Source organism: Prunus avium, chromosome 1 (genome assembly GCF_965620075.1).
Source record: "Prunus avium chromosome 1, drPruAviu1.hap1.1, whole genome shotgun sequence".
In the NCBI taxonomy this organism is placed as follows: domain Eukaryota; kingdom Viridiplantae; phylum Streptophyta; class Magnoliopsida; order Rosales; family Rosaceae; genus Prunus; species Prunus avium.
The window spans coordinates 19,202,291-19,273,627 of NC_142284.1; the positions used below are offsets into that span (position 1 = coordinate 19,202,291).

The 71,337-nt window shown below is 40.8% G+C and overlaps 4 protein-coding genes, 1 non-coding gene and 1 pseudogene across 10 annotated transcripts; 2 read left to right on the forward strand and 4 right to left on the reverse strand.

Moving 5' to 3' along the window:
• Positions 1-8,554: 8,554 nt before the first annotated feature.
• LOC110752138 (uncharacterized) lies at positions 8,555-11,354 on the forward strand (annotated as a pseudogene). The gene is made up of 2 exons (XR_015833471.1): positions 8,555-8,711; positions 8,934-11,354. The product of XR_015833471.1 is annotated as an uncharacterized LOC110752138 (transcript).
• Positions 11,355-22,490: 11,136 nt separating this feature from the next.
• LOC148297496 (small nucleolar RNA R71) lies at positions 22,491-22,597 on the reverse strand. Its single transcript, XR_015833189.1, has one exon. It is a non-coding gene; the product is annotated as a small nucleolar RNA R71 (small nucleolar RNA).
• Positions 22,598-35,391: 12,794 nt separating this feature from the next.
• Positions 35,392-40,691, reverse strand: LOC110746361 (uncharacterized). Its single transcript, XM_088247333.1, has 2 exons — positions 37,995-40,691; positions 35,392-36,264 (listed from the first exon to the last, which is right to left on the reverse strand). The coding sequence occupies exons 1-2, from the start codon at positions 40,689-40,691 to the stop codon at positions 35,392-35,394; spliced, it is 3,570 nt and encodes a 1,189-aa protein (XP_088103459.1).
• A 5,477-nt stretch (positions 40,692-46,168) lies between these two features.
• LOC110752136 (uncharacterized) lies at positions 46,169-48,350 on the forward strand. The gene is made up of 4 exons (XM_021952740.2): positions 46,169-46,327; positions 46,441-46,638; positions 46,980-47,026; positions 47,675-48,350. Exons 2-4 carry the CDS (start codon positions 46,480-46,482, stop codon positions 48,138-48,140), a joined length of 672 nt encoding a protein of 223 aa, XP_021808432.2. The 5' UTR covers positions 46,169-46,327; positions 46,441-46,479; the 3' UTR covers positions 48,141-48,350.
• Positions 48,351-49,367: 1,017 nt separating this feature from the next.
• LOC110746362 (cytochrome c oxidase subunit 5C-2-like) lies at positions 49,368-51,891 on the reverse strand. 2 transcript variants are annotated; one of them, XM_021946580.2, is made up of 2 exons: positions 51,734-51,891; positions 49,368-49,757 (listed from the first exon to the last, which is right to left on the reverse strand). In XM_021946580.2, the coding sequence occupies exon 2, from the start codon at positions 49,742-49,744 to the stop codon at positions 49,556-49,558; it is 189 nt and encodes a 62-aa protein (XP_021802272.1). In that variant the 5' UTR covers positions 49,745-49,757; positions 51,734-51,891; the 3' UTR covers positions 49,368-49,555. The 2 variants fall into 2 exon arrangements, with proteins under 2 accessions (XP_021802272.1, XP_021802273.1); XM_021946581.2 differs by lacking the exon at positions 51,734-51,891 and adding an exon at positions 50,205-50,329.
• A 330-nt stretch (positions 51,892-52,221) lies between these two features.
• Positions 52,222-56,123, reverse strand: LOC110752125 (protein FAR1-RELATED SEQUENCE 11-like). 4 transcript variants are annotated; one of them, XM_088246724.1, is made up of 5 exons: positions 55,730-56,122; positions 55,053-55,587; positions 53,276-53,602; positions 52,873-52,944; positions 52,222-52,699 (listed from the first exon to the last, which is right to left on the reverse strand). In XM_088246724.1, the coding sequence occupies exons 2-3, from the start codon at positions 55,572-55,574 to the stop codon at positions 53,417-53,419; spliced, it is 708 nt and encodes a 235-aa protein (XP_088102850.1). In that variant the 5' UTR covers positions 55,575-55,587; positions 55,730-56,122; the 3' UTR covers positions 52,222-52,699; positions 52,873-52,944; positions 53,276-53,416. The 4 variants fall into 4 exon arrangements, with proteins under 4 accessions (XP_088102850.1, XP_088102851.1, XP_088102848.1 ...); XM_088246725.1 differs by having other exon boundaries at positions 52,222-52,944; positions 55,770-56,123; XM_088246722.1 differs by having other exon boundaries at positions 52,222-52,944.
• Between the last annotated feature and the right edge of the window lie 15,214 nt (positions 56,124-71,337).

A 71,337-nucleotide genomic window follows, 5' to 3' on the forward strand; every position in this document is an offset into this window, starting at 1 on the left:
GGTTTCAATATGTATCCAATGGGGCTCAAATTTGGATATGTCATAATAGCCACCCATTGGAACAACTTTTATGAAGAATGTATTCCCATATGAGCAGTACAAGTGTGCCTTTTGGGCCTTGAAAGTTGACTGCCGAAAATAGACTGGAATTGACTCATGGTGTGCATTTTGATTGGCCCACGGATTGGGCTTGGCTTCATCAATTGATACATTTGAGCAGTCCATCTTGCAGTTCAGAATCTCTTCTTTCCAACCACAATTTAATTGGGCCAATAAAAGTTGGGAGGAGGAAGTTAAGGCTGAAACAAATTGCTAACTCAGTCTGCTCGTTTTTGCACCATTTTGCATCTTTTCCTATCCAAACCCACCATTGCTACATAAGGCCCAATGAACTGAATGATAAACAGAAAAGGGATTAAAAGCACAAGTTTAACTCAATAACATAACCAAATCATAAGCTAGAGGGGTACAAAATGATATACAATTATGAACTGATCAGACGATTAAATCTTTCATTTGGAAGACGATCACGAGATCGTTTCCCAATGATGAGAGGCTGGTTGAGACTTGGGAGATAACAGTGGCCTGTTTAATCTTCCTATTCTTTTCTTTGCTATTTAGCCTGAATTCCTCAGAGTTGGCTAGGATCTTGTTAATTTTTATGACTTTAAAGGGAGGTTCCTTGGCAGCGTAGCGGTCCTCGATCTGCTGGATGGCCTTCTTTGGGATAAACTATGTACAATGGCCTTCTCTTACTAGGTCTTCGAGGTGTATTCTCTAGGTAAAACAATTATTCGTATAGTGTCCATGCGTCCCATTGAAGGCACAATAATTTTTTGGTGTCCCTCTTGTCTGGATCTCTTTTCAAGGGCTATGGTCTCTTCACCCAAGGCTTGTATTTTACTTGGGCTAGGATTTGATGTATGGGGATGGAAAACTTGGTGCAATTCTCATCTACCCGAGTGCCTCCTTGGGGATGTGACTTGCGCTTGGCACCGCTCTTATTGCTGAATCTGTCCTTTCTTTGACTTGCCTGTTTGTTTGGTTGGTCAGCCTGCCCGGGAGACTTTTTCGTGGTGATTTGGTCATCATCCCAGAGCGCATAGCTTTCCACGGTTAAGAAGACCTCTGCTAAAATCTGGCTAAGAGCGATAGTCGGCTCGCGTTATAAGTCGTGCTTGGTTGGCAAGCGAAGTAAGAATTCTGAATTGGCTATTGAGTTCACCAACAACACCCACTTCACCTAACACACAATTGCATTTGAAATTAGTTTCTCTTTTCTTTAGGCTTAGTACTGCAACTCTCACTTTATCTTTCTTTTCTTTCTTTAGGCTTAGTCGTGCTTGGAGGGAAATTCCATGCATCATTGAGTATATCTCGAATCTCTCAGTGAAAGCACCAATTTGTTTGCGCAAATTTCCTCTGGGGAGAATATTCGTGGATAGATCATCTTCACACTTGATCCTCTTCTTCCTTAATCCCTGCAAAATAGATTCAGTCAACGGAGCATACCCGAGGGTTGTTGGGCAAAGGCATTTCAATGCTTAAGTAAGCTAAATTATCTTAGGAAGATACAAACTTTAACCGAAAGGGACAAAGCTTTCTCTTCGGCAAGAGAGATAGTGGGGTGGCCGGAGCAGTGAGAAAAGGGGGAGGGGGGGGGGGAGGGTGTGTGTGTGTGTGTGAGAGAGAGAGAGAGAGAGAGAGAGAGAGTTTCTCTAAGGTTTTTAGGATTTTAGAATTACCTCATGTGTAGTGAGATGCCATCTTTATATAGAATCTCCTCCTTGGCTAGGGTTTGTAGAGAATAATTCCCGTAAGAAAAGGAATTATTCTTTTACTTAAATGAGATGACATGATAATATCAAGGAGATTTGATGTAAATCAAATCCTTGATTTAGAGAGATATTCCTATTGTAAATCAAGGAATATTCCTCTATCCACATGTCACCTTATGATTGGTTGCCAGAATTCATGTTCCCACATCTACTTTCCCCACCCACACCCAAAAGCCCCAACTCCCCAAGCCACAAGCGCCTCTGATCTGAAGTCTAATCCACCCATACATAAAACTTACCAGCTCCTCACTCTTGCCCTTGTAGACCACCTAACAAGAATTTTTTTTTTATGGATTTTGGGTCGCTCTCTCATTCACACGAGGAGAGCCTTGACGCCTAAGGTTAGGGCTTCTCCAGTTTTCTTTATTCATTCTCTACGCCGTCTCTCTCAGTCTTCTCTGATTGTCTCTTTGGGTTCTTCTTGGTGTATTGGGTACAACTTTTTTTTTTCTCTTTTGTTCTCCGTGGGGTGGCTGCATTGGCTTACTTACTGGGTTCCCAACGAGCCAATCATTGATGAGGGGTCTCCATCTTAACGCTATGGAGGTGGCAACCGCCTCTTCTGCTCAAGGGGATGACAAGTATGAGACACCAAACAAGAATCAGAAGCGTGCGAAAACTGGTGTTGGGCATCTGATTGTTAGTGGCATGGATTTTTCTGGTAAGCGTAGTTGTTGTATCGAGGATTTTGTTGAGAAGGCGGAGGAGACCAGCCTCGAGGGGTCTCTAAGGTCTCCCTAATAATTCTCCTATGGAACGTTCGTGGGCTTGGCAACCAATGAACGTTCCTACTATGAAGATCTTTCTTCAGAATTTTCTTTAGGCTAAGAGGCCAATCTTGGTCTCCCTTACTTGTTAGCTGGGGTTCTAGAATAAGAAAATTGGAGGTGGCGGTTGGTGTTTGGCTAGATCTATTATGATGCTCACAATACATTTTTGACTTTGTATGAAGAACTATGATGCTTTCTTTAGATCATAGGAGGCTTTCTTTGACAGTATCTGCGTAGTGATGGGATGTGTGCCAATGGTTTTGTGGTTGGGTGATTGGTTGGATATATTCTGATACCCATAATACGTTTTTACTATGTACGAAGAACTATGATGCTTTTTCTAGATAATAGGAGGACTTCTTTGACAGTACCTACGTAGTGATGGGATGTTGTTTTAAGGGTTTTGTGGTTGAGTTTTAGGTTGGTTTGTTTTTTATAAGTTGTTTGACTCTTCTGTTTAGTCAATAGCATGAATGGTACTCTTTCCTACCCCGGGGTTTTGTTTTCTCTGAGAAGGTTTTAATGAGGCTGCCATTAACATGCTAGTTCTTACCATATAATGTTCCTTTCGGTTGAATGAAATACCATCATTTCTATAAATAAATAAAATGAAGCTTTTTATGAAAATAAAAATAAAAATTGGAATTCACATCTGGGCAATAAGTGAAGGGAAAAAGTAGTGGAACTTAGGTGGGGAAATTTTTTAGGTCTGCTATGATTAAATAAGAGACGAAATAGGGAGATGCATGGCTGTTGTGGGAGGATGGGGATGGGGATGGGGATGGGGAGGGTGGTAGGGGAAAGCAGAGAGGCAAAGCGAGAGAACAGTTGTGTTTTTCGTATTTTGATTGAATTTTCTTCATATTTTATTGCACCTAAGCAAAAAAGTTGGCCATGCACATGACACCTCATCGCTTAACAGATTTTCTAACGGTCAATCTATCGGCAAAGTCACATTGGCTAATAGTGCTACAAACAGGGACCAAAGTAGCCAAATTAAAAACACATGGACTAAATTGGCCAATGGACTAAAACATAGGGACTATTTTAGCATTTAAGCATTTTTTTTAAAGCCTGTAAAATTCACCTATTCACAATGGTTGTTCAATAGTTCAATGCAATGATACAGTTCAATAGCTTCATATCAATAGTTATATCTATTTACACTTTCTTTTTTACATAATTAAATAAAATAAAATGGATAAATTGAATAATAATAAAAATTGTACGATTGCAATATTCTCAAAGATCTTTAAAAAGAGACCAATTTTGAATATATTTGAATTTTTTTATTTATTTTATTGCATTGAACTATTGAACAACCATTGTGGATGCTCTTAACAACATAATGCACTAATTGCTTTTATTTCAATTTTGTATTGGCATGTGGGTCCCATGGTTAGCCTATTGCAATTGCAATAAAGGGTTCATCATATAGCACCCTCTATAGCAATTGCATTTATTGCAATGAACTAAATCACACAATTGCAAGTAAGATTTTACTATTTTAGTTCAATTTCATTAAATAAAATTGCATTGATCTTAACCATAGTATCTACAATGGTGAGGGTCGTTTCAATTTTATTTCAATAAATTGAACTTTTGGCTTGCAATGGTAAAGTTCAATTCATTTCAAAGATTAATATTTAATTTCAAGGATCAATAGTTCATTTCATAGGTCAATAAAATGAACTGTGAAATGAAATTCATTTTAATATGTTGGCCCACCATAATAACTCTACAGCCTCTCTCTTATTCACACATGAACACCATACTTTCTACTTTTTTCATTACATTTAATTAGTGTAAACTAGCCGTTGCAAGTGAGACCGCAGTTCAGTTCAATGGCTGCCAAAAACGTTCAATAACTTGAACTATTGAACTGAATTGGAATGAACTGTTGAGCAACCATTCCGGAGGCTCTTATAATTACATCATTTAGAAGGCGTATTACCTTTTTCGCACTTTCGTTTGTGTCTCCCCTGAAATCTTCTCTCTCTCTCTCTCTCTCTCTCTCTCTCTCTCTCTCTCTCTCTCTCTCCTCTCTCTCGTTCACTCTATGGTGTCTCTCCGGTTCGATCTCTCCTATCCTCTCTTCCTTTATTGCTCTCTCTCTCTCTCTCTCGTTCACTCTATGGTGTCTCTGCGGTTCGTTCTCTCCTATCCTCTCTTCCTTTATTGCACAGCGGGTTATTCATCAAGGTTAAAGTACAAAATCTCTCTTCCTCACCCTTTGTAACTGTAATTTCAAATTATGATTGTAGTTTAGTGTTTGTAAGAAATGGATTTGTATACCCCTACCTAATTTGAGTTAGGGTTGTGGTTTCAGAACAATTGTGGTTTATGAGTTCTTTTCATATAAATTTTGGTAAGGGGAAACATGCTTTTGTGTGGCATAACTGGGGAAGAATGAGTGAAGCAAATTAAACTTTACCTGATTTGTTTACACCATGATCAACCAAGTGTATTCAGCATTAGACAGGCACACCAACGGCCAAAAGGAAAGAAACAATCCGAAAAGAACATATCAGCCTGCAGAAGACAAGTGATATCACCACCTTCTTACCTGCCAAAGGAAAGCCTCCTTCCAAGGCGGCAACTACCTGCCGAAGCTCCTAACTACAGAACCTAGTTTATAGGGACATGTGTCGTCTCCACAGCAGTTTGCACAAAGTCCCACATTGAAACTTTGTGCAAAACACCCCTTTTTATTTTCCTATAAATAGGGAACAAATCCTGAGTAAAATGGGTTACTACTTTCTCACATTTACTGTTACTCTGCCAAAATTACCACATATAGCTAACTTAAGCATCGGAGAGCCTTCGGCAAGCACCAAACCAGTGTCTGAAGCTTGACGATCGCTTCTTCCTTATTTTCTTCTGCAGGTCTCACTCGTGCCGAAGGTTTCGAAACCTTCTCGCCTTGCTGAAGATCCACCACTCCCCTACCTAAGTTGACCTTCCCCAAAAGGAGCATCAACATGATTAATAGATGAGCCTTTTCGTTCCTTTAATATATTTAGGTATCAAACTCCATTCAGTCCTGGATGTTAATTGTTCTTTTTACCCAATTTGGATTTAATGTTGTACGCGCTAGAGCTTTTGTAAAGTAATTTTGCAGAATTTTAATGTATGGTTGTGTTTCTGAAATTGAATAGAAAGCATGGAAAAACATGCTTCTCAGGAAAAAATATCGAAAAAATTCAGCGTGGTTTTTCTCACGAAGGTTCCGAAAAAAAATTCCTACAAAGAAAGAGTTTATGTAGAAAAAGTTCTGTGGAGTTCATAATTGCATAAAAGGAGTCAAAGCCCTTCTATAGGTTGGGCAAGGGCCGGGTGGATTACCTTTCATTTAAGGAGAATGTAACTCTCCCTTAACCATGCCATCAGTTTGGATAATCAAAATAAATTTTACTTGAAAAAAATTAATTTAACCAAACCACTTCCAATGGTTTAGGGTTAGGGGAATGTAATTCGCTCCTTTAACCATTAATTTCATATTGGATCGGATAAAAAAAGTTTAAATTAAAAAAATTAATTTACCAAATCAAACTAAACCATCAGTTTGGTATAGTCAATATGTAGATTTTTTTGGATCAAATGCCCGCCTCTACTCACAGTTTTCCAGAGTTAATTTGGTTTATTCAGTGATGGGCCTTGATAATGAGCTAGCTCAAATGTGATATGATTATTTCTTTTCCAACTTATATTTACTTTTGTCATTTTTTTTCTCCCCTCAGATTGGATGTCGTTGGTGAGGAGTGCGCCATATCATCTTTTTATGAAGTTTTGTTTATATTGGTTTTATACCCTGTTGTTGTGATCTGGCTACGAGTGGGCATCGAAACTGCAAAATTGGCAAATTGAGCTGAATTGGATTGAAAAAAAAAAACGGTTAAAAACCGAATAGACAAAAAAGTCAACAGAAAGTAAAAACTCAAACCAAATCGATTCTCAAACCAAATCGATTCTGGTGCCGATTTCACATCTCAGAAAATTGGATCAGACCAAACTGAATCGGTCAAATTTATTATTATTATTATTTTAATGATATAGCCCTTTATGCCTATTTTAGAGCCCAAATCATTTAAGTTCAAGAGCCCAAATGAAAGCACATCTTTTTTCCTCTTCTTTTCGTTCTCTCTCTCTCTCTCTCTCTCTCTCATTAGAGCACTTCCATAGATGTCAATAGCCCTTGCAAAAGGCCCCTGGGCTTGAAAAACCCACTCCAACAATGAATTGCAGCCTGGCAAATTGAGCTAAATTGGATTTTTTTTTAAACGGTTAAAAACCGAATTGACAAAAAAGTCAACAGAAAGTAAAAACTCAAACCAAATCGGTTCCAATCGATTCTAGTGCCGATTTCACATCTCGGAAAATTGGATCAGACCAAACCGAATCGGTCCAATTTATTTTTATTATTATTTTAATGATATAGCCCTTCATGCCTATTTTAGAGCCCAAATCATTTAAGTTCAAGAGCCCAAATGAAAGCCCATCTTTTTTCCTCTTCTTTTCGTTCTCTCTCTCTCTCTCTCTCTCTCTCTCTCTCTCTCTCTCTCTCTCATTAGAGCACTTCCATAGATGTCAATAGCCCTTGCAAAAGGCCCCCCGTGCTTGAAAAACCCACTCCAACAATGAATTGCAGCCTGGGCAGATGATTGGCTCCACCAAGACTGGGCAGGCTCGAAGGCAAGAACAACCCGAGCTGTTGACTGAGGGCGTTGATGTTAGTGTTGATGCTAGCTCAGAAAAAAATTAGAAAAAATACCAAAAAATTCAGAATTTATTTTTATAAATACCTAGCAATTTTTTATTTATTAATCTCATACGTTATAAATAAAATTAATTCTATGTGAATAGTAATTGCCTTTGGGTTGCCAGGACAATGGGTGAAAAAGCAAAATAAAATTAAGGCTTATTATCACAAAACGTACTTAAGGTTTATGAAACTATCAAATTGCATCCTTAATGTTTTTTTTTTGTCATTCATGGTCCTCAAGGTTAGTATGTATGATCACAAATGGTCCTTGTCGTTAGGTTCCGTCAAAAACTCCGTTAGTTTGCTTGACGTGGCATATATATATATATATATATATCACAAAACATCCCTGAGGTTCACGAACCTATCACAAATGGTCCCTGTAATTTTTTTAAATTTTTTTAATTTAAAAGTCATAAAATTTTGGTTTTCTTTTTTAAATCTTATGAATTTAAAATTATTTAAAAATATATATTGTATTTTAAATACACATGACACTATATTATTTTAGATGTGGGCTCCACATATATGTCACATCAACAAACTAATGGAGTTTTTTTTTAAATAATTTAAAATTCATAAAATTTAAAAATGAAAAAACTAAGGGTATGGTTCATAAGTGGTCCTCAAGGTTAAAATCCTTATATAAATGGTTTTTTCATTTTAAAATTTTATGAATTTTAAATTATGTTTTTAAAAAAACTTCATTAATTTGTTGATGTGGCATATATGTGGAGCCCACGTCTTAAAAAAATATAGTGTCATATGTATTTAAAATACAATATATATTTTTAAATAATATAAAAAAGAAAACCAAAATTTTATGAATTTTAAATTTAAAAATTTAAAAATTTTGCGGGAACCATTTGTGATATATGCCACGTCAGCAAATTCTATGTGAATAGTAATTGCCTTTGAATCTCTCTCTCTCTGTTTCTCTCTCTCCTTAACAAGCTCGTGGCGAGAGCCACCCACCAAGGGGATGAAGGGTTTGCGATTTGGGGGCGCCTTCACTTTTCTTATTTTATTCACTTTTCATACTATATGAAAATGACATATGTAACCTTACAGTGTACCGTTGCATTGTACACCGCATATAATTTAGTTTGCCCAAAATAGTCGCTACACAATCAAGTCTTGGTATATCACGTGTTTTATATATTATTTTTTATATCATTTCTTCTGTTTGTATCTGTTGAGCAAGTCTTTCTTGATCATTTCTGTGGTATAGCAAAGTCTTTCTTTATCATTTCTGTGGTATAGCATCTCTATGTAACTCTCTCTCAGTGTTTGTATCTGCCGAGCAAATCTCACAAGCGCAGCCAAAAATGCTGCTTACAGGTATGTTTCCAAAACTGAGTTCTAATCCTGTCCATCCATTTATGTCATGATATTCTTGATTCTTTCATATATCGAAGTTAGAACTACTTGTTATTATGACTTCAAATTTTTTTTTTGGGGTTTTTTTTTGCCCTTTTTTTTTCGCGGTTACAAGGAGAATTATGACTTTACATTTTCTTCCTGCGGCTGTGTGAATAGATTAAAATTTTTTTCTTCTTCCAGCTCTGAGCAGTTGGGTTTTTGTGGAAAAGAGGAGGCTCATTGAGGTGTTTCCGGAGCATGTTCAGAAACTATGGAATCTTTGGGAGCTAAGAGTGATGGTTTTGATCAGCCTCACCTTGCAGATTTCACTTATTCACTTTGGCAGCCGCAGGAAGTATAACGTCAAAACCAAAATAAGAGTCTTCCTCTGGTTTGCCTACCTAATGGCAGATTGGGTAGCAACTGTTTCTCTTGGTGTCCTCTCCCAGAACCAGGGAAAGTCCAGCAGCTGCGATGCCAAAGGGGGTTCTCCGGGAGGCGACAAACTAGACGACGAGCTCTCTGCTTTCTGGGCACCGTTTCTTTTGTTGCATCTTGGCGGCCCAGACACAGTCACAGCTTATGCTTTGGAAGACAATGAGCTGTGGTTGAGGCACTTGCTTGGACTGGCTGTGCAAGTAGGTATTGCGCTATACATCTTTCTTATGGCCTGGAAGATTAGCTGGCTTTCAATTCTTACTATTCCCATTCTTCTTTCTGGGCTTATCAAGTATGGAGAGAGGACATTGGCCCTGAGATCAGCAAATCGCGAAAAGTTTCGTGATTCAATGCTCACTCGTCCTGATCCGGGACCCAACTATGCAAAATTCATGGAGGAATTTTCTTTGAAGAAAGCTGAGGGGTACAAAGTGAGTGCTGAAGATGTTGAGGTTCAAGTTGGGGTGGATGAGGTTCATGTTGCAGTTGCCGATGTTGGTTCCAATTCTGAACCAAGCATAGTGGTCAAATCGCATGACTTGTTCAATACTTTCAAGCGCCTATATGTAGATCTCATCCTTAGCTTCGAAGATCGAGATGGTAGCCAAATCTTCTTCCAGAAGCTTGGCTCTTCTGAAACTGCCTTCAAGGTAGTTGAGGTTGAACTTGGATATGCCTATGATGTATTCTTTCTACACCAAGGCTCCCATAATTTATACTCGCCGGGGTTGTTTCTTCCGTACCGTCACTTTCTCCTCCACCTGTCTTGTGTTTGTGCTCTTCCTGATAAATGTGAGGCACAAGCACGCACTCACTGATTTGATTATTACTTACATATTGCTGGTTGGCGCCATTATCTTAGAGATCTATGCGTTGGTTTTGGTAATTTCCTCTGATTGGACGACACTTTGGTTGAGCAAAACAAGTTGGTACGGTAAAACACCCTCTTCACAGCCTCCAGGTATCCGAAGAACACCCTCTTCACAAGTAACCAGTGTGGTTCAACAGGCAAAAAGGCAGAGGTGGTCAAATTCAACGGCTCAATTCAATTTGCTTAGCTTTTGTCTCAAAACTAAGCCTTCAATTCGTCGTGAAAGCCCAAAATCTGTTTGCATGCAGAAAGTGTTAGAGATGAAGTTGTACAAATTCCTAAACCAAATCTCTGATTACCTAAAGCAGTGGCTCTTCAGTCACTTACTGCACAAGTTGGATGAAAAATTGGAGATGTTCTTGTACTTCACTCGTGAGCCGATCTCCAATGAGTTAAAAGAACTTATTTTTCACCACTTCTTACAAAAATCGCAAACTAAGGGAAAGCTTACAGAGCTTTGTGCCGGTAGAGGGGACCTTGTCCTTGATCAGTTTAAGTTCCCTGATTTCATGACATGGACAACAGAAGTGGAATTCGACCAAAGCATACTTTTGTGGCATATTGCCACAGATCTCTGCCATCACTCTGATGCTACAAAAACTTCAGCCACAGAATATTTGCATCGTGAGGTGAGCATGCAAATAGCAGATTATATGATGTATCTTCTTGTCATGTGTCCCTTCATGTTACCTATAGGAATCGGACTGATCAGGTTTCAAGACACCTGCGCTGAGGCCAAGGAATATTTTGAACAAAGAAATCGCACGAGTTCAGTTAAAACTGAAGCTTGTGAAATGTTGCTTCGCGTAAGCACCGAAGTAAAGCCCGCCAAAGTGAAGGGAGACAGAAGCAAATCTGTATTATTTGATGCATGTAGCCTTGCATCATCACTTAATAACCAAAAAGAAAAGAAGTGGGAGATACTGAGCCAAGTATGGATTGAAATTCTAGGCTATGCCGCTAGTCATTGTCGAGGGAATTTCCATGCTCAACAGCTTAGAAGAGGCGGGGAGCTTCTTAGTCATGTCTGGCTCTTGATGGCTCATCTTGGAATCACAGAACAACTTCAGATATCACAAGGACATGCGAGAGTGAAGTTGATTGTGAAGTAGCAAAAGCTTGTCTCAAGCAACGACATAAGAAGTTTGGCAATGGTATTATTGCCTAACTGTGTCCAAAGTTCCAAATTCTTAGCAACAGTTAAATTGCAGAATATGTTTTGATTTGGCATGCCCTGTTAGCGAGAATATCCCAAGTGTTTCTTGTTGTACATGAAACTGCCTGAATGAAGAAATCTCATGCTCTTTCATTCATCTTCTTGCAAATTTTCAGTACGAAGCATTTCATGCTCTGAGATAAACGTTTTATAATCTGCTCCCATCTTCTTTTCGAAGGAACTGTGTCTGCATTATCTTCTATTAAACTAAGTAATTATTAAAAAGTAAAATAAAAGGGCCGAAAAGTTTAAAATTTGGAATTACAAAAAAAAAAAAAAAAAAAAACTTGAATTATTTTTACAAAAAAGACTATATATACTCAGGATCGACTTGGCCGTTTTTATAATTGTCCTAATGTTTGTTTTTTTTTTCCTCGTCAACAACAACAGCCTGAAACTTATTTGACAATTGTTCTTCTACTGTCTACATTACAACTTTGGCATCATTTTTCTCCTTTACAATTTTGGTAGAGGCACAGCTGGATTTAGACTATTTTAGTTTTCATCTCAGGAGGGTTGTTAGCTCCATTTGCTTCCTGCAGCAGACTACCAGTTTTAAGGACTCTTTCTGCTGCACAACAACAATAAGTTCACTTTCTTCTTCAGGCAAATTTACAGTGACCATTGATTCTTGGAACCACTCCATCACCATTTTGTTTGCCATGCTGCGACTCACATATATAAACATATAGTAAAACATCATACAAATGAACAAGACAAATTTCATTTCATAATATACTAATCACTGGTGCTGCAAATTTTCTGATCAACTTTGAGGATTGCAGCAGGGGTTTCAAAATAGAAGAAAAACAAGAAAGGTTAATGTTGTTTCATTTTTTTCGCTGGGCAAGTGAACCACATGAACTGATGTCTCTGATACATATCTGCTTGTTGGACTTGAGGATAAAGTGTTAGATTAGATTCCTTGCTCATGAAGGGTGCAGTTAAAGAGGAGAACAGAGAACATAAAGACGATTCGCCAAATTACATAATTAATATGTGATGCAGAGGATAGATATTATTGACCTGTTTTTCATTATTATTTAAAGCAAAAGAGACTCAGATTTCTATTTTATGTTCCTCTGGTTCTTAAAACTTACTGTCTGTGTTTCTTCTGAAAGGTGTGTTTCATGTAAGAGTTTTCATCACTTCTCAATTTCACATGAAATGCTAAAATTCAAGTGGAGATACAGAAGCTTGATACAGACTGAATTGGTCAGGTTTGTGACTACCAGTTTCAACCATTGAGGTCATAAGTGCATACAATGTAGTGAAGCGAACAATATGAAAAACCAAAGAAACTGACAGACAACAATTCTTACCGCCCAGAAAGCAACCTCTTCAATGCAAATGCCACAGTGTAGCAAGGGATTTATCTTATGATTAGTTCCCCATTTTTGGTTTTCATTGATGTTTGTTTCTGCCTCTTATGCACAACAAATTCCTTTGGCATATTTGTCAGACTCGATTCCTTTAAGGTCCTCCAATTGATAAGTGTTGCTGGTGCTTTTCAGGTTATGACAGCATCTGATTTCCAATTTCTGGAGGTTCTGCATTCCTCTAGGTTTTCCAGCACCCGGTCTCAGAATTCAAAGTGAACCAAATGTACCTTGTTCAAAAGCCCAAGATAGACTTGATACAGATACCTGGAAAAGTAGTAGGTATGCTCATCAAACACAGATATGTGGCAATGGCGATCATTTATTGGAGCTTCAATATCGTTACGCTGCTCCCGGGAGCTTGATGAGCTGCTCGACTCAAGAAGCTGCACAATCTTTGGCGCTAGCCATGTCTCTGGGTTCAGTATTGACGTCTTTAAGGCTGCACTGGAAGTATTACCATAGCTCCGTTTGAATTCATTCCCTTCGCAAATCCTGATGGCAGGCACCAATCCAGGCACCCAAGTGCCCAGCAATACAACTTGGAATAATATTCATAATCATACCTTCTTCATAAAGATCATGAACATATATGAAGATGTTTTGTTGCCTAGACCAAATACGGAACCATTCATTTTTTTAGGAAAATTTGCATAAATACTACCTGAACTTTTAAACATGTTTGCAATTACCACCTAAATTTTTAATTTTAATTATTAATCACCTAAACTTTATAAAGTGTAGCAATTTACCACCTACGTGTACCTCCGTTAAGATTTCTGTTAAGTCAAATCATATTATAATTAAGAAAACTTAACAAATTTAAAAATAAAATAAAAAAATCAAGCATATTATCTCTCACCTCCCCCAACATCTTTCTCCTCTGATACCAATTTGCATTTTAAGGTGAAGTCTTACGAAAAGTGGAAAATATGCTCAAGAGTGCTAAACACAAGGATTAAAATATCGGCCGTGCAGATAATATCGGGCCTCCAATTTATGGATATTTCGGGGGATATATCGTTATCGTTTTAGGTATCGGGAAAAAATCAACAAAAATTACAGATATAGGCATTGAAACACATAATTTTGGTGTAAAACTTTCATAGATGTTATCTACATTATCAATGAATGTATTGAACAAATAAAACTCAAAATTTACTAATAATAAAATATACATATGATGAAATATAAGTGGTATGTAATGCGGGTTAATGAAAAGTTTGAAAATAAAATGTTGATTAGAATGAATAAACCATGCATAAATCTATAGTTTGTAATTTAGATAAGTGTCCATCTACATAATTGAAGAGCTCCTATGAGGTTCAAACAATGAGGAACAATCATCTGGATTCATACAATAGTCATACTAAGTCATGTAACCCCGAGCAGTTTGTAAGCCATTTTTGAACATGGTGCACATAGGTCTCTCTTGAGCTCCCTACTGTCCTCCCATATATGAGATAGTTAGGATTAACCCAACTAGTAGGTCCATAATATGTTTCATCATCTTGAGCTCCATAACTAGTTCCACTAGAATCAGACATGACATAACCATAGCCATCATCAGGGACGGATCCACAGAGGAGCAAAGGTGGTCAAGTGACCCTTGCAACTCTGGGATCTGCCATTAGAGGGGAGAAAATTGACCCCTACAAACTGCTCGACGAAAGTCCCCATAGAGCGCGCAGCGCTGCTCCTACCCAGCGCGCAGCATCCTCCAGCACGCAGCGCTGCTTGCGCTTCCTTGTTTCTTTTTTCCCTTGAAGTCAAAACGACGTCGTCCTATATATATTATGTATTTAAAAGCCTATGTCTATGTTATATATTATATGGTTCTTTGTCTGCTGGTCCAATCAAAAGCTTTTCTTCTTTTTTATTCCCACAGCTGAAGACACGCGCATGCATGATGTGTCCCACTTCCTTTTTTATTTATTCTTTATGCCCTTTTGTTCCTTCATTGCTACTTCTGGTCCACTTTTTCTTCTGTATTTTTTTCATCTCAAATTCCCTTTGGTTTGTGTTTCATTTCCTCCTCTTTGCTGTAGTTTCATCTCAAAACGACACCGTCTAGGACCAGGTCACTTTACTTTTTTTTATTTTATTATCATGTCCTTTTGGACAGGTTTTTTTAAAATTCCGAAATATGCATATAACAATCTAATAAACATGTTCCTCATAATTTTTTTTTTTAAAAACATGTATGTAATTTTTATTGCATTTTCATTCATTTCTACGGGTCTTCTATATGTAAAAAATTGTGAGCTTATATATGTTGACCCCCGGAGAGCAGATTTCTGGATCCGTCCCTGGCCATCATAAGATTCATTTGAGTTAGTACTAGGTCTAGTTCCTATGCTCATAGACAGGGACGGACCCACAGTGGGGTCACTGGGGTCAAACGACCCCATGGAAGCCATGGAAATAGGCTTGGAGGTCCACTTTAGCTGGCTGTGTGACCCCTTGGATTGCCCTCCAAGTGCTTGATGTTTTGCCTGAGAGGAAGAGGGAAGAAGCTGCGCGCAGGAGGAAGAAGAAGCAGCGCAACGTGCTTCTGTTTTTTTTAAAACACCTTGTACAAAACGACGTCGTTTTGGCCAAGGAAAATTTTTAAAATAAAAAACCCTTCCGTATCCCTCCATTCTCCCACGTTTGTTTCCTAAGTAGAAAGCCGTAGGTTCGAAACCTACCTGGCGCGTTTTCTTTTTAATCTTTTTAACTTGTTTTGTTTTTGGAATCAGCCAGTCAACTTTGTTCCATTTATTATTATTTCTTCCTCCCAAATTCCAATGACTGGCTTAGAAATTAGAATCCATGAATGATGAGCTTTACTTGTAATTTTATCTAAGGATGACCACAACATGGTTTTATCACCACTATTTAACACTTAAGAATTTCTCCACACAAAAAAATTAAAAAAACTTGTTTTTCTTCATTGTAATTAGAACAAAATGCAGTAACCAACAGATTGGAACAAGATGTGCAGGCAAAATATCTGACCCAATAAAATTTTGGAATTTTTTTTTCCAACAGTGCTAAAACCAATATTACAAAAAAGTCTATACAAAGCAATGAGTTCTCCACTTGTTTTCCAAGTACAACATTTCACCATACCAACAAACTGAGCAGCTTATCTGTGCAAGTTGCAAAAAAACCCTTAAAACTCATCTCCCAATTTCTATTATTCTTTTCTCAAACCCTAACCCCAAGCTCCCCAATCCCCACCTGTTGTAGTATCGCCGATGTGTTTCCACTGCCGCCGTCCACTACATGTTGTGGCACCACTGTTGTTGTGATATTTCTTATTTCAAGTAAGTTCCAAATCTTAATATCAAAATAAGGATGATGTATACTAGTTTTAATTTAATGGAAATCAAATTTATAATCGCCTGGATGAAATTTATGATTTATATGTATTGGTTTGATTTGTTGGATGAAGTTTTTGCTTATTTTTGTTGATTAGGTGGTTGTGATTTTTTCGTTTTTTGGTTAATTGGCATAGGTTTGGTTTGAAATTTTACGAATTGAAATCACTCAAAAACATACATAAAAAAATGACAAATTGAAATAATTCAAAGTATATTTTTCCAAGAAAGGAATAAAATTTGGAAGAGAAAAAATAGATAAGAAAAATAACCCGTTCTTAAATTTTCTTTGGAACATTTACACTATGACCCTACGGGCTTCGGATCCTGGGTCCGTCACTGCTCATAGATCCAAAACTGATCGCTATGTACTCTTCAGATGGATTGGAGGTATGTGGGCAGTGGACTGTGCATAAATTCTTCATATTAGTAATTTATAGGGTTCTGGGAAAGGATTAGCTATTTTTGGGTTTCAATTTGCTTCAATTGCCTTCAAAACTTCTGAATATTTTTTGGGTTCTGTTATGGGTATCGGGAAATATCAGGGATATCAGCAAAATATCGGGGATATATCGTCGATATAAGGGAAGATATGGCCTTACCCCCTAGTATCAGTGTCGACAGTTGGAAATACCAACATATTGGCCGATATAACGGTGTATCGGCCGATATTTCAATTCTTGGCTAAACATACCCTAGTTCTAATACATTAAAACCTTAGCAATCATGTCATTTTCCCTTTTTCTTTGTGCTAGTAAAATCAAAATTGGCAAACCTAGTTATGGCTGAATTTGTTATTGATTTGCAGAGCTTGGCCTATTGTCTGTGCAGTAGGAGGGATGGGTTGTTTGTTGTGGGCTGTGGCCTTTTGGCTGGGAAGGAGGCTGTCGTGAAGGAGAAGGGGGAAGGGAGCTTGTGGGATAATTAGGTTGAATAGTTTTTTTTTCTTTTTAATTATGTTAGTTTTAAAAAATGCAAGTTTTCAATTATAATAAATTGATTTGGAAAATAATATATAATAAATGGATGAAAATGTCCTTTAAAATATATCACATGTTCAACATATGACTTTATTTAATGGAAATTTTAACGGAGTTACAAGTATGAGGTAAATTGCTACACTTTGCAAAGTTAAGGTGGATAATAATAAAAGTGTTTAGTTATGTAATTTGCATGCCCCTGACTCGGAGTAGAGTAAAATTTTAGTCTCGGTGCTAGATAATTATATGACAATTAATATTAAAGACATCTTTTGTAATAACTTGTTAAGTTATTCATGGACAAGACTAGTTGTTTTCAACCATGATATTTGGTCAATTGTCATAACAGTAAAATAACTATAGTCCTAGGAATATGAAAGTGGATATGAGAATTATGTAATGAGATTACATACATCGAGACTTATCATGATTCCTAATCCTGATTATGTTCCTGGTCATAGAAATATCAATTGGGCGTTGATATTCCGCCAAGACCAGTACACACAGTATCTTCTCTATGTGTAGAGAATGACGAGGTCTCAAGTCATTGAGTGTGACGACACCAAGATACTATGCAGGTGTTCACGGCCAAGCATCATCCTCACCGTCCTTTATGCCCAGTCACTTTTCTCTTAGAGGGAGCTCAAGCATAAGGACTTGTGCAAAAGCAAAGGGGAAACGACCAGTTGGCTAAAGTTGCTATTTTTAATTTAAAGTATTTTCAATTTCCGTTTTGTTTAGTTTGAAGTTTTAACAATAAACTTTAAATTTTGTTTTTGGCATGCAAATTTTAATTATAAACTTATTTATTTTATGAATAAGTGGTTTTTTTTATTTATTCAATAAGTTATGTATTTTATTTGTTAAATATATTGAAAGAACCATGACTTTCCTTTTTCCTTAGTGTAGGGGCCCTTTTCTTCCGGCAGCAGGTGGGCTGGGCTGATGAAATTGTCCCCTTTGTCTGAGTTCGAAAATTAAGCCCCAAAATGCTTCAAAAGGGCAGCAAGGCCTTAGGCAGTATTTTGGTTACCTTCACCAACAAAAACAGCAGCAACTTACAGATAACTTCTTCAGGCTTGCAGAGAAACTTTTGGGCTTGGCATGAGAGGCATGTGGCATGGGAGCAAAATTATCATGGGTTTAGCACTTTATGAGAGAGAGAGAGAGAGAGAGAGAGAGAGAGAGAGAGAGAGAGAGAGAGAGAGAGAGAGAGAGAGAGAGTTGTGGGTTTCTATGAAGGTCAGGGGTTCTAATGGAAGGGAAGAGAGGTTCTAAGGAGGATTGGGGGAGAGTTTTGGGTGATTTTCGTAGCTTCCGGCAGCTTGACAGTGACTCTGTCCAAGCTTCTGTTAGTCTGCCAAAACAAGGGAAGCAAAGGAAGATGGGCAAGGATGGCACGAAAATTGCTGAGCTTGCAAGTGAGAGAGAAAGCTTGCTCTCTGAAGGCTGTGGGTTGTGCTGTGTTGGGTAGAATAGGCCCTATTTATAGTTGCTGGGGTTTGTTCTTCTCCAAGAAACCCTAATGGTTTCTTCCCAACCTAGCTAAGCTCTCTTCTTCCTTTCTTCTCTTCCTTCTTGACTTACCCCATGGTGGCAAAGCCAGCTCTGCCCAATCCCACAAAATCAGAGATTTTGGGTGCTCCAGGCTTCTTCCAGCGGCTGCCTCAGAGGGGAACTTCCCTTTTCCACCCATCTTTTCCCTCTTCTTTCTTCCTCCTTTCATGGCCAATATTTGATGGAGGAAGGAAAATGAATATGCATGCTGGTTCAGAGGATGGCACCCTCCCTTGTACGCCAATATCCCTTGGTCTTTTTACTGCCTTTACTTGGAACTTGCTCCTTCCATGTGTGACCTCCCAGCAACCCCCTTTTAATCTCAATTTCTAGCACGGTAGATCTTATTTGGCATGATATGGCTTGTGCATGGCAGACTTCTATATACTTTTAAACCAGGTCTTTTTCCAATAATATATCGTCTTGGGCTAGGGATTTATTCAGGCCCAACCATGGATTTTTTGGGCCTCAACAATAGCCCCCTTAATTATTAGGGCTATGAACAGGCGCTGGAGTGGGCCGAATAATTAAAACCCAACCCAAAAAATCAGATTTGTAGTTATAGGGCACCTCCCTTCTTCCCGCGTGCAAAATGACGGCGTGCCATGATGAAACCCAACGGTTGCTTGCGGTTTTCCAACACCAACTGCCTTCTTTCCCCCCTTTTTTTATTATTGTTATTTTCTTGTTTTCCCTTTTCTTTTCTTTCTCGTTTCTCGTTCCGCGCACCAGACCCAACTCTTTTTTGGTTTCTTCTTCCCTTTCTTTTCTCTTTTCATGCACCAGACAAAGAGAACCTTCTTCTTCACTTGTCTCTTCGTTCTCCCACAAACCCAAAATGAGCAATAGTGAAGCCAAGCCAAAACCGCCCTTCTTCGACTGCTGGGAGAGAGATCGAGTCGAACCCGACTTTGCCGTCCTTCTCCGTACAAGGAAACCTGTTCGCCGCCGACGGAAGGGGCCTCGTTGTGCGTGCTTCGCTCCTCAGAATCTTTGATTCCTTCTTTTCTTGGTGAATCCTAGGCCGCCCTTCGAGAGATTAGAAAGGTATGTCTTTCCCTTGTTTTTCCCTTGGATTTATTGAAAAATTCATTGGTTTCTTATACCTATGAAGATTGCTTCTTGTTTTGGTCAGCCAATCACCAAACCCTTGTTGACCCATTTTGTTGCCGCCGTAACAAGGGTTCATACGACGCGAGTACTAGCAAGGAAGGGTTCCCTCCAATCTTCTGAGATTCTCTTCTCCCTGGTTTGCCCTTTTCTCGAGCTGCTGGAAGGGCACCGAATCTCATCGGTGAGTTCCTTCTTCTTTCTTTTTTTTCGTTTCTTCCTCCTTTTCCATCTTCCCTATCTTGCGTTGTTTTCTTTTGCATTTATGGGATAGCTGAGATTCAAATGGTGTGCTCCCCTTTCCTTTTGATGCAGGTGGCTATGTCTTTGACACAGGGACAGGTGCTGGAAACCTTGCCTTGCATTCTTCGCTGCTGGAATCTCTGAGTGTCTTGGCTCCTCAACTTAGGCGCTTAGCCTCCCGTATCAGTCTCTTTGGTGAATAATTCTGCCAATCTGAGCCTTTCAGGAGTAAGTATAGACTGATGCTTGGCCTAGGTTTACCTTCCTTGTGAACACATGTCTGTTTAATGGTGTACGTATTTTTTTGTTGCTGCTGGAAATTGACAAAAGGCATGTCTTGTGATGCTTGTCTCCTTTTGAGAGAGGCTTGGCTTGTCACACGTGTTAATCACAAAAGGGATACTTTTGCTTGCCATGAGCTTGAATTTTAATTTGCATGTTTACTTGGACAAACTCAACCTACCATGCTTGGCGCATGTTTAGCATGTGCTAAATTTTTTATTTCCCCCTTCCTTTTCGTGCAGGAATCCCAGCTTTGTCATGGCGTCTGCTGATTCTTCCTCCATCATTAGGGATCATCTTTATTCTATAGAAGACAAGCTAAAAAGGGGTAGGCCCCCTCCCTTACTCAAAGGTGCTGGTGAAGACATAGTCATAGATGGAGAACCAGCCCCAGAAGTAGCTCCTGTAATTGATCCTGCTTCCATATCGAGGTGCTATATCGAGAGGGGTCTATTTCCGGCAGTCCCTCTATTTTTTCAGTATCCATGCGGCACCAGCAAGGGCTGGTCAGAATGGGTAGATCGAGAACTAAGGGACCCATCTACTCGTGATATCTTGAGCCGGGCAGGGGTGCTGGACGCTATCTTTCTTTCTAAAGCATGGGACATCCATGTTGAGGCCAAAATGCTCTGACATGTAGTGAGGCGCTGGAGTACCGAGACACACACCTTTGTCTGTTCATGGGGGGAGTTTACTCCCACACTTGAGGACGTAGCTAATATTCTTCACCTCCCACTTTGCGGCAGCCAAGACCCTTTCCATATCACACTGACTCCGGAAGATGAACTAAAGCTTGAGGCCTTACGAAAGGGTGCCCCGACTTCTCCTAGCATCTCTCTGCGTTTCAATAACTGGATACAGTTTCTTGGGGATGTTAACAGGAACGAGCCATGCCGCCTTGCAGCGTTTATATCGTTATGGCTTGGCAGATTTCTCTTTTGTGATTTTTCCCAAGATTGCCTGCACGCGCGAGTGTTCCCTTTGGCTTTGGCGATAGCACGCGGTGATATGATTCCACTAGCCCCCATGTTCTTGGGGCATTTATACCGTTTGCTTGATCAGGTTCAGTTTCTTGAGAAGGGAGCAGCGGGAACCATGGCCGTGGAAACTTTATTGAATTCTAGCTTTCTCCAAGTATTTCTATGGGAACGTGATCACAAATGATCAAATTAGGGAATTAGGAACACAAGGTTAGGACCAAACACCATGGCCTAATCATACTTTAGCTAGAATCAATCTTTGAATCTGAATTAAACTTGTTACTTGACTCCATATAACCCAGAATTGAATTGTTATGGTGATTCGAATGCCCTAGTCTCCAAATCTGTTTTCCAACTCTTAAAACCACTCTTTGTTACACTTGTTTATTTGCTTTCATTTGCAATTTCAGTTTGCTCACTTCCTTTCACAATCACAATCACTCTCACTTTAATTTCTGTTTTAGACTTAACTTCCTAACTTCTTGAATTCGGTAATCTACGTACATAACTAATTTGAACTTCTCAGTCTTCGTGGGTACGACCTCGTACTTGTCTTGCTATATTACTAATTGCCCCGTACAATTGCGAGTTAACATAATAATTAACAACAAATTTTGGCGCCGTTGCCGGGGACTGAACGAAAGTTCTTCCCTGGTTATGTGCCCAAGGTTACCGTATTCTTTTTAGTGTTTCTAATTAATCTAATTTTCTGTTTCAGGTAGTTTATGTCTAAAAGACCGTTCCTTGAACAAGTGAGGTCTTCGTTCCAACGCTCCAGATCTTTGAACGCAGGACCATCGTTGCAACCCAACCGGGTGATCTCTGAAGTTCATAATCGTCTAGAAAGAGAGTTGTCAACTGCAAAAGAGCAAGCTCTTGCCACATTTACAAGTATTGCTCTCCACACTGAACTTCCTGGTTCTTCACCTTCAAATTCGGAAGCAAGTTCAGACCAAGAAGAAGAAGAAGAGATGGCTGCTAATGAGTTCATGGGAGAACTTGATATCCCAACAATTCCAGCATCTCCTTCAAGCATTTTGCTGCCCACTGTAGCTCGAAATTATGAGCTTAAATCTTCTCATCTTAATATGCTGCCTTCCTTTTATGGTTTACCTAATGAAGATCCATTAACTCATATAAAGGATATTTTTAATGTTGTGAGTTCTTTTCCCTTGACAGGTGTGACAGAAGATCAACTTCGAATGAGAGTGTTTCCATACACTTTGAAGGATAAGGCGAAATATTGGTTGAATTCTTTGAAGCCTGGTTCACTCACTACATGGGCTGCCATTCAAAAGAAGTTCTTGGAGAAATACTTCTCCACGCAAAAGACCGACATGCTTAGGGATAAGATCTTGTTATTTGCACAGCAAGATGATGAATCGTTTTGTGAAGCATGGGAGAGATTCAATGGGCTGCTCAACCAATGTCCTCATCATGGGATTCCATTGAAGCTTCAAATGCGTATGTTTTATAAAGGACTAACCCCTTCTAGTCATAATATAGTCACCAATTTTGCAGGTGGTTCTTTTAAAACCAAAACTCCAGAAGAAACATACGAACTCTTTGAGGAGATAGCAATGGAGACCCAACATACGGATACAAGAGGTAAACGTGTTATTAGTGGTTCTAATGATGCTTCTAGTGTGCAGATTTCAAAACTGGAACAAAAGCTAGATGCTCTTCTTGCATTAAACTCAAGAAGCCCTCCGAAGGAAGTGTGTAGTATTTGCGAAACTCCTGACCATGCTACAATAGCTTGTCCACTTGGGGCTGGATATCCAGAATTTGTGCAAGAGCAAGCTAAGTTGGTAAATTCCTACAACCAAGGTCCAAGAAATGATCCATACTCTCAAAGTTATAATCCAGGTTGGAGGAATCATCCAAACTTTTCATGGAGGAATACTCAGAATCAAGCCAATCCCCCTTCATTCCAAAAGCCACAACAAACATCATCATTGGATGATATAGTTAAGCAGATGGCAATCAACCAATCCAATTTCCAGCAAACTACACAAGCTGCCATTGCCAAATTGGAAGTTCAAATAGGCCAATTAGCTGCTGAAATAACTCAAAGAGCACCTGGGAAATGGCCAAGCCAAACCGAGATCAATCCAAAGAACCAAGAAGCCAAGGCCATTCATGTGCTCAGATCAGGTAAGATCATTGATAGTAAAGTTGATTCTAATCTTTCAAATGATGTTGTGATTGTAGAAGATGAAGAGGAGGAGACCACGGCTACAGAAGGGGAACATCTCAAAACTTCTCAATCTGCTCCTAATGCCAAATCAGATTCTCAGGAATCCAAACAATTCCAATTGCATAAGAGAGATGACAAATTTGTGCCACCACATCTTCAAGAAGATAGATACGTGCCACCCGCTCCATATGTTCCACCGATTCCATTTCCAGGCCGTCTTAAGAAAGCAAAGCAAGATAAGGCTTTTAAAGAGATTTATGATATTTTGAGTAAAGTTAATATCAATTTGCCTTTGCTTGATGTTATTGAACAGATTCCTGCATATGGAAAGTTCATCAAGGACTTGAAAACTCACAAGCTCAATTTCGCTCCAAATGAAGATGTAAAGCTTGACCAGAATGTAAGTGCTGTGTTGCAAAGGAAGCTTCCACCAAAACTAGTTGATCCTGGCAGCTTTGACATTCCCATTAACATTGGAGGCAATAAGGTTGGAAGAGCCATGTTGGACTTGGGAGCAAGTGTCAACCTAATGCCATATTCATTGTATCAAAAGCTTGGCTTAGAAGGGATGAAGAAGACTTCAATACGACTTGAACTAGCTGATCATTCTATAAAATATCCAAAAGGTATTGTAGAAGATATTTTAGTTCAAGTTAATACACTAATTCTCCCTGCTGATTTTGTAGTGATGGACATGGAAGACAATCCAAATGGAGATCATGTTGATCGCATTCTCCTAGGCAGGCCATTCATGGCCACTGCAGACACAGTTATCAAAGTGAAAGATAGCACCCTTTCCATGACTGTTCTGGGTGAAACTGTTGAATTTAAAATGCTTAATGCTCTATCTCAACCTTCTATCTCTCTTGATTCTTGCTTTTCAATTGATGTTGTGGATCATGAGGTTTCTTCCAAAATTTTGCAGAGAAAGTCTAATGATGCTCTAGAAGCTGTCTTAACACAAGAAGAGGAAGATCTTTGTGAACCGGAGTTCCAAGAAGTGGTGGCTGCCTTAGAAGTGTTTCAACCATACCCACCATCCTTTAGGCCACCACTCGAGCCTCTTGGACCATCATCCACGAAATTGGAGCCATCCATTATCACCCCACCAAAGCTAGAACTTAAACCACTGCCCAATCATCTTAAATATACTTATTTGGGTGCTAACGAAACTCTCCCTGTTATAATTGCTGCAGGTCTCACCTCACATGAAGAAGAGAGCTTAATTAAGGTTCTAAAAGAGCATAAAACAGCCATTGGGTGGACCATAGCAGACATCAAAGGAATTAGTCCAAGCATGTGCATGCACCGGATTCTAATGGAAGAAGACAGCAAACCATCCCGTGATGCCCAAAGGAGGCTAAATCCCAACATGAAAGAGGTGGTTAGAGCTGAAGTTTTAAAGCTACTCGATGTAGGAATCATCTACCCAATTTCAGATTCTAAGTGGGTGAGCCCTGTACAAATTGTTCCGAAGAAGTCCGGAATCACCGTTGTGAAGAATGAGAAGAATGAGATAGTTCCTACACGAACGAACTATCACTGGTTGGAGAGTTTGCATTGATTACAGGAAGTTGAACACATCCACTAGAAAAGATCATTTCCCCTTGCCTTTTATTGATCAAATGCTTGAACGTTTATCTGGCCATGCTTACTATTGTTTTCTTGATGGTTTTTCAGGTTATAATCAAATTCCCATTGCTCCGGAAGACCAAGAGAAAACCACATTCACATGCCCATTTGGTACGTTTGCTTATAGAAGGATGCCATTCGGTTTGTGCAATGCCCCAGCAACTTTCCAAAGATGCATGATGTCAATCTTTTCAGATATGGTGGAACGATTCATTGAGGTATTTATGGATGATTTTTCAGTTTTTGGTTCCTCTTTTGATAATTGTCTTCACCACTTGTCTCTAGTGCTTAAAAGATGCCAGGAAACAAATCTGATTTTGAATTGGGAGAAGTGTCACTTCATGGTGAGACAAGGCATTGTGCTAGGCCATGTGATTTCAAGCAAGGGAATTGAAGTGGATAAAGCCAAGATCGATCTCATCTCAAATCTGCCACCCCCTACCTCTGTGAAAGGAATTAGAAGCTTTCTAGGTCATGCTGGATTCTATAGAAGGTTCATCAAAAATTTCTCAAGCATTACAAGGCCATTGTGTAATCTCCTTGCTAAGGATGCTGTTTTTGAGTTTAATGAAGCTTGCATGGAAGCCTTTACTACCTTGAAGAGGGAGCTAACTTCAGCCCCTATTATCATAGCTCCAGATTGGTCTTTACCATTTGAAATAATGTGTGATGCCTCTGACTTTGCTATTGGTGCAGTTTTAGGTCAAAAGAAGAACAAGCTCCCCCATGTGATTCATTATGCTAGCCGGACCTTGAATGATGCTCAAATCAACTACTCCACAACAGAGAAGGAGTTCCTTGCTGTGGTTTTTGCTTTAGAAAAATTTCGTTCTTATCTTGTTGGTTCTAAAGTAATTGTTTATTCTGACCATGCAGCTCTTAGATACTTGCTCACTAAGAAGGACGCAAAACCACGCTTAATTAGATGGATTCTCTTGCTGCAAGAGTTCGATTTGGAAATTCGAGACAAGAAGGGATGTGAGAATGTGATAGCTGATCATTTGAGCAGAATTGTGGTTGAAGAAAAAGGAGAAGCTGTGCTACCCTTGAATGAGACTTTCCCTGATGAACAACTATATGCTGCCCAAGTCAAAGAACCATGGTATGCTGATTTTGTTAATTATCTTGCTTGTGGTGTTCTTAGAAATGATCTAACTTCTCAGGACAAGAAGAAGTTCTTTTCCATGGTGAAACATTATGTCTGGGATGAACCTTTCTTATTCAAGCATTGCCCGGATCAACTCATCAGAAGATGTGTTCCAGAAGAAGAGCAAGAAAGCATACTTAGGCATAGCCACGAATTGGCTTGTGGAGGTCACTTTGGAGCTAAGAAAACAGCACTTAAAATTCTCCAATCTGGTTTCTTTTGGCCCACTCTATTCAAAGATGCGTTTAATTTTTGTGTTAAGTGTGATAGGTGTCAAAGGATGGGGAACATAAGTCGCAGGAACGAAATGCCATTGAATAGCATACTTGTTGTGGAGCTCTTCGATGTGTGGGGTATTGATTTCATGGGACCATTCCCATCTTCCTTTGGTTGTACTTACATACTTGTTGCTGTTGATTATGTGTCTAAATGGGTGGAAGCCATAGCCACCAAAACCAATGATCATAAGGTGGTGCTCAAGTTCTTGAAGGATAATATTTTCACAAGGTTTGGTACTCCAAGGGCTGTCATTAGTGATGGAGGCAGCCACTTCTGTAACAAGCCATTCGAAGCACTCATGAAGAAGTACAACATCACCCATCGAGTCTCTACACCATATCATCCGCAAACTTCTGGTCAAGTGGAAATAAGCAATAGAGAAATTAAGCACATCCTGGAGAAGGTGGTGAACAATACAAGGAAAGATTGGGCAGCCAAGCTCAATGATTCATTATGGGCTTATAGGACTGCATATAAGACTCCCATTGGGATGAGCCCTTATCGTCTTGTGTTTGGGAAAGCTTGTCACCTGCCAATGGAGCTTGAACACAATGCTTTTTGGGCCATCAAGAAGTTAAATTTTGATCTAGACAAGGCAGGCCATGCAAGAAAGTTTCAGCTCAATGAATTGGAAGAAATTAGACATGAGTCTTATGAGAATGCAAAGCTTTACAAAGAACGAACCAAGAGTTACCATGACAGAAACATTCAACGGAAAGAGTTCTCCAAAGGTATGTCAGTTCTTTTGTTTAACTCACGATTGCGTCTCTTTCCAGGAAAATTGAAGTCTAGATGGCAAGGCCCATTCACCGTGGTCAATGTTTCTCCCTATGGAGCTGTGGAGATTCAAAACCCTAAAGACGGCTCAACTTTCAAAGTAAATGGACAACGTTTAAAGCCATTCTATGAGGGAATCTCAGCTGGCATTCAAACAGGCCATGTGGTGGATCAACTTCCCTTTGTACCATCAACTTAGCTGATCACATAATGTCTTGCCAAGACAGTAACTAAGGCGCTTCTTGGGAGGCAACCCATGTGTTCAAGAAGAAGGTGCTTGGTAGCAATCGACCTAATCGCATCAAGGGGAAGCATTTCTATCCTTTCTCTTTACTTGTTTTGTTTTTATTTTAGTCATTTTAAGTTTCTGTTTCTTTAAATAATTTTTTTTCATATGAGCTAACTTTTGGTAACCCCAGTGAGCACCTCCGTCAATACAGTGTCTAGGAGTTCTTTAGGCGACACCTTCGGTGTCTAAGAAGTTTGGGTTTTAAGCGGGACCATTGTGACCCCTCCAACCTTCCCGGATCCCCTGGCTGTGTTTTCTGAGGCCCTTAACTGGTCATCCGTGAGTTGCTTGTATATTTGTTTTTTTTTTTTTTTTTTTTTTTCTTCTAAACTTTTTCTTAACTTTTCCCTTTATCATTTACTTGTTCTCAATCATCTTTACTTTGCTTTAACATTGAGGACAATGTTCAATTCAGGTCTGGGGGGAAGGTTTTCAAATTTCATTCATTTGTGTTTTCAATTTTCGTTCATTTGTCACTAATTTTTTTTTTTTTAATGTCATACAATCAATGCTATGGAGCTGCCATTGAGGTTTTCATATCAGAATTTTGCACTTCACAAAGCTTTGGCTCCTAGAATTCTGGTGGCTAAAGTACCATGCTCAAATTCTCGAAGGAGAATAGTGGAGACTACCCTAGTGAGCTATATTGAGCCCAATTGCTTTCTTGAGAGGGTTTAAAGTGTTTCTACTTCTCATCCCAATTTATTTTCTTCATTTCACTCTAAATGATCTCATTATTCCATTTTGATTGAATACTAAGGATGATTCTCTTTTGCAGATATCATGTGCTTGCTCTCATTCATGAATGAACTCATTGAAGTGATGCTAGGCTATGTGTGCATAACCATTCGATGTGCTTTCTTTTCACCCTACCTATATGTGTGTTCCATCAACCCTCTTGAAGCCAAACACTTAAAGCCTTTTCTTCTATCACCCTCATCATTTCCCTACCTTTGTATCTCAATCTGAGATACTTCACCTATTGTAGCCATACCCTATAGCTTAGAAATATACCAAGGTGTGCCAAGATAAAGTTTGAAGCAAGGAAGTTGCTGCCATGTGCCTAAATGAAAGATGGTGTGATTCTGTGCAATGAAGTTAATGAAAATGCAGATCAAATCAACGAAGATGAAAGTGTTTCGATTTGATCTAAGTGTAAAAAAAAATATAAATAAATAAATAAATAAAGTCTATGCCAGGTGGTACCATGAAGTTTGCAGCCATGCCATTATAAGTCAATGCTACCTTGCAGATCAATGAAGAATGCAACCTTGGTATGTTCTTAAGTTACCTGTTTTTTCTTCCAATTCTTCCATTTCCCCTAACCTTACCTTTCATTACAAACCTTGTGAAAGACCTAGCTGATCTTTGAGGATGTATTCATGGGTGCTGGTAGGTATGTGTGTATCTCTATTCTTAGTATTTGATTCCCTTCATGAGATCTAACCAAATATTGTGCTTCTATTTCATATACTCACTTTAGCTTGTTTGAGAGAATAAAACCATTGGTTCTGAGTGATTGAGTGTTATCTGTGAGAATTAGAGTCGAAGCATGTTCTTTATTCAAGGTTTGAGTGTGCTTGCTTTGAAACCGTGTGCCTTTGAGCTATAGCTTCCACATTACACACTGATTGATCACCTATCTTGGCAACTCTACGGTGTTGGAGGTATGACTAAAGTTTTCTTTCGTTCTCATTAGTTGATTTCAAGTTTTACTAACCACTTTGTTTTGTAGAGTTAGTAATGCGTTTGTGGGTATCGTTTCTGTTAAACCCTCAGGAGACACAACTCCTCCTACTAGGGATGCCTAGAGGTTTAAAGGCTTGTTGCATACGCTCAATGCAATCGAGTTACCTACGAAAGTGGTTTAGTTAACTTTTTGTTTTTAACTTTGTTTTGTGTTGTTTTGCTCGAGGACTAGCAAAATCTAGGTTTGGGGGTATTTGATCGGTTCATAATTGTATATCATTTTGTACCCTTCTAGCTTATGATTTGGCTATGTGTTTGAGTTAAACTTGTGCTTTTAATCCTTTTTGTGTTTATCTTTCAGTTAATTGACATTTAGGTAACAATGATGACTTTGGATAGGAAATGATGCAATCCATGCATGTTAAGGCTTGATTTGGGTGAATGGAAGAAGGGCTTAAAGACAAACACATTTTGGCTACAACTCCTTTCCAGCCCAAATTCGTAGGTCCGCTTCTTGGCCTTGGATCAGCATGCTATGGGGCTTGGATGAGGTGAAGATCTTCATGAAACTTGTTCCAATGGGTGTCTAGTACAACATATCCAAATTTCAGCCCAATTGGACATTTGTGGAGTGCTCAGCCCGCCCAACACTCAACCCTGCTCAGGAGGATTTGCAGCTGCCAGCTTTGTCATGTGCCTCCATGTGCCTCACCCATGCTGCAACTGACTTTGGATCCAACATAATGAGTGAAGTGGGGAGGCATTCCAGCTATGAAATTCTAAAGGATCAAGTTGGTACATGCTGGAGTTATTATAGAGAAAGCATGTGCATGCATGTAAAGCATAAATGAAATGAAGTCAATTCCAGTCTCTGTTCGGCAGCCAAATTGCAAGGCCCAAAACGCATACTTCTACTGCTCCGATGGGAATACTTTCTTCATAGAAGTTGTTCCAATGGGTGTCTACTACAACATATCCAGATTTGAGCCCCATTGGATACGTTTTGAAACCTCTGGCCTTCCTACACCAAGTCTAGTTCAGAAGACTCGTTTTTGTTCAACAACCAAAAGAAGACCACATGGGTTGGCAGCAAAAGGCAGCCACAATTGATCACCTTTGATCCCATGTGAAGAAAGCTTGAGGTGCAGCAAAAGAAGTATGGGATGGGATTGATTCCAACCACACTAACATAGACAAGATGAAGTGGGAGTTATGGGTTGTATTAAATGAGGAATGGTGGTGTTGGATTTCATCATGATGTTCCTCCCTCTTAGCCCTATAAATAGAGGAGTCTTCAAGCTACAAAATTCACTTCAGCCATCCTCCACACTTCCATCATCCAGAAATCATCCTCATACATTCCCACAACCCCAAACACTCAAGCAATCAACCCAATACTCTAAACTGCCCCAAAATCACCAAAACAGCTCCAGAAAACATCCCTTCCATTTCCCTACGAATTTCCTCTTTCTCAGCCATCACCACTCACTCAAGCTCATCTCAAATCACCTCCATATCCTTCATACATCCTTCTAGACGTGGAGAAGCTCTTGGAGAAGCATTGGACACTACAAGAACTTCATAAAAGGGTTTTTCTACTCTTATGGCATTCATTATGTTTTCCCATTTCTATTTTAGTTTCTTTTCCATTATGAGTAGCTAAATCCATAACTAGGGCTTCGATGTAACCTAACATGAATATTCTGGGTTTATAAGTTTGGAGTTTCAAGTTTGATTCATGATTCATGTTCTTATTCATTATGCTTATAAGTTAACATGCTTGTTTGAATGATTGATCACCATTAGAACTTGTTTGTTAACTATCTTGGTTTGAATTAAGAGTAGACACCATGCTTTAATTCGAATTGAACTATGAATAGGAAGAGTATGTATGGACATTCGACAACAGGGATTAGATACATGCTTGGTTGTTTAAATTGTTCTTCTATGCTTAATGGGTTCCTAATGCTTAATTTTAGGTTAGACAACAAATGATCAAATTAGGGAATTAGGAACACAAGGTTAGGACCAAACACCATGGCCTAATCATACTTTAGCTAGAATCAATCTTTGAATCTGAATTAAACTTGTTACTTGACTCCATATAACCCAGAATTGAATTGTTATGGTGATTCGAATGCCCTAGTCTCCAAATCTGTTTTCCAACTCTTAAAACCACTCTTTGTTACACTTGTTTATTTGCTTTCATTTGCAATTTCAGTTTGCTCACTTCCTTTCACAATCACAATCACTCTCACTTTAATTTCTGTTTTAGACTTAACTTCCTAACTTCTTGAATTCGGTAATCTACGTACATAACTAATTTGAACTTCTCAGTCTTCGTGGGTACGACCTCGTACTTGTCTTGCTATATTACTAATTGCCCCGTACAATTGCGAGTTAACATAATAATTAACAACAGAACGGTTCAAAGGGATAGAGGTATCTCCGCATCCTTATTCCAAGGCCAACGAATCTGCTAATTCTGATGGTGGTTCGTATATGCCGGAGAAACTTCCTCTGATCTGCCGATGGTTCCGACGTATGCAGAGGAAAGGCCAAAATTTTCTAGAGCTGTTGGATAATGTTGAGAGCTTCATCTTCCGCCCTTATTGTGCCTTGTCGGAAGGATTTAGCCACGTGCCTGTTTCTGCTGACTCTGATGATTTGATTGAGGCTCCAGCAACTACGGCACGGGGTAGTCGATTACGAAGAGAGGCGCTGTTGAGTGCCGCACGTTTTCCTTTGCCGACACTTGGTGACGACCATTTGGAAGCTTCTGTGTATTATTCAGCTCACCGAGTCAGACGACAGCTTGGATTCGATCAAGGTGTGCCTTCTGATCCTAGCCATGGGGATCCTTTTTCATTGCACAAGGTTTTTTGGACCGAGGGCAATGTACCGGAAGATGGCCTCTCAAAGGCATACCGAAATTACTGGAATCGTTGCTTTGCCTCATTTAGCCGGTTCCATGCCGCTCATTGTGACATGTTGCTGCCCACTGTGGTTTATCATGCTCGTCTAGTATCTGAAGAGAAGGCAATTTCTTTGAGTGAAAAGCGAAATATGCCCTTTACCTCTAGAAGTGGGCAAATTGTTGGTGATTTTTCCAAACTAAAACAGAAATTAGAGAGGCCCAGCTCTCACAGTGCCGGAAGAAGTACTGCACATGGGAAGAGGAAACGAGAGGAAAGCCATAGTGTTGAGAAGAAGAGGCATGCTGCAAAAAGCCCGAAAAAGTTTATTCCAAAGGTAGCGGCAAGCGGTCCCCCCAGCTCCAAGAAGAGTGCCCCCATAGTGCCCTTGCTGCGGCAGCAACCTATGGCCCCTGTCAGCAGCAAACAAGTCGACAAGACCCAGGAAGCTCCGCCTTCTCGCAGTAAGCACCACTTGCTAACTATGCGTTCCTTTTTATATATACATGCTTTTTTTTCTTATACTGCTGGTTCTGGACTTGCTTTCTTCCTTTTGTTTTACAGGTACTTCCCAAGTTTGAGGCAAGGGCGAGAAAGCCCCCATGGTTCCGAGGTGCCGGAGCATGCGTATACTTCAAACACAATTCGCTGGCGCTCGCCGAGGCAAGGGCGCAGACTCAGGATCTGATGTAGTGGTGGTAGCTGATGATGATGACGATGATGGGAGCAATGAAGATGACGCCGTAAGAACTGGGATTAGCACCCATGAGCAAGGGAGCACTCACAGCACGAATGGCACGGATGAGGACCTTGACGAGGACCAGTATTACAGCCGTGATGAGGGCACTTACCCGGATACCTCAGATATGCCTCCCGGACTTGCCAGCAACCCTGAGCGACGCATGAATCCTGAACTGGTATTGGAAGTCCTTTTTTGTTTTGCATTTGTATATACGTCCTGCGTATTGCCTGCTTCAACTCACAATGCATGCCCTGCCACATAAATATATATATTTTTTTTTTTTGCAGGTGGTCCTTACTGCTGTGGGCACGACATATCCTTCTTCAGAGGTTGGCCCTAGTCTTCCTGCTGCTGACGCTACGCAGACTGCCGACGAGGTACCCATTCCTTGTTCTCCATTTTCTATGTCCCGGCCTAGCCTCTTCTTAGGTTACTTATCATTTAAGCTTGCTTTTCTTTCTTTTCCCAGGTTGAGGGCGCTCCACAAGGCGCGGAAAACGTACCCTTTACTCCTCCGACTGATGTTGCTGCCATTGTTACTCCGCATCTTCCAACAGCAACAATTCCTACTTTGGCCCTTCTCGGCATAGCTGCTAGCACCACTCCAGACCTTCCAGCAACATCAATTCCTGCTTCAATCCTCCTTGACATAGCTGCCGGCACTACTCCAGACCTTCCAGCAGCCTCGACTCCTACTCCAGCCCTCTTTGACATAGCTGCCGGCACTACTCCAGACCTTCCAGCAGCCTCCACTCCTGGTGACGTCCTTGATGTGGGTCATCTAATCGGTGGTACCCCCAAAAAATTTTCTGCTGTAGAGTGCTTATCGGAAGAAAGCATGTCCTGGCGAGATTGGGAGACTTCCTTCATGGCGTTCAAAGCTTTCTTCGATGGCGGCGTCAAGATTCTTCGGTCCATCGACGAGCTTCTTCCTCTCTGTTACAGGTTTGATGGGTATGCAACCTTCCTAGGTGCCTTCGTGTACCCAGAAACAGTCGAAGCTTTAAGAAGATTCATGGGTAAGCACGGATGCTTTGCAGAGGTTACGGGTATCGCTTCATCCTTCTCCAGGAGTGCCGCCTTCCGGGCTTTGGGTTTGGTACTTCACGGGGTGGACACCATGGAGCTTTTGGACATCACAAATCACCGGCTTCTTTGCTGGCGAGACGCCATCTGCGAGGCTATGACCCTAGGGTTCCATGTGGATTTTCTCCTCAACTTGGTGAGGAATCTGGCGCGAGCCGTATTTGGGGCGCGAGCTCTTCATGGCATGGGACTGATGCTAGGTTCAGATGAAGTGAAGACTGCGGCTGATGCCTTGAACCTTAGGCAGCAAGAATTGGAGACTCAACGTCAGGAATTACATGATCTTCTTCTTGCGAGAGGCGTCTCTGTCGATGGTGCAGAGTGTGTGACAGAAGCAGCAACCAGGTTGTCTCATAGGGCATCCTCCGTCCTTTTTGGACATTCTCTATAGTTTCATGGTATGTTACACTTCCGATTCCTTATCCCCTCGTCTTTCTTCTTATTGCCATCTCATCCCCTTCACTGCTAGGCTGCTTCTTCCAGCATCATCCAGTTTTGACACATGCTCTTACTGCTCCTTTTCCTCTTGCTTGCAGGTTATTTTCCTTGGGGTCCACCGACCTGGTGCACAATTCTCGTCCCTTTTGTGACAATAGGACGCATGAACCTTCAGCGTGTATAACCTTATTATCTTTTTTTTTTTGTGTTATGGCTGTGTACATTTTGGATAATCTAACGACTATGTCGTTATAATTTTGCAATGTAATTCTGAACCGCTGGGGCTTGCAACAATTTCTGAATACTCGAAACATATTGTAGTCCTCGTATCTCATATATATGCTGCTTGGTTGAGAAAATCTGTCCTTGTGAAACCCCTCCTTTTTTGAGATTTTCTGACAGGTCGGACATCCTTAAAAACAAACAAGGCATATGATGCCAAAATTTTGGTGGGAGTCGAATTCCTAAATTTCCTTTGCATGGCTTGTCTAATTATTAGGCCTGAAAAGCACCTTCTTGTCATGCCTCGAAAGGGCCAGACTAGTGTGCATGGTTTTTACCAAAATTCCAGATGTTCTGCATTGCTTATTAAGAGGGTACAATGATTCCATTGTTCCAGCACCTCAAGAATTGCATGCTCCTTTTTTTTTGTAATAGCTTGGCATATGTCATTTTGCTTAGGCGTGATGCTTGTTGATGATTTGGGACCCCATCCAAGTGGCTTTGGTTGGCATGTTTTACTGCTAAGTGGCGTGTATATATATATTTTTATTATTATTGTTATTATATACGTATATATATAGTATTTGGTGCAAGGTAAGTTTGGTGATACATAAAGGAAAATAATAGTTCAGAGGCAGATTTTCTTTTTCAAAATACTTCTTCATTTTCATTGCAAAGCTCATGCTACCATAATGGTGCATCATACAAGCGTTTTTCAAAATACCAAGTAAGGACATAGAAGGAGTTCATATCCGAAATGAAAAGAAATGCAATAATGAAGGTGCAGACTATAAAATCGACTTAGCAGTAGTACGGTTTGAGCTACATCCCGTTGATGGGATCCGTTAGCATGCCTTCTTTGACAGAGACCAAGCAATAATAGCCGCTGCTGTAAACTTCTTTGACTGCAAATGGTCCTTCCCATTGCGGGGCAAACTTGGAAGGTCCCGATACTTGTCTCCTCACATGCTCGATGACTTTTAGCACGAGGTCTCCTTGCTTGAAGGCTTGCGGCTTGACTATTCTGTTGTAAGCTTGGGCAATGGTTTTGTGGTAAAGTGCTGTTCTTCTTTCGGCTTCCACTCTTTTCTCATCCAAAGCCTCGATATCTAACAAGCGCCACTCCGAGCATGTCTTTGCATCCCATTCAAGGTCATTAACAGCTGATACTCTAGCAGTGGGGATAGTGATTTCGACGGGAGATATGGCATCGGAACTGTACACAAGCAAATAGGGCGAGAAACCCGTGGCGCTCCTTGGAGAGGTGCGGTAAGCCCATAAAGCATCCGGCAGGTGGACACTCCAGCCTCCTTCATACTCATACACCATCTTGCTTAGGATTCTCAACAAAGTTTTATTTGTGGCTTCCGCTTGGCCATTTCCCTGCTGGTAGTATGGCGTGGAACGACGATGCTTGATGCCATAGCCGCTAAGTGTCGAGCTTACTTGCTTGTTAACAAATGGGGTACCATTGTCAGTGACGATCTTGTATGGGATTCCGAATTTGCAGACAATGTATTCACGGATGAAATTTGCAACGGCAGCCCTCGTGGCCTTTCGAAGAGGAATTGCTTCAACCCACTTCGTGAAATACTCAGTGGCTGTGAGGATCCATATATAACCATCAGAAGGCGGGTGGACAGTTCCGATCAGGTCAAGCCCCCAAGTGTGAAAAGGCCAAGGAGTACGCATGTCCTGCAATAACGTGGGAGGCTTGTGACTTAGATTGGCATGAACTTGGCATGTATGATGATCGGTGCATATTTACATATCATTTTGTACCCTTCTAGCTTATGATTTGGTTATGTTTTTGAGTTAAACTTGTGCTTTTAATCCTTTTTGTGTTTATCTTTCAGTTCATTGAGCTTTAGGTAATAATGAGGGCTTTGGATAGTAAATGATGCAATCCATGCATGTTAGGGCCTAATTTGGATGAATGGATGAAGAGCTTAAAGACAAACTCAATTTTGGCTACAGTCCCCTGCCAGCCCAGTTTCGTAGGTCATATTGCAAGCTTTGTTTCAGCAACCTACATAGCTCGGATGAGGCCACATTCTTCATACAAGTTGTTCCAATGGGTGTGTAATATAACATATCCAAAATTCAGCCCCATTGGATAAATATGGAGTCTGTTACCTAGCAAACACAGAGCCATGCTCAGGATGGATTTTATCAGCGCGCAAAATGAGTTAGCAATTTGTTTTGGCCTTAACTTCCTCCTCCGACCTTGGATTGGCCCAAATGATATATGGCTGGAAAGAAGACATTCTGAACTTCACGTTTGAGTGTTTAAAGTCTTAATTTGCTTAAGGGAAGCCCAATTCGTAAGCCCTTGAAGTTGCTGGTCATGCTGACCTCAGGATGAGCTATTATTTCTGGTTGGAAGCTTGGTCATGGTGACATGAAGATGAGCTAGGGCTGCTGGTGGGATTTATTAGTGAAGTGCATCAACCATTTCAGATTTTATAATGGAAGTGTTGTATGCATTAGTGAAGTGCATCAACCATTTCAGATTTTATAAAACAAGTGTTGTATGCATTAGCCATACTTAATTCAGATTTTCAGCTTCCTTAGGCCTATATATAGTGAGGTTTCCCAAGCTTGTAAACACACCCCAAGGGGGGGAGCTCTCAAACACTTCTCTAGAGCTCCCTTCCCTTCTCTCCCTCAAATTCTCTTAGTTTCTCTTTCTAGTTTTCAATTGTTATAATGAGATCTTTGTGCTGAAATTTTCCTTTAAGTCTTTCCAAGTTCTACTTTAATTTTCATTGTTATGTAAATTCTTTTCTTTAGTTTCAAGTTTGATTAGTTTTCAAGTTTCAATTATGATTTTTGTTCTTATTCATTATGCTTATAAGTTAATATGCTAGTTTGAATGATTGATCACCATTTAGGCTTGCATGTTAGCTATCTTGGTTTGAATTAAGAGTAGACACCATACTTTAATTCGAATTGAACTATGAATAGGAAGAGTATGTATGGACATTCGACAACAGGGATTAGATACATGCTTGGTTGTTTAAATTGTTCTTCTATGCTTAATGGGTTCCTAATGCTTAATTTTAGGTTAGACAACAAATGATCAAATTAGGGAATTAGGAACACAAGGTTATGACCACACACCATGGCTTAATCATACATTAGCTAGAATCAATCCGTTAATCTAATTGAACTTGGGAACTTATCTACTTGAGTTAGTTATTTTCTTTCTTCCTTGTTTTATTTATTTCCTTTCTTTTTCATTTCTGTTTTGTGTAGGGAAAATGAATTGGATCATTCAATCACCAATCCTCGTGGGATCGACCTCGCACTTACATATGCTATACTACCAAACGGCTCGTGCACTTGCGAGTATCACAAGTTGAGGATGCAGCTTAATCCATTTTGGTGGAGCTGTATCTACGCAACATATGACACTTCTTCACGAAATTGTACGCATCATTCTTCATAGTGGGCCAATAATACCCGATATTCAGCAGCTGCCGATAGAGTGTTTTCATCCCCTGGTGTTCACCACATTCTCCAGCATGAATTTCCTGCATCACTTGCTGCGCTTCAGATTCTCCTAAGCATTTCAAAGGTTCACCATTAAACCCTTTGCGATAGAGAATGGATCCATCTATGAAGTATCTCTTCAGCATCTTTTTGAGCTTGTGGGCATGTTTAATGCCGCTTGGTAGAACTCCTTCAATAAAGAACGCCAAGTATGGCGCCCTCCAATCTTCCGCAAATGAAATGGTGAATGATTCTTCGGTGGAGGGTATTGTTGCACAATTGGGACAATTGGTTTGGACTTCAGCTACTTGTTTCTTCATTTCTGGCCAATAATAACCTTTGCGTTGCAAGCGTCGATATAGGCCGATTATTGGCTCCAAATTGCAAGTGGCTTCATGTACCTCTCGGAGTCTTCTTTGTGCTTCTGTCAGTCCTATGCAGCGTGTCAGAATACCTCCTGGCAGGCGTCTGTAGAGTTCGCTGAAGATAACCACATAGTCCTTCAAGTCCTTGATGTTGCTTCCCTCGATCAGACTTTCTTTCACGGATTTTCTCCAATCCTTTTCCTCCAGCGGCTCCTCCTGAGCCGTTACTTCAACTGCTGGAACATCCCTTTTTATCACGGTGATGTTGGGCTGTTCTTGGATAAATGAGAGCTTTGACCTCAATGTAGCCAAAGCATCGGCGTATCTATTGGTGACTCCCGGGATATGTTCCAGCAGCACTTGCTTGAAAGAACCGATCAGTTTTTCAGCAGCTGTGCGATATGGTGCCAATGTTGACTCCTTCACAGCGAAGCTTCCTTGTAACTGACTTAGCACCAAATTTGAATCGCCAATGATTTTAATATTCTCTATGCCCATTTCCTTTGCTGTAGATAACCCCATAATGAATGCCTCATACTCCGCCACATTATTTGTGTATGGAAAATTTAGTTTGAACGAGAGGGCCGTGGCTTGCCCTTCGGGGTTGATGAGTACCACACCTGCTCCTCCACCATTTGACGTAGCAGAACCATCGAAGTAGAGGGTCCATGGTTCTTCCTTTGTAACAACAGCCACCGTTTCCGGCAGCTCCCCCAGAATCTCCTTCGAAAGAATTGGTCCTTCTTTTTCAGGAAATAGAGCCAGCATGTCAATCACGGCTTGTCCTTTGATGGCCCTAGGAGTTGTGCATGTGATATCAAATTCGGACAGCTGCAATAGCCACCGTGCAAGACGTCCAGAGAGCACCGATCTCATGAGCAAGTACCTTACGGGGTCGGACTTCACTATGAGCTGTACCTTATGAGCAAGGAAGTAGTGATGCAAGCGCTGCGCAGCATAGACAAGGGCAAGGCATAAAAGCTCGGTCTTTGGATATCTTGCTTCAACCCCCTTTAATTGCCTACTTACGTAGTAAATAGGGCCTTCTTCTCCACCATGGTCATCTTGAGCGAGTAAGGCCCCAACTGTTGTATTTGTTGCAGCTAGATAAAGCTTGAGAGGAAGTCCTGGAATGGGTGCTCTCATGGTGGGCAGCTTAGTAATTATTTGTTGCACCTGCAGATAGGCTTCTTGGCATTCCTTGCTCCATTCGTATGGGCTGCCCTTCTTGAGTAAGGGAGTAAAAACACTCATAGTGGCAGCAAGACCTAAGATGAAGCGTCGAATATAGGACAATCTCCCCATGAAACTTTTCAACTCCCTTGGATTTCTTGGAGGCGCAAGGGAATTTATAGCTCTTGTTTTTTCAGGATCTACGTCTATGCCACGCTGATGCACTTGGAACCCCAAGAATTTTCCGGATGACACCCTGAATGCACACTTTTTGGGGTTCATTTTTAACCCATACATCCGACATCTTTCCAGCACCTTCCTCAGCACCGCTCGATGGCCTTCTCTAGTTTTTGACTTCACCACAAGATCATCCACATAGTCTTCCACCTCTTTTCCCATCATATCGTGAAACACCGCTGTCATGGCTCTTTGATAGGTGGCACCAGCATTTTTAAGACCGAACGGCATGACTGTGTAATAAAAATTCCCATATGGTGTTCGAAAGGCCGTCTTCTCAGCATCTTTGGGTGACATTTTAATCTGATTGTAACCGCTAAACCCATCCATGAATGATAGCAAACCTTGACCCGAAGTTGAGTCAATTAGGATATCCATGTTGGGTAGCAGGAATTCATCCTTTGGGCAAACTCGGTTGAGGTCTCGATAGTCCGTGCATATTCTAATCACTCCGGTCTTCTTTTTCACGGGAACAATATTTGCTAGCCATGTTGGGTGCTTGATTGGCTTGATGAATCCAGCAGCTAACAACTTCTCAATTTCCACCTTGATTTGCTTTTCAATTTCAGGATGAAAATTCCTCCTTGGCTGCACAACAGGTTTCGTACCAAGCTTAATATTCAATGTATGGCTTACCAAGTTTGGATTTAAACCGGGCATTTCCTCGTAGCTCCAAGCAAATACATCTCTGAATTCTCTTAACAAAGGCACTAAGGCCTCCTTCTCCTCATTTGTTAAATGGATGCTGATGGAGATAGGCTTTGGGGCAGAGGGGTCGTCACTCAGATTAATTGCTTCCAGCTGCTCAGCTACGGCTGTTGATCCATCTTGCATGTGTCTAGGTGCTATCATTGGCTCCTGGAAAGCGCAAGACGGGGATGTTTTGTTATTTGGACCCTTACGGCTGTTTGTTTGCATGGCTTCTCCTCCATACTCGGGGCTTTCCCATAGGACACGGTCAAGCCCCCAATCCCGTCATAAGCTCTACACGATGCATCCGTCTGGCAGTGTCACTTTCAAGCATTGGGAATGATTGTAGGCATGGTTGTTAGCTTCCGAGTGTCTCTTTCTTTCTCGCTCAACGATGGTGATGAGTTCTTCATTGCTTAAATCACGAATTTCAGTCCATGAGGGTAGGTAGATTCCGAAATCCTTAGATGGGTTGCTTCCAGCGCCTATGCACTCAGTGTAAAATTTTGCCTCGGAGTAGTGGGCTTCGTCTTTGTTGAACGGCGCTTGATTCCCAAGTATGCGAAATGGCCTTAGCCCAATCCTTCCCTTCACGCACTGATGGTAAGTAGAGACCACAAGTTTATGCTTGTTGAGCCATGGCCTTCCAAGTAAAGCATGATAAGCCACATCTACATCTACTACATAAAACTTGGTAAGCGACCTAATTGGCCCCACCTTCAGATTTACCTGCACGTGCCCAACCGTGATCTCACTTTTATTCCCGAAATCGCTGATGCTTGTTTGAGATTGGACTATCTTGGATAATGGAATACCAGCTACCGTAAGCACAGATAGGGGCAATATATTGACAAAGGAACCTGTGTCTACCAAAGCCCTTCTTATAAACACATTGTTGATTTGTCCCTCCAAATAAAGTGGTCTTCTATGATCCGGATATGGAACTTCCATGTCTTCATCTATGAAAACGATAGCATTGTCATTTCCCAAGAATGACCTTTGTGGTTGAGCAGCGAAGCAATGAGGATTCGACTCCGCAGAGATGTTCATGAGAGCTACAGTAGCTGCTTCTCTTGCTTGAGGCCCAAAGCCAAGTTGGTCAAAGAGTGACTTGAATTTTGGATTCCTTTGGAGGACTTGTGAGGCCGTAGGTCCCTGCTTCAGACCTAGATAACGTTCCATCACACTTGCTTCGGCCTCCGTAAGATTGTGAAACGTTACAGCAGCTGTTTCCTGCGGCACAGACGAAGCCCCCAAGTAGCATTCTTCCGGCATGTCCATCGAGAATACTTCATTGGCTGTGCTATCATCCCATCCATCGGCAAGGGGCCATGGGGTATTGTAGCTGGAAGGTTTCGAATATTTGCACCAATAAGCTTTCTCCATGTTTCCACAAGGTTCCCAAGTAGCCTCGGGTGGCTTTGGGTCATTTTTCCATGGGTGACATAACTCATCGTCGTCGAGTAAGTCATCGGAGCAGGTGATGACAGCAGCTATCTCTTTTCCCCTTCATTTTGGCAAGGGGTCTTCGTCGATGGTTTGCTTCCTGGAGGGAAGCTCAAGAACTCCTTCATGTATTTTAGCATGTAAAATCCTCCTTAAGCTTTGACAAGCTGTGGTTGGATGCCCCACAAATTGGTGATAACGACAGTACCTAGGATCATTCTTCTCCTCTCGGGTGGGGATTTTGTAAGGTCTGAGAGGCTTGATTGCACCATCAGCAATCATTGTGTCGAGAATAGCATGGAACTCTTCGTCTTTGCAAGGTAATGGTGGGTATGTCTCCCTATCCTTTCGCTTGCGTGAGTTGTAGTCACCCGATGATTTATCGTCCACAGCCAATGTTTGATGCACCTCCTTCTTCTCACTCCTCCAGCTTCTCTGTCCAGTTGGTTTGACAGATATACTTGTCTTCCTTACTGCTTCCAGCAGCCGAGAAAATTGACTGATGCCAATGTTTTCCAAATAGACTCTATAATCTGCCACGATATTGCTGATGCAAATTTCGACCAGCACCTCCTCATCCTTCTCATCATAGCAGTCCAAAGCTAGGTCCCGGAACCTGCGTACAAAGTCCACGGGATCCTCCCCATGTTTTTGGCGAGTGTTGTTGAGTTGAGTGGTTGTAACTCTCTCCTCATGCTGGAAGTACTTTTTGCAGAACCTACTGACCAAATCCTCCCACGAACGAACAGAGCCTGGTGCTAGTGTCGTATACCATGTATAAGCACAGTCGGTAAGGCTCTTTGAGAACTCGCGGAGCCGGAGATTATGGTTGCCAGCATGTGGTCCCAAGGCATCAAGGAAACGGTTGACATGCTCCTTCGGGCTCCCTTTCCTCCCATCGAAGAGGACAAAGCTTGGTGTTTCATAGCCCTTAGGATATGGCTGCTGGAGCAAGCTTGATGGATACGGCGGTTGAGGAATATACTTCCAATCCTCTTGGCTTCTACTCAGCTCTTTTTCCAGCATAGCAATGACATCTTCTTGGGTGACAAAAGATGGTCCCTTTTGTTCAGACCCTTTTCCAGCAGCAGCAAACTCCTCTTGTGGGTGTTTCTCGTTTTCTTCGCTTGACTTAGAGACCGAACTTTTCAGCTCCTTGATCGTGTCTACCATCTCCTTCTGACTTTCTCCCATGGCATGGATGGCAGCGATGAGGTCTGAGAGGGTGAAAGCTCCCTCACTTGCACGCCCTTCTTCTCTAGAGGAGGCATTTTGCCTTGATTCCGAATCACCATGGTCTGGCCCATCTTGAGAAGTCATGTTGTTGCTTCTAGTCTTCTTCTTTAGAGGCATTGGTTCAGATATTGGCTTAATCGCTAGCAGAGTCGCCAATTTATGTAGGGGGCCTTTTCTTCTGGCAGCAGGTGGGCTGGGCTGATGAAATTGTCCCCTTTGTCTGAGTTCGAAAATTAAGCCCCAAAATGCTTCGAAAGGGCAGCAAGGCCTTAGGCAGTATTTTGGTTACCTTCACCAACAAAAACAACAGCAACTTACAGATAACTTCTTCAGGCTTGCAGAGAAACTTTTGGGCTTGGCATGAGAGGCATGTGGCATGGGAGCAAAATTATCATGGGTTTAGCACTTTATGAGAGAGAGAGAGAGAGAGAGAGAGAGAGAGAGAGAGAGAGAGAGAGAGAGAGAGAGAGAGTTATGGGTTTCTATGAAGGTCAGGGGTTCTAATGGAAGGGAAGAGAGGTTCTAAGGATGATTGAGGGAGAGTTTTGGGTGATTTTCGTAGCTTCCGGCAGCTTGACAGTGACTCTATCCAAGCTTCTGTCAGTCTGCCAAAACAGGGGAAGCAAAGGAAGATGGGCAAGGATGGCACGAAAATTGCTGAGCTTGCAAGTGAGAGAGAAAGCTTGCTCTCTGAAGGCTGTGGGTTGTGCTGTGTTGGGTAAAAGAGGCCCTATTTATAGTTGCTGGGGTTTGTTCTTCTCCAAGAAACCCTAATGGTTTCTTCCCAACCTAGCTAAGCTCTCTTCTTCCTTTCTTCTCTTCCTTCTTGACTTACCCTATGGTGGCAAAGCCAGCTCTGCCCAATCCCACAAAGTCAGAGATTTTGGGTGCTCCAGGCTTCTTCCAGCGGTTGCCTCAGAGGGGAACTTCCCTTTTCCACCCATCTTTTCCCTCTTCTTTCTTCCTCCTTTCATGGCCAATATCTGATGGAGGAAGGAAAATGAATATGCATGCTGGTTCAGAGGATGGCACCCTCCCTTGTACGCCAATATCCCTTGGTCTTTTTACTGCCTTTACTTGGAACTTGCTCCTTCCATGTGTGACCTCCCAGCAGCCCCCTTTTTTTATGCGGATCCTTTGGCCTTTCGTGGCTTCCTGCTTCAGCCAAGTGCTGAAGGCCTTGGACTCTTTTATTCAAATGGTATGAGCCTTTCAATATAGAAAACCAAGTCATCTATTAAGTGGGCTAAATTCACCAAATATTTGGGCTTTATAGGCTAAAGTAATGGGTTATTTTGGTTGGGCTACCCTAGTTGACTTAATGGGCCATTTCCTCTCTTGTGCTTACCCACATTTGGGTCTAAGAAAATGGGCTTGAGTCCCGAGGCCCCCAAGCGACCTGAGACTTCCATTTTCCGACCCATGGGTGGGCCCCATGATAACTCGTTACCATCCATACCACAATCCTGCTCAAGCAAGCCCCAGGCATTCGAGTGGCTTGGGCCCACTTAAGCTTGTTGTGGGATAATAATTTCCTGCTTGGCATGGTAAGTCGCTTGGCGTGCTTTTTTTAAGTATGACGCTTGGTAGGATAATTGGCACGGATTTGCAGAGCTAAATGCATCTTATAATTTTAATCTCAATTTCTAGCACGGTAGATCTTATTTGGCATGATATGGCTTGCGCATGGCAGACTTCTGTATACTTTTAAACCAGGTCTTTTTCCAATAATATATCGTCTTGGGCTATGGATTTATTCGGGCCCAACCATGGATTTTTTGGGCCTCAACACTTAGCAATTCTTGAAAAATCTCGTTCTCCTAGACCTAGGGTCCAAGGAAGTTTTGGTCACTCATCCTTGGATCTAATCTAAGAGTTGAGAAAAAACTGATTTAAATATCAATTTGTCATTATTTTATTACTTTTACTGTACAAAATATTAATTTAACTTAAACAAAAACAAAAACTTAAAAAAAGAAAAAAATCACTCCAACCAAAACACGCTCTCTCTCAGAAAACCAAGAACATGTTCTTCCTCTATTATCTTTCACAACTACCTTCAACTCTGGCATTGAACACAAAAATCAAGAACACGTGCCGTTTAAGATTCACTCTAATTCTTATTGGTAATCTATTTCATCTCTTGATTTAGATTCAAATATTCAATTTTTTCAGAAACAAAAGAAAAATTTATTGACCCAAATCCGGAGCCATCAAGCCATCCCTTCACACTTTAATGTGGTTGAATTTCAAGGACCCACAACCAAGTCACTTTCATGTTGTTCTCTGCCTTTGTGATCAATTTTATGTAATTGTTAGATTTAAATGATTCATGAACCTAGTTTGGGAAAACTTCAATTTTTAACAAACAAATTTTGGGCTTTTTGTTTTTATAGTTCATGAACCCAGACTGGGGTTTCTGCAACTATATTGTATTTTCATGAAAGGTTCATGTTTTCTTATTCACTAGGCGTGAAGGAGAAAGATGATTGGCTTTGGAGATGAGTTTTTTGTTCTTGTTTTTCATCTCTCATATTAAACTCTTCTTTTTTTCAAAAAAAAAAAATTACTTTTATTATATTGACACACCCACCCACATTGTTTTGTACTTTTTCACCTATTATCCATGACAACTCAAGGGCAATTATTATTTATGTGGGATTAATTTTATTTTTATATATGAGATTAATAAATAAAAATTTGCTAAGTATGTATAAAAAATTCTGAATATTTTGGTAATTTTCAGAATTTGTTTCGATTTTTAAAATTTTTTCGGCTGATGTCAGCTCCCTTAGGCAACAGCTTGGGCTATCTTGCCTCGGGCCTTGCCTGGGCTGGACGTCACCGCTGGAGCTGATTTTCGAGAGCGGGGCCTTTTGCCTGGGCTGGGCTGTCCGCTGGAACTACTCTTACGCGTATCCATTTATTACCCATCCCACCTCTTGGAATCCATTCCTCCAAAAAAATCCTCTCCGAATCCAATATCTTCCTTCCCCTTATGCCAAGAAAGCAAGAATCAAACTCATCAGCTATAGCACCCTCCCTCATGTGCCCTTGATTGCTCGTCTGCTGTCGGCGGTCAGGTACTTTTCTGTAGCAGCGACGTCGTCTATCAGGTACTGTGCTCTCCTCCGAAACTGAGTCGTTAAATCTTTCGATTAGTTATGAAACGAGACAGTCTTACATTTATTTTCATTCCCGCATCTAATGATGATTTTGCATTCAACAGGGTGCAAGTTTGGCTATCCAGTCGATTTGTTAATTGCCGATGGCCAGCTCTCTACAACGCTTCTCCAGCCGTGCTTGTGTTTCTCGGACCACCATTGTCCAAGGGTCAAAACCATTCCTGGTGGACGCATATGTCGAGGTCAAACCTGGTGAGGTCGGGATTGTCCCTAGCATTCCAGAAGAACATTGTCACCGTGAGGTACTATCATAATCTTTTTCTTTCCAAAATTTAATTTGATCAACTTATATTTTGGCCTACTCTTCAATGGGGCATACAATTCCTTTTGTTTTGATGGAGTAATCTTTTGTGTGTTAGGGAAACAGTTTTTGGTATGCCAATCCACTTGGGGCATTTGCGAAAATTGTTATATCTGTGTGAAAATAACAAATCTTGGAGTCTGAACTTGTTCTTTTTCCATGAAACCACAAGTTTTTCATAGTCACCACACCATTTTCTACTTTCTCAAAATGGACTGTGCTTGGTAATATCTGTTACTCTTTTCTTTTTCCTTTTAATTCTCATATTGGCATACATGACAGGTTGTAATAGGCTCACCTGCTAGGACTGCAACTCAACAAGGATCAGGGTAAGTTTGCGAGATCGAAGTATGTCCTTTTTGCTGTTTACTGTTTTCATTTCTTTCGTGTTGAATATTTGGGTTTTGGGGTATTGGAATTTGCTTTGGGGTGTTGAATGTTCTTTTGTGGTTAATAGCAGTATATAGGTGTTATCCTTTTTGCTTAACATAATCTTGTGCACCTGGAGCTATGAAACTTAAGATACAGTCTCATCATGCATTCATCTAATGGCTGAAAATTTGTGTAAAAAATGTGATGCCACCCACTAGAATACCACTAGAATATGTATGGATGTATATACATATTATGATAATATATATTCTAATGATGAAAAATGTTCTATTTCCAGACTGTCATATGCATTTGTCTTCAAATATACGTCTGGCAGCAGAACATTATTCCTCTAATATATGTTTGTATAATTGTATATAATATTAGGAATACCATATTGAGATTTTGCGCAGTAACAATAATCAAGCCACTCTTCTTAAATTCAGTACTGAGACCAAACTACTAGACATTTAGAGTTTTTTTCCTTTCTTTTTGTCATATTTGACTTTGAGATTTTAACTGCAACCTTTTAAACTATCCAAAACACTTGAAATAATATCAAAGGTTCCTGAATTGTCCAACGTAACCACAAAAGTTCTCTGCAGGTCCTTATCAAGATTTGCTACTGCTCTTTCTCGCCCTTTCAGCACAGCCACTATAGCAAATGAGACTCATACTCAGAAGCTTGAGCGCATTGCTGACGAGCTCCTCAACCTCACAAAGATCGAGAGGCACGATTACTCCATCCTCTTCAGGCTGAAAATGGGCCTCAATCGGTATGGCCCGGCAATCTCTGGAATTGGCCCGACATCTTCTGAATCTGGGCCTGCCTCCACGGATGCCAAGGCCGTTGAGAAGACTGCATTTGATATAAAGATTGAGAAGTTCGATGCAGCGGCAAAGATCAAGATCATAAAGGAGGTTAGGACTTTCACTGACTTAGGACTGAAGGAGGCTAAAGAGTTGGTAGAGAAGGTCCCTGTTGTGGTGAAAAAGGGCCTGACTAAAGAGGAGGCAGGGCCCATTGTTGACAAGCTTAAGGAGTTGGGCGCTACTGTGGTATTGGAATGAGATGAGTTCTATTCTTTTGTTTTGCTTTTTAGTTTATTTTATTTTAGTTTTTCTCTCCCCATAGATTAGTGAAAATGAGTTAAATGATAAATGGAGACAATATTTTTTAGAGTTTGTTGAATTGGGACTCTTATGTTTAGGTTTAGGATGGTTCCTAATTTTTCCCTCCACCTAATGGTTTACTTTTGTTCTTGTCTTTCATATGATCCACCCTTGTTCTTATTGTTATATTATCGACCTAAAAATATGCAGATTTGCTGAGAAATGCTATGTTTATGGCTATTTTTGAAGTTCTCGTCAAGATTGGGATTTTAGGACTTATGCTTGAAGCCTGTGATTAGTTTGTGTCTGGTGCTTAGTTTGTTTAATGGGACTCCCACCATTACACAAGGACTAGGGATCACCATATAGGCTGATTATTTCACTGTCACAACCCTCTTGGACTTATAATTTATCGCATACAGAACATTGAACTTTTTCTTTTTTTCTTCATGAGAAATAGATGGATTTGGTTTGGTGGATTGTCTCAGCTGCTCGTAATTGCCAAGTTTACCATTTTCGGATTTACGTATTCTTTTTATATTTTATATTACGGTTTGAACTTTTAACCCCTTCTAACATTGTAGAAGAGAAACAGTATGAGACTAATAGCTAGTTGGTGTGGCATTTAGGTATTCAAACATGCATATTATCTGGAGAAAGAAGACGAAAATCCAAACATGGGCAAGCCAATTTTTGCTTATCCATGGTGAATACAATAAATCCAGGAACTTCAAACATGCATGTGAAGAGATCTTTCAACCCTTTTCAGCATCATGCCCACTTCTTTCACTCCTTCAAAGCAGCAAAGATGCTCATTTTGGGAGAGCATGTTGGGGCTGAGGTGGGGTTAGCCTTGTATTGTCATAACTAAAACTTATTCAATTATAGTTTGATCAACTTTTAATAGATTTTTATCAGCAATGGTCTCTGAACTGTTACAGACTATCAATTTGGTCCTCAAATTTCGAAATCGCTCTATGTTCTCAGGCTCGGATGTCATGCATCAATTTAGTCCCTGCTGCCGTCAAATTTGTTTTCAACTCTTTGTTAAAAACGATTGCGAGCGGAGAACACGACCACAATTTTGAGTGTAAAATGGCAAATTAAACATGTGAAAACACAAATTACAAAACAAACAGATGACATCCCAGCTTGAGCAACCATAGAAGTAAATGGAAGCAAAAATCAAGAAGACAAATAAAATTTTATTCGACGAATACCGTATAAGTAGTCCACACAAGTACAACTGTACAAGAAACTTATTATTAATGCAAATCCCAAACTAATTAAGCTCTTAAGTTGAAGGTCAAGTGAACCAAGCTGTTAAATTCTTTAATAAAATCATATGACAGAAAACTAAAAGTAAGCTGCATCTATTCATCTGCAACAACACTGACTTCATCTTTCTCCAGCAATTCATAAAATGACCTGGTCTTCTTCTGCAAATCCCAGTGATACATTTTCCAAAAGCTCCCAGCAGCAAAAGCAGCCACAAGACCAAAACACATCTCCCTGATCACGCTTGGTCCTTTCAGGGTGGGATGAGCAACCCTACCTGCCATTTTTCACTTAAATCTGCAATTTCAAAAACAAAACAATAAAGTTAATTATAAAGTATTATCATTTCCCTGATTTTCAATCGAATCTTTCATAATTAAGCTTTTTATCCCCAAATTGCTTGTTAAGGTTGATTGTACTATCTCTCTAAATCAAATCAAACTTGTGACAAGAAAATTTGTTTTTAATTGAAGTTTTGTCCCCCCAACATAATGCTGGTCATGATAAATTACTTTGTTTCAAGCATGAGCATGTAAGGAACAATGACAGAGTATGAAAAGAAGAAAGAAGAGAAAAAAAAAAGGAGCGAGTGGTTTCAGGTTTGAATCTGTGTGTGAGAAAACCTCTTCCCCTTTCTAACTTTGGTATAAATAAATAAATAAAAGAAGAAGAAAAGAACCATATACTCATGTAGTTCATCCAATTTTACAAAATAAAAGAAAGAAAAGAAGAAAATCACAATACATAATTATTCCCCATTTTTTCTCAATCATAAACTATCAATAAATGCCAAAGGTGTGGTGGATTCCCCTCCCCCGCATGGCACCCAGTATCAAACCCCAGTGGGATTTCTTTCCTCCAATGTAACCCCTAAAAAAAACACTATCAATAAATGGTGAAATTAACTCATGAATTCGCAATTATCTAAAAGAAAAGAAGGATTTATTCAAAGTTCCCCCCATCAATAAATGCCAATGGGTTCCCACCACAGTGGTGGTGGATTCCCCTCCCCGCATGGCACCCAGGATTAGGGATGGCAATGGGTCGAATCGGGGGTGGGTATGCCATTCCCATCCCCATCCCCGTTAAGCTCTTTTCCCCCATCCCCACCTTCATACCCGCAATATTCATATCGGGGATTCCCCATCCCCACCTTCATTGGGGAATGGGTTCCCCGACCCGCCCCATTATGGAAGAGAAAACCAATATATAACTACTTTGTTGAAAAAAAAAATAGTACGAAGGCAAGATATAATATATACTTATTAGACAATATAAGAATGTTTATATATGTATTGGAATTTAACTAAATAAATAAGTAGTGTGGCTTAAGATTTGTATAAATTATATAAGTACATAATATAATAATAAAAAACTTAGTTGGTACAATTACTTTAATAGCATATTTATATATACTATAAATATATATACCTCATCAAAAAATTAATATATATATATTCTAAACGGGGAGGGTTCAGGTCGGGGATTAAAATACCATCCCCGCCCCTCCCCGAACACCATACCCAAAAAATTCCCCCTACCTATCCCCATACCCGTTTTTTGTCCTTCATACCCCCGTGAAGACCCCGTGAAGACCCTTACCCATGGGGAAAATTGCCATTCCTACCCAGGATCAAACCCCAGTGGCTCCAATGTAACCCCCCCAAAAAAAAAAACTATCAATAAATGGTGAAATTAACTAATGAATTCGCAATTATCTAAAAGAAAAGAAGGATTTATTCAAAGTTTCTTCTAGCCTTGCTCATTTTGTTTATTTGTTACTTACAATCCTTTATATTTTAATTTTCTAGCAGTAATTCTGAATTTCCACTCTTCTAAGCAATAGAAACAAATCAACAAAGTTCATAATGAGTCTTTAAACATAAAGAACACCACCAACCATGCGGCACAGATTCGAAAACCCAGACAACCAATGAATATTTGTGTAATAATTTGGGTTGCTAAATAGGGATACATCATACTAGAAAACAAATATTAATGATAATATACACACATAAATCACCTCAATCTACCAAGTGCATAAAATTTAATCAATTCCTCTATAGAGTGCTTGTGCTTAGTGTGATTTGATTTGAGGACATGAAATAGAAATTTGATGCAAAACACCAAACAAGTTCCTAAAAGCAAAGGCCCCATTTTGAACAAAAAAATGGACAGCAAAATTAATAAACCAGATTTGTATTTACAAAATTGGAATAAAAATCAGATGGGTAGAATCTTGGAGAGAGAGGGAGAGAGAGAGAGAGAGATACCTGAGGAAGATGGGAAGAACAAGCAGCTACACGCTAATTTCACCTTTAACCCAAAATTAATTCCCTTTTTGGTTAAAAACTTCAACTCAATATTACAAGTAGATTTATAGGCTAGTTATCAGAAATCCCCAACTGACTGGCTAACTATTAGTTACCTAAATACCTAGTCAACCCCTTCATTATAGGCTTGAGATATGAAATTTCTGTTTTAAACAGATGATATTTTTGTAAATAACATTATCTTATATTTATATTTTCATTCAATAAATTGGAATTATATCGTCTTGAAATAGCATGAAATTTATATTTTCATCGAAAACCTGTCATCATGAGCTTCTTTATTTTAATTTTAATTTCTTTTAAGAAAACATTTATCACACGTATCTGAAATATGGTAAATTAGGAGAACATGTTGTTGCTTCGCTGGTTCATCACATTCCTTGCAAAAACAGAGACATAATTGTATTTCACAATAAATCCCCACGGCATGTCACGTGTTGTTACAAATCCACTAAAATGAGCACGAGTCTAGGATTGACCATTCAGAATACAGAATTTAGATGTACAAATATTATAACTTGGATAAACTCGGTGCACATGTACGTCCTGCTAAAAGTAACGTATAAAAGCAGACACACTGAATGCCAGTCTCTCTCTTAGAGCTAGAATCGCAGCATATGCTTGTCATCCTTTAGAGCCAAAAGGTACAACTGTGCAATGTAATGAAACAAAACACAAATTTTGGCCTTTCATCCAAAAATGACGGATTGGTCTGCCTCAGAAAATGTACAAAGTTGAGCTGCCTGCTGTTTGGCTGATCCTCTTCTTCCCGTTCGGGTTGGGTTGACCCAGAAGTATAGTAAGAAGGAATGGAACTACTGGAGAGTCGTCTGCGGTTCAAACTTGGACAAAGACGACTTAGTGTCGAAGCGGAACACAAGCCACCTTCCAGGCTCAAGGTTAGCACTAAAATAGGCACGCTGAATATGGTAAACTTGTGGAACTCGATTTACAGTGTGCTTATCATCCTTTACATTAAAATGGTAAACTTGTGGAATAAAATCCAACACAACTGGGTTTGCAGGGAAGAGCTAGGTGTATTAGAGATCAAGTAATCATATGAAAAAAAAGTTTCTAACCTTAGGCATCCTTCAAGGTCGATATTAGCAGGGGAACACATCCTCATGCAGATTTCTTTAGCCAGTTCATTCCTGCAATTAGTCCACATTTAATTCGGTCTAGCCAAAGTAACATTGCAAATAAAGCAAATAGAACCATTGAGACAGTAATGCCTTCTAAAACAATCACATTATGACAAACAAAACATCTAATCATAGAAAGATTTTGCAGAAATTGGCCAACTCATATCAAGAAAGCTGCAGAGTCTGAGAGAAGAATCTAACTATATCATCTTTAAAACTTTGGCAATGTTGTTACTACACCTAACCAAAATGAAGCCATTTTTCCATAAAATAAGAAAAGATAATGAACTAGAATACATTACATCATCTTCTTGAAAAGCAGTAAGAAGTCACCACTCACCAGCATGCCTTTCTTGACAACATGCTATTTTCCAACAGCAAAACTGGTTAAGCCAACACAGGAGTTTAGCTTTAACCAGAGCCAGTTACTCAAATTTTCAAAATCCTTCAAAATTCAATTACCATTCCCTTGACTTCAAAGCTATAGGTCACGAAGTTCAATTTCTTTCATGCTCTTAACAATGTCTTCAACTCTTACAGAGATATATTCAGCATGTTCCTCAAGGTCCTTGAGAATCATGCATAACTGTTGTTGGAATGCTGCAGATCGCTCTCTTTCACGCTGGAGCTCATCATATAGATCCTGAATTTTTTTATCCTTCTCTACCTGCAAATATGTTGTACAATTCAAAATTAGAGGCTACTAACAGGGTTAAAGCAAATTAGAGAACTATCTTGGAATAACACTAATTGAGCAAAATATATTGTATTATGACGAAGCTCATTGGAACCACAAGTTAATGAGCTTACATAAAAACGGCGTGCAATTATTAGCGTAACTTGTATATTCTTTCTTATCGTAATGTTCATCCAGTATATAAACTATACCCTACCTAAATTCCCAGACCTGAAATCACCTAAGCTATATCTTCAAACCAATTTACCTTGTCGACCAACCCAAACATGACCTAATAAAAATAATGAAAACCATATCTTAAATGACCGAACAAAGAGCAATTTGACCACAAGGGCAGTTTCGAAACGATTCCCTGAATAATTGACTTAGATGAGTAGCTTCTATTTGCACCCACAAACTAGCTCAACACACCAAGCTTCTACAGATGATTGATAATGAAAAAAACAAATTAATTTCATTGATTGACAAGCTTCCTTTTCCTAATCATGTTCAAGGTACGGCATCAAAATGGATGGATAGAAGGATACTTGCCATTTGCAAGTACCATTATAAGTGCTTCGAACTCAACTGTCCACCTAAATCTTCTCTTTGGTAATTAGACTTGTTTTAATATTAAACATATTAACCCTAATAGTCAAACCTATATTCACACATACACGACCAAGCACTGCACTGAATAAGGTGTAACTGTTTACTTAGCAACTTGCACCTGCAGTAATATCATCACTGAGCTCTGTATTCTTAAATGAAATTATTCTTTGTGTATATTGGGATTCAGTTCATCGGACCACATGTTACTTAGAGTTGCAGTCCTTTATCCTAAGCAAAATATCAGCTTTTTTCTTTTCTTCTATTTTTAAGCAGACTTTAAAGTAGAATCTGTGAAGACCCAGTGGACATCTAGTGAATTGGCTACAGTGCAAGTTTAGAGTACATAATAAGGCACATCATATCACTGTCAACCACATGTTAAATGTTATGTACAGGTTACAATGCCTTACAGTATAAATGGTAAGAGACATAAAAGCCAACTGTTGAAAGCTAAAGTTAGAGAATGCATCAATAACTTCCAGAGAACTGATGAGCTTTGTGCTTGAGAAAAGTCAATCAATTAAACTAGCAAGATCATCCATACTAAGTGAAGATAGCAAGTTAGCAACTGAAGAACAAGGTAGATATGATAAGTGTGTAGAAGCAGTAATAGTTGTATAGTGCAGTTTTTGTCACATGAATTATTTTTAAGGTGAATTCAACCTAGCATACTCCTGCCTGAAAAACAGGACAGCTTCAAATGAATCCTTACGTAAACAATTCCAGAATTGAAAATTAATATACTAAGTTGCATTGAAATTCATAGCAAAACAAAAGTTACATCAAACGAATCCCTAAAACTATTTGTTCAGTTATATCTCAGACATACCTCGCTGAGTATATTGACGATTGGCAGCTCCCCAGGAAATTTAGAATGAGCCATTAGTTTGTGGTTGTGCTCTCTTATGAACTTGGTAACTATCCATTTTCCCTCATCCCTTGCTGCCAACCTTATCATGGCTTTGCACCCTTCTCTTGTGATTGGGCGTGGAGGAAGAACCCTGTCTTTTCGAAGTGTATGCTTTGCGGCACGAAAACCTTCTCTTGAACAAACAAAGTCCCGGCCTATTATAGCCATGTTCTTTAACGAGTGTCGGATTCGATTTGTTCGAATGGAGAAACCTGTACGCTTCGCATATTCATAATAGAAATCTCTTGCATCATCCAATGACTGAAAACTCATCCCAGCGGATGGTTCCATTGAAATCAGACCATCATTTACAAAATTGCAATGCTGCAGTGGTATGTCATCTTCCACAGAGTAATTATGTTCATGACAGCTCTCAAAAGTTTCATCATCTGAACCCCCATCACTGTCTAGAAATTGATGTCCACCATCACCACCCTCCATTGTATCCTACTTCCTACATATTGTGGTAAGGCAATAAGAACAAATGGGGAAAACAGAAAGCCCATGTTTACAACTTTGCAATGCTCAAAACTATAAATCGACACCAATCTGATAATCTTCACAAAAACCCAGAAACAAAAATGAAAAACAATTACCTAAACTAGATGTTTCCCGCAAATAAAAAACCGCAATTACCGAGGAAGGCTGAAGCTGGATTTGATCAAAGCCTTTGATGGCGTTTCTTGCTTTCTTCTCTGTTTTGCTCGAGTGCCAGGTATTGATCAGAAGAAAAAGCACGAATCTCAAGGCAGGATGCTGGGGGTTACTAAGGGTAAATGCATAGGCGTGGTTCCAAGTCCAACTACAGCAAAGATGGTGATTGGTGTTGACTGAGGAGGATTTGGGTTTTCGCAATGCCTCACGGCCTAAAATTCACAAAAAATTCATCATAACTCCGAAAAATTCAACTAAAAGATGCTACAGACTCTTTGAAACATTCGCTTTTCATTCTATGAATTCAATTTTACCCCATTAAAAATTTCATTCCTTTTTTTTGATAAAAAGAAGAAAGAATTTTATTAGATCAACAAGAACAACAGTACAAAGGACACAAATTGTAAAGGCACGTGACAGATATAGGTAAAACTTACCCAATGACCTGAGCAAGCTGAAAAGCTAAAAGGATATGGGAGAATATTTACCCGAATCTAGTCCAATGACATTAAGGACAAAAACTAGCTGCTAGCCGGTATGACTCTCTTAGAGAGACTAAGAACACTTAAGAAACTCAACTAATAATCTGAAATCATAAGAGAAAAAAACACAGAAAACTCGTAGAGTTTATGGACATTATTGAACAAACTAAACCAAAATAAAAAACTAAAACAACGCCCACAAAAGGAAAACCAACTGCCGCTAATCTTTCTTCAGGACATGACATAGAGAGCGCCACATAGTTACTCCATGACCTCAGTGCACCAATGAACAGTGGATCTACTTGAGAAAGCCGCAACACCTCAAAGAGTAGCCTCGCAACATGAGGCACAACCAAAGCGAACCTAGATCAGAGACAATAGATCTGCCAAGAAGAGTAGATCGACATAAGTCCACCAAAAGCCAAAGAACACTAAAGATGTGACAGGATTCGGGGGAAAACCCCCATATCTAAGGCTCTCTCTCTCTCTCTCTCACTTAACGGCTAAAATTTCATTTCTAAGTTCCACATTAATAGGTGTTACTTCAAAGTTTCATTATAACCAAACTAAGTTAAAATTGAAATTATGATTTGGGACTTGGCACCTTAAGCAATCGAACACACTTGTTACCCCTGGACACCACCATGACTATCAGACTCGCACACATAACACTAAAAGAATAACTAATACAAAACAAAAATTTGAACATTGAAAGTAGTTACCACACAACTTTTAAACAGTTTTCGTTTCGTTTTTTAACTGAAAATTAAAACCAACAAATTTTTTGTCCATTATCAAACGAAAAGTGAAAACTAAAAAGTGAAATGATTATCAAACGAGCAGTAAGCTTATATAATGTTGTCATGATGAACCTTAAACGGCTTACAGGTTAAAACCTAAGAATAAGTGCATAAACTAAAATCTAATGCACCTTGTGTTAGAAATATGCCATAAAGTCAAACATGTGATGTTGATTTATGGATATTTCACCATCACTAATGGGCATGTAATATGGTCTATTATCATAACAGTAAAACAACAAGTCCTTGGAATATCAAATAATATGAGAGCTATGCAATGATATTGGATATAAGGAGACATTACATCAATTGGGCATTGATCATCTGCAAAGACTGGTACACACTACATCTGCTCAATTGGGAGAATGATTAGTCTCAAGTCATTGCGTATAGAGACACTAAGATAAGTGTGTAGATGTGGGACAAGTACATTGAACACGATATCAAACTAGAACTCATAAGTTGCAATAGTGCAAACTAGTCCTCATACCTGAGAAATCATAGTTGTCTTTATTAGATATATGCCCTAGAAGCCAATATAAAAATGAAAAATTCTAAGGATATAATATAATAAGTACAATCAAAGGAGCGTGAATGTTACTTTAAGAAACATAATGTATACAAAGTAACAAGTCCATGGATATAAATGGAAAGTAGTCTAAAGAAGTTAGACTCACGAGACCTTTGCAGCATAAGAATATCGTATCCTAAAAGGTTCCTCGTCATAAGATTACCAATTGGACAATGATGACCCACAAAGACTGGTACACACTATGTCTGCTCAATTGGGAGGATGACTAGTCTCAAGTCATTTGTGTAAAAGACAATGAGATAGGTGTGTAGGTGATCTATAGGGATGGAGTTCACTAAATGCGATCAAATCAAGAATTCTTGTATGGAAGTCTTACTCACAAGTGTCAAACAAAGAATTCTAAGTTGTGATAATGCAAGTTAGTCTTCAAACGTGAGACATCACAGTTGTCTGTTGTATGAGTTGTTTGTCTTTGAGAGCACTATATAGTCGTATAAAAAGGATATGACTTAAAGGTGTTCCTCACGATGCTCAGCATATGCACAGAGGCATGTGAATGTACAATAAGGAATTCTACACTTAGTAAGAAGAGAGAATACTCTACAGATATGATTCGTCGAATCTTTGCCCAAAGTATAGGATGAGAATTGAAACAAGAATGTTTGCAATACATCCAAGTGAATCATATAAACCAGAAATGTTGTGTTAGGGATTTGACACAAGTTAACCATATCCCAACAAAATGACATAGAGTATTATATTAGAGAATGACTGAATTGCATTGCAATCACAAACTGACTAGGTTCTCTAAATGAATTCTATTTAGCTTGGGTAGCCATGACATACTGCTAGGTGTCACTCATGGTTTGTGGAAGCCCTGTAAAGATTAATTACAATTAGTCTTGGCCAATAGAGAGAATTGTATAGAGGGATACAATTCACATTCTATTTAGAAGAAATCATTCTTACCCATGGCCTCGCTAATTAGGACAAATAATATCGCACACTGAAAAGGTATGGATCAAGAATTTAAAAGAGAATAAATGATTTTGCGGCTTGGTCAAAGTCAAAGGTCAAACTGTTAATTCGACACTTGACATAGTCAACTAAAGTTGATCGGGACCAACACTTGTTAGACAAGTAAATGACTTAATTTGTTAAGTCATTGAACTAATTAAATTAATTAGATTAGTTTAATTATCTAATTAAAATTACGGAACTTTAGTTTTGGTTCTACATGACTTAAATATTTATAGAAATTGATTTTTTTATCTAGGGAGGAGGAGAGGACCTCCTTCCCCCTCTCTCTCTCTCTCTCTTAGGTAGTGCAGCGCAAAAGGTTTTTTTTTCTTACAGAGCATAGGGTTTTTTTTTAAATTTAAAAAAAAAAATTAATTATTTTTTTTTATCTAGTGTATTTTTTTTATAGGTGAATTCTATGACATCCAAAAGATGATTATGAATTATTATGGCTTTGTTTTTTATATGATATGTATGCATGCAAATATATGTATACATGATGTAAAAATATATCAACATGGTGGATAAAAAAAATTGCTTTAATAATTTCTTTAAAGTTAAACAGATATTTATTCATACTTATATAGGTATGACATTTTGACAGGACTCGCATTGAATTCCCACCTTGTGCACACTACAAAAAATCGCTCATATGACACTATTTTCTTTCGTGCTCTTTGTGCTTAAAGGCACAAATATTTGTGTTTATTGTCAATAACCACAGTGCACCCACATTTTAAATGTCGGTCTCCTATATAGGAGTTTCCATCGATTATATAGTATAGAGTTTTGATTTGTGGCCCAAGTATTGAGCACAAATAGTCTCTATATGTGCTTTTATTTTAGACAAGTTCATTAGACGTTTTTACAGCTTCCACAAAAGCACAATTTTGAAATCGTGCTCCAAAGTCTAAAATTCTCAAAAACAAAATAATTCATAAAATAAAACATTCTTGGACCAAAACACAGAATTCAAATGTTTTATTTTTTGAGAAAAAAAAAAAAAAAAACAAGAAAAGAAGGCTCAAAGGGGAATGCTAGCAACCTTCTCTTTTGGACCTTCTCTCCCTTATTCTCATGGCAAGTGTTACTTTCCTTACACTTAAAACAATGTCATTAATGCATCACTCAAACTAGTTTTTGTTTTCCAAGTTGAGGAATGCTAGCAACCTTCTCTCTAACCTTCTCCCTTTTTTGCTTGACATGTGTCATTCTCCTTACAACCCATGTAAATTATTGGGCACAAATACAACTTTTTGTGTCTCTTATTGTCACAATTGGGCACAAATATAGTTTTTGTGTCTTATATTGTCACATCTTGTGTCTTGTATTGTAATATCTATCAGATACAAACAAAAACAAAAAAAAATTAGTTTTTTTATATAGACACAAATAATTGTGTCTATATAAAAAAATTGATTTTTTTTTGGAATTTTTGAGATAGCACGTGGATCAATGTATAGAACTAAATGAGCACGAATCTTTGTGTCCAGTTTAAAAACTGTGCTCTATGTACACGAAATTGGCACAATTATTTGTGTTTCATATGAAAAGAGCACATATAAGACTTATTTGTGTTTAATATTAGGAAGAGGGACACAATACTGTAATTGCGTTCTTATGTTCGTGCTTGTTGACCAGTTTTGTAGTAGTGGCATGTCCGACATCTGGCAGATGTTGGGCCCATTTTATTAAAATTTCCTTTAACCCTAAATTAAAACAACAAACATAGCCCGTCTCCCTTACTGAGGGATCAAGTCACACGTAGTTTTAGTAAACTTTACATGGAACCTCTAGTGAATGAAAGTCAGTACCAGTAACATATAACTATAAAATCAATTAAGAGTTCTCACAGACTAAAACAACTTCATAGTAAACTTTGAGAAGCTTATAAACTTAAAAGTAATCGAACTATTTCAAACGAATCAAAACCTAATAAAAACCCAAGATATAACATATAAATTATCCATCTTGAATGATTATCAAGTTAAACTAGAAACTTTCCAACATATTTTCCAACATATAAACTGATAACATAACAACTCAAAATATAATACAATGGTTACACTCAAGTATCCATGCAAACCAAACCACAAATACCTTGTAAACTAGCCATACACACATCTGGGCGCCACCAATACATGTGCAAGCAAATCTATCATGGCCGGACATGTGTAGAGTAGTATCAATGCACGTACAGGCAAAAGTTGTCATACACTTATGAGAAATACATTCACATAAGTAGAGCGGGGTACTGTTGGTCATACACTTGTGTTACAAGGGTGGAACCACACCAAGGGCTATATTGGGTTCATTTTTACACATGATTTATCATGTTATTCACCCATTATTTTGAGTTAGTTTTTGACATTTTATAGCTTTTTTACTTCCTTTTTGTGTTTTCATAGGTTTTACCTTGGTTAGAATGAAAATGAGCTAAAAGTGCATTATTGGTTATAAATTCTGATTTTGTTCATTTTCGTAGGTCAACTTCTTGGCCTTGGATCAGCATGCTCTAGTGCCTAGATGAGGTGAAGATCATCATGAAACTTGTTCCAATGGATGTTAACTGCAACATATCCAAATTTGAGCTCCATTGGACAAGTATAGCCTATCCAACTGATCCTACATGTTACAGCAGCTCTAGAGATTTGTCTTGGGCCAGTTTTTACCTCCGTAGTGTCATCTTGATTCTTCTTGTTACCATACCATTTGGTAACAAGAAATTACTTTGGTTAAGAGATATTTTCTGAAACAATGAGCATATTTGTGAAGACAAAAATGCATCATGGCAAGGGGACAAGGAGGAGACAAAGGTTAAAGTGCCATGATGGAAAGGAAGAGAGAGAGGGATGAAGAATGGTGAGAGGCATCTTGCATCAGTTTGGAACGTGGGAATTGAATTGGCAGAGCACTTGCAGAGTAAGAGAGCAGGTTTTTGGGAGCTAGAAGAGGAAGAAGGGAGGAGACTTCCACCATTGAAGACTTCAAGCTTTCATCACTTCCAAAATCTGTAGACCCTTTCTAGTTTTGTTTTGAATTTGTAGTGGAATTAAGTATGAGCAACTAAACTGCATAGCTAGGGCTTAGGTTGAAGCCCTAAACATGATTACTCTATTGTTTTGATGCTTGAGTGTATGAATTTCTAGATATTGTTGATGAATTCCTATTCACTAAAATAATCTATCCTTGATGTATGTTCTTCTTTGATTGATCACCTTTGAAAGCATGCTTCTTGAGGTTGTTGGGATTGTGTGAATTCTTCATATTTTCCTAAGTAACAAATGGATGAAGTAAGAACCATTCATGTGAATTGGTTTCTTGAATGCCTAATGTAAACACCATGCTATTAGGATTCTTGTGATGTTCATATTCTCTTTGAACTTAATGGGTTTTCCTTGTAATTGAATCAAACTACTAATGACACCTAGGTTCGGTTATGGGGAGGGCACGAGTATTGTAGCACTAACCCTGCACTCTACTTATTTTAGAGAGAATCATGCATCTTGAGCCACTAAACCCAATCTTAATTGCGAACATCTTCATCAACACGTTTAGAGTTCATCACTTGAGTATTCACGAACTTTAGTAGGATTGTTTAGGGTGGATTCCGAAACCCTAGTGTTTGTTACTTTGTACTTTCTCACTTTGATAACTCATCTCTGCCATTCTCATTTAAATTTAAAGTTCATTTACTTTCATGCATTAGAAATAGGTCACTCAAATCAACACAAAACCCCCCCAATGTGTGTGTGTGTGTGTTTGAAACATTGTCTGTCTTCTTCATTGAATTTTGTTTATTTCTATAATTGTTTTTTACTTTTGGGCTACATTGCGTTCTTTGTTTTTCTGTGTTGAATCCAACCATATAAAGAACGTGAAATTTGGACAAATGGTTGGAAAGTTATAGGCCTAACACTGAACAGAGGTCGAAGCTGAAAAACAGAGAAACGAATCTGTCCAAATGGTGATAAAAGGGTGATAGAAAGTGCTGTTTGTGTTTTTCTTTGGTTTCTTGTTTTGTTTTTTTTCTTTTACCTTTCTTTACTCATTTTTAGTTTCCAATTTGTATTGTGCTTTTGTGGTGTGTTAAATAAGTGTTCTTTACGTACTCAAATTAGAACTTGTAGGAAGCCGACAGTTCTTCGTGGGATCGACCCTGTACTTACATAATCTATATCTCAATAGATTCGTGCACTTGTGGGTATTTTTAATTGGTTGTTTGCACATTAATTTGTGTCAGTTATTAATACAACAATTTTTGGCGCCGTTGCCGGGGAACTGGCACGGCTGCTTATCTGTTTTGTTTGAGTATGTTTGGAGTACTTAGTTTTATTTTTATTTATTGATTGTTGTTTCTTTTTTTATCTTAATTTGTTTTTGTTTCTTTTTCTTACAGGAACATTCAACTTCACCTCCACCATCACCAATGGCGGCTGCAGCTGAAATTGTGGAAGTTACTATGCAAGAATACTTCAATAAATTTGTGATGGAGGAAGTAAGTGCATTTGGTTCATTTCAGAATGATGAAATGCCTATAAACGAATATTTCCCACAGACATACAATCTGGAGTGGGGAAATCATTCGAACTTCTGGTGGAGCGACAATCCAAATGTTCAACAAGGGCCATATCAACCATATCAAGGCCAACATAATACTTGTCCACCTCAAGGTCAACCCCAATATTACAATCCACCACAACTTAGTCAATCAAGCACAAGCCAATCTCACCAACAACCTCCTGGGCAATCTTTGGAAGATCTTGTTGCTTCTATAGCTAGAACTACAGATAGTTTCATCATGATGACAGAAAGCAACATGGAAAGAAGTGATGCCTACATGCAGAAGAGCGATAAGCTCATAGCCAATCTAGAAAATCATATGGGACAAATTGCCACAGCTTTGAGTCAAAGGGAACCTGAGATGACGCCTAGCCAAACAGTGATTAATCCAACTGGGCGTGAGCATGTTCAACCAGTTACCTTGAGAATTGTTTGTACCGTATCTGACCCTCCACTCGTACAACGACACGTGGATCTTAGAAACTCGCCCAAGTACCCAAGGCCTCGAACAATCGGCATCGGCCACCGATCGCATTGTCTCAAAGCTGCGAACAGCCATTACAGGCCAAGCTCGTCTACAATCGGCATCCCTTACCGATTGTAGAGAATCAACCTCGAAGTATCCGCCCAAAATATCTAAAGACTCGTGTCGACCTCAGAAGGCCCTCCCACGAGTCCCACATCGAAAATGAGTACTAAGAGCATACAAAATGCCCTCTATAAATAGGCCCCTCCACTACAATACAGGGGTAAGACTTTTCAGCTTGACTTTCATACTTTTATATGGTCAACAGCAAGAGCTCTTAGAAACAATCTTACTTGAGCATCGGAGGGTCTTAGGCTGGTTCCACACCGGTTCCATAGACCTCACGAGCTTCGCTTATCTTCTATTCAGGATCAGCATCTGAAGACAGGAAGAATCTCCATCTATCACTCAATCGATCTGCTAGATCGTCCACATCTCTTGTAAGTTGCACTCATCTCTATCTGTTCAGTTTTAGTGCCAACAGATTGGCGCCGTCTGTGGAAATCGCTTATCGATTAACCCATATCTCAAAAAGCTCTGAGACCAAAAAATGAATCCATCTTCGGTCCCCCCTTCCGATGGCCCTATCCTCGGCCTCGGCGGCGAGCCAAGTCTAGCTCCCTTGCTTCAGACACCACGAACAGAAACACCTGCTCGACCGACCACCCTGGAGGCTCGTATGGAGACCCTACAGCAGGATATGGCAAGAATGCAGGAGCACAACAATATTCTCGCCTCTAAACTGGATGACACCCAGAGGCAGCTGCATCATCAACAAACACTCTCCGCCCAGTTGCAGAACGATCGGGAACCAACCACACAGCTTCGGCAGGAGAAATCGTTTAAAAGCGTACGGATGCCCACTGTCCGGGATAGAGGGAAGCAGCAGGCCGCACACGAACCGACTGTCTCCCGAAGACTGTTCGTGCCTACTCCAAAGGAGCGCCATCCCGAATATCGCGTTTATTCTGATTGCCGCAAGAGGATCAACGATCGGCGGAGGGAACGGCAGTCCTCACCCATCCAGGTCTGGGCGAAGCTCGACGATCCACGCCTGGAGGCACTTGGACCAAAATCCCCCATACGCCAAAGGTACAGTACGATCGGTCTGGAAGAAACGGATGAATCAGATTACGTTCCAACATCTCCAGGAACCACCATCTCATCAGCGGGGCCCTCTACACAACGCTACAGCCACCGATCGAACCAGGACAACGATCGGCGAAAAGGAAACTATGAGAGAAGCCCCAGCCGAACGGCAGACCAAGAAAAACGAGGTCACAATGCTGACCAACGCACGGGGAACCAGGCGATCGAGCCCTTTGGTGACGATCTTCCCTCTACCGATCCGACTATTCGTCTCCTCCTACAGAAGATGAATCGCATTGAGAAGGAACAAAACCAAGCTCGGACACCAACGTGGGGAACGGTACAGCCAGGGCCATTCACCAATCGAATTCGGACATTCAGACACGAGAAAGAGGTCCAAGCACTCCGCATATCGTTCTACTCTGGGGTGGAAGATCCCGTTACCCACATTCATACCTTCCAATCAACTTTGGGTTGCAAAGGACTGACGGATGAAGGCCAATGTTTGCTATTCCCCTCCACCCTGACTCGAGCCGCTCTGAATTGGTTCTACAGAATGGAGCCAGATACGGTTGACACTTTTAATCAGTTGAAGCAAACCTTCCTCAACCATTTTATGATTCAGACCGATCGCTTGTATTCCGTCGATGACCTTTATACCGTTCGGCAGCAGGACGATGAGCCATTGAGAGAATATGCGGCTAGGTTCAGCCATGAGTACTCCAGATGTCCAGAAACTGACGATAAGGCAGCCTTCGGTGCCTTCAAAAGCGGCCTTCGGTCGTCTCAGTTTCGTTATTTGGTCCACAGCAGCAACTGGACCACCTACTCCGAATTAATGAAACAGGCAGCTATCCACGCCAAGGCCGAGCACTTCAACTCCAAAGGATCGGCTTCGGCCCTACCAAACAAAGCGGTACCGACCGGTCAGCCTTCGACACAGTACTATGACCGATTCCCGGCGGATCCGGCGACAAATCAAGCCCCTTACCGAACGGCACCCCCTGCCCCTGCTTTTTCCGCACCACGAAACAAACGGAAAGACCACTTCCGAGATCGGCAGGACACCAACAAAAAGGGCAAGGACTCCGGTAGGCGAGGCGACTTCGGCGAGCCGAAGAGGAATCGGCTAGAGGAAATCTTCACTTTGCTCAACACTACTTATGAGCATGTTCTCCTGACCGAAGGGGACATAATACCGAAGCCGAACAACCGGAAACTTCCTCGGCAGAGCGAGAAGGACACCGGTGTGTTCTGCCGATACCATCAATACAATGGCCACGACACAGAATCGTGTATCGCCCTTCGGAAGATTGTAGAGCGCCTCATCAACGAAGGAAAGCTGGATCAGTATTTGAGCACTAAACCAGCAATCGATCTGTCAAAGATTATGTGCGTGCCGTTCGGTACCCCCAGATCCTCAGCGTCGATGAAGGCCGCAACAACAAAGCCCAGCGAATCGGTTGGGAGCCTATTACCTTTTCCGAAGAAGAAGAGCGAGGCATCATCTTCCCCCACTCTGATCCCATGATCATCCGAGCCGACATTACCGATTTCGACGTAGGCCAAATCCTCATCGACACAGGTAGTTCAGTCAACGTCCTCTTTGCTGATGCTTTCGAGGCCCTCGGCATAGACCCTCGGCACCTAAACAAAGACATCACCCCTCTCCTAAGCTTCTCTGGTGACGTGATCGAACCAATTGGCAGTGTCCTGCTTCCGTTTGCGGTTGGCACCATTCCCAGACGAACGATCATCTATACTCACTTTTTGGTGGTCGATTTCCCAACAGCGTATAATGCCATCATCGGCAGGACGGCGCTCACCAAAATGAAGGCCATGCTGTCACCACACATGCTCCTCCTCAAGTTCCCCACCCACGCTGGCGTAGGCCAAGTGCGAGGGGATCAGTTGAGTGCACGGACATGTTACGTTTCAGCAACCAAAGGTTCGGCACGAGCCACGCCTCGCGCAGCATACTCGGTAGCTGCCAACGCTACTGTGCCGAACGGCAGAGGGGCGGACAAACCGGATGACCCCAGGGATGACGCTGTCACCCCACAAGCACAACCCGTTGAAGATTTGGAATCGGTCGTCCTCTCCGAAACAGAGCCCGACTGACAGGTTCGAATCGGTACCACCTTGAGTCCGGCATTGCATACCGACTTCATTGCCTTCTTGCGCGCCAATGCAGAAGTCTTCGCTTGGTCGTACAATGACATGCCCGGCATCACCCCAAGCGTCATCAGTCACAAGCTCAGCATCTGCCCCACTTTCAAACCCATCAGACAGAAACGGCGGGCGTATGATGCCGAACGGTATGAAGCAATGAGAATCGAGGTGGAGAAACTGCGAACAATCGGCTTCATCCAGGAAGTCACTTACCCAATTTGGCTGGCCAATTCGGTGCTGGTCAAGAAGTCGAGCGGTGCCTGGCGAATGTGTCAGGACTATACCGATTTGAACAAGGCTTGCCCCAAGGACAGCTTTCCTTTGCCACGGATCGATCAGATGGTAGACGCAACAGCAGGCCATGAACTTCTTAGTTTTATGGACGCATACTCTGGCTACAACCAGATATTCATGAACTCTGCCGATCGCGAGCATACGGCATTCATCACCGACAAAGGACTTTACTGCTACAAAGTCATGCCATTCGACTTGAAGAACGCTGGGGCAACCTACCAGCGCTTGGTCAACAAAATATTCTCTGAACTCATCGGCACCTCGATGGAGGTTTATGTGGATGACATGCTGGTCAAAAGCAAAACAGCCGATTCTCACCTCCACAACCTCTCCCTCATGTTCAGCGTCCTAAAAAAGTATAACATGCGGCTCAACCCCAGTAAATGTGCCTTCGGAGTCTCCTCGGGAAAATTCCTTGGCTTCATGATCAGCCAACGAGGCATCGAAGCCAATCCTGAAAAAAATCAAGGCCTTGCTCGACATGCAGATTCCGAAGACTCAAAAGGATATCCAGAGCCTCACGGGGTGTGTCGCCGCTCTTGCTCGATTTATATCCAAGGCTACCGATCGGTGTGCCCCTTTCTTTAAAGCCCTCAAAGGAAGCAAACAGCAGATTGTCTGGACCGCCGAATGCGATCGCGCTTTCCAAGACCTCAAGGCCTATATGAGTAGGGCGCCCCTGTTGTCCACCCCTCTTCCTGGCGAAGAGTTAATTCTCTACCTATCAGTATCGGCAACGGCATTAAGCTCCGTGCTCATTCGGAAGCCGAATGGCATCGAGCTTCCAATTTTCTATACCAGCCACGCCTTGCAGGATGCCGAGATTCGGTACCCTGAGCTGGAAAAGCTTGCCTATGCTCTTGTTCTCTCAGCACGCAAGCTTCGGCCGTACTTCCAGGCTCATAGCATTACCGTTCTCACCAATCAGCCACTACGCCAGATACTACAAAGACCGGAGACATCAGGTCGGCTAGTGAAGTAGGCAATTGAACTCAGCGAATTCGACATCCACTATCACCCTCGGCCTGCCGAGAAGGGACAAGCCGTGGCTAATTTCATCTCCGAAATGACTACCTCTAAAGGATCCAATCCAGACAATACCGTTTCGGAATCAGCAGCATCATTCGCCCATCCAACCGAGGGCACATTCATTTCATCACTCCCTCTGTGGACTCTCTACGTAGACGGCTCATCCAACTGACAAGGCAGCGGGGCCGGCTTAGTCCTCAAAGCCCCTGACCAAACTACCATCGAATACGCCATCCGATTCCAATTCCAAGCTTCGAACAACGAAGCCGAATATGAAGCTCTCTTAGCAGGCCTTCGGCTCGCCAAGGGAATATGAAGCTGAAAATATGCAGCGACTCGCAACTTGTCGTAAATCAGGTGTTAACTGAATTCGAAGCCAAAGACCCTTCGATGGCTGCCTACTTGACACATGCCCGCCGATTGCTGCATCACTTTGACGCGTTCCAGGTTCAACAGATCCCAAGATCTAAGAACAGCCACGCCGATGCCCTATCACGTCTGGCATCAGCAATTGACGACAACGTCGGTCGCCACGTACCGATCGAAATCCTCGCTCGGCGCAGCACCACGGAAAGCGAAGTACATGCCGTTCGGCAGGATCCAAGCTGGATGGATCCAATATATGCTTACCTTTCAATCGGAACTTTACCAGACGACAAAACAGAGGCCAAAACTATCCGCCGCCGATCGGCACGTTACTTAATCGTGAATCAGACTCTCTATCGGCGTGGCCTTTCCCTACCTTTGCTTCGGTGCCTGACCCCGCAGCAAGGAGACTACGAGAGATTCACGAAGGAGCCTGCGGAGACCATTCTGGGGCCCGATCTCTGGCATTCAAGACCATTCGGCAGGGGTATTACTGGCCGACCCTCCATACCGATGCCACCACACTCGTCCAAAAGTGCGATCAATGCTAGCGTTTCGGCTCAGTTTCGAAACTGCCTGCCGAACCGCTCACCCTGATTGTTAGCCCGTGGCCCTTCGCTCAATGGGGTTTAGACCTCATCGGCCCCATGCCCCAAGGGAAGGGACAGCTCAAGTACGCCATTGTCGCTGTCGACTACTTTACAAAGTGGACTGAGGCCGAAGCTTTGGCAACAATCACCGCAGCCAGAGTCGAACATTTCGTATGGAAGAATATTATTTGTCGATTCGGCCTCCCGAACGCGATCATCACCGACAACGGAAAACAATTAGACTCCTCTCAGTTCCGGCACCTATGCCACCGATTCGGCATCAACTTGTTCTTCGCTTCTCCGGCACACCCACAATCGAACGGCCAGGTAGAAGCCATTAACAAGATCATCAAGAGGACACTGAAGAAGAAGCTTGGGGCAGCTAAAGGAGCCTGGCCCGACCTCCTTCCGGAAGCACTATGGGCCATCAACACCTCCTATCGACGATCGACTGGAGAAACACCATTTTCCCTTGCTTTTGGTACCGAAGCTGTTGTCCCAGTCGAGATTAACGCACCCTCGTGCCGAACGGCATCTTACAAATCAGAGCAAAACGAAGCCCTGCGCACTCTCAACCTGGACCTCATTGATGAACACCGTTCCCAAGCTCAGCTTCGGAACGCTGCCTACAAACAGCAGACCTCTCGCTACTACGACTCGCGCGTCAGACGCCGATCGTTCAAAGTGGGAGACTGGGTTTTACGCAAAGTTTCTCTCGCCACCAAAGACTCGAACGACGGCACCCTTGGTCCATCCTGGGAAGGTCCTTATGAGGTCGTCGTTGTCTGCCGACCAGGAACTTACCGACTGCGTGGTACCGATGGTCAGACCCTCGGCCATCCTTGGAATATAGAGCACCTCAAATATTACTACAAGTAACGTGACCTTCGGTCATCACCCTTGTAATCGGTTTATTTCAACACAATCCCTATTCTATACATATGGCATTACCAAACAGCAATATTATATCAACAATATTCTACATACAGCATGCACACATACAGAATTACGGAACTCAGCAAATTAAACCAAAATCAAGTTGCCATAGATATAAAAGGCCACAGAAGGGCCATCTGTCTTTACAACATGCCATTCGGCATGTTTAAAAATGTTATACAACTCCAAAAATGAGGTTTGAATTAACTACATCTAAGCGGAGGGTGGATCGGCTTCGGTCGTTACAATATCGGCATCAACTGACGCAGGCACAGGACCAGTCGATGGCTCGGCAGAAGACACATTGGCAGCCCTCGGCCCGGGATGACCTTCTTCCTCCCCACTGCTTGAATCGGTGTCATCGGTTTCCTCGGGCTCGGCATCCTCACCCTTGTACTCCTCCACCATCTCCTCGGTCACCCCTTCCGGCAGTGGCGGCGGATCCCGGAGAAAGTTCAGGTTCAGCTTCTTCTCAGCATTGTACCGTTTGAATCGGTAGACAAAGTCGTCACATTGCTCCATGACTTCTTTGTCTACCAGAAGCGTGAACTCCTCCGACGCTCGGTAGTCAGCAACGGCTTTCGCCTTCGCCTCTTCTACCTCCTTGGCATGTGACCGTTCGGCCGCATCCATAGCCACCTCCACCGCAGCCTTCGCCTCCTGCGCCGCCACCAAATCCAGCTCCGTTACCGCCAATTTCGACGTTAGCTCCGCTATCTTCGCAGCATTTTCCTCGGAACGCCGGTCGGCCTCCTGAATGAGCTTTCCGGCATCAGCGATCTTCGAACGGCCCTCTTCAAACTTCTTTTGGTACCGTTCGGCAGCATTGATGGCTCGCTTCACGCAGAGCCACATCTCCATATCAGCCTGTTACACATACAAACTCAGTATGCCGAACGCATAACCACTTTGAAAAACAACAAATTAAACACTCACTGCAGCCTGAAGCCGGAAGGCTCGCCCGGTCTGCTCGTGCAACGTCTTCATCGACAGTTGCTCGATCTCTGACAGCTCCATTTGAGCGCCATCGATCATACTGTTGATAAACGGCACAGCCTTCCGAGGGCAAGCAATGTTCACCGGCCCCTCCTCTCCCTCTCCTTCTCCTTCATCATCGGGAATCACCACCGATGTCCCTTCATTCGGCCCCC

Excerpts from the sequence above, each read along its gene's own strand:
- LOC110746361 (XM_088247333.1), bottom strand. The coding sequence starts at position 40,691 with ATGATAGCACCTAGACACATGCAAGATGGATCAACAGCCGTAGCTGAG. Across the intron at positions 36,265-37,994 it reads AGAATGATGCGTACAATTTC|GACATGCGTACTCCTTGGCC; the intron begins GTGAAGAAGTGT and ends ACGTTATTGCAG.
- LOC110752136 (XM_021952740.2), top strand. The coding sequence starts at position 46,480 with ATGGCCAGCTCTCTACAACGCTTCTCCAGCCGTGCTTGTGTTTCTCGG. Across the intron at positions 46,639-46,979 it reads AAGAACATTGTCACCGTGAG|GTTGTAATAGGCTCACCTGC; the intron begins GTACTATCATAA and ends CATACATGACAG. Across the intron at positions 47,027-47,674 it reads GCAACTCAACAAGGATCAGG|GTCCTTATCAAGATTTGCTA; the intron begins GTAAGTTTGCGA and ends AGTTCTCTGCAG.
- LOC110746362 (XM_021946580.2), bottom strand. The coding sequence starts at position 49,744 with ATGGCAGGTAGGGTTGCTCATCCCACCCTGAAAGGACCAAGCGTGATC.
- LOC110752125 (XM_088246725.1), bottom strand. The coding sequence starts at position 55,574 with ATGGAGGGTGGTGATGGTGGACATCAATTTCTAGACAGTGATGGGGGT. Across the intron at positions 53,603-55,052 it reads TCGTCAATATACTCAGCGAG|GTAGAGAAGGATAAAAAAAT; the intron begins GTATGTCTGAGA and ends ACATATTTGCAG.